Source organism: Ixodes scapularis, unplaced genomic scaffold (assembly GCF_016920785.2).
Source record: "Ixodes scapularis isolate PalLabHiFi unplaced genomic scaffold, ASM1692078v2 PGA_scaffold1__304_contigs__length_218370807, whole genome shotgun sequence".
Lineage (NCBI taxonomy): Eukaryota > Metazoa > Arthropoda > Arachnida > Ixodida > Ixodidae > Ixodes > Ixodes scapularis.
Window position 1 is genome coordinate 65,397,929 of NW_024609846.1, and position 72,089 is coordinate 65,470,017.

The 72,089-nt window shown below is 46.6% G+C and overlaps 1 protein-coding gene across 1 annotated transcript; it reads right to left on the bottom strand.

Moving 5' to 3' along the window:
* Window positions 1-3,917: 3,917 nt before the first annotated feature.
* On the bottom strand, window positions 3,918-54,599 carry LOC8037761 (histamine H2 receptor). Its single transcript, XM_029981226.4, has 2 exons — window positions 53,880-54,599; window positions 3,918-4,895 (listed from the first exon to the last, which is right to left on the bottom strand). Exons 1-2 carry the CDS (start codon window positions 54,561-54,563, stop codon window positions 4,071-4,073), a joined length of 1,509 nt encoding a protein of 502 aa, XP_029837086.1. The 5' UTR covers window positions 54,564-54,599; the 3' UTR covers window positions 3,918-4,070.
* Window positions 54,600-72,089: the final 17,490 nt, after the last annotated feature.

Genomic DNA, 72,089 nt, shown 5'->3' on the forward strand with positions numbered 1-72,089 from the left:
CTTGCAGAAAACAGAGGTTGTTCGTCAGCCTTTAACGTCGTCTGCTTTACGTCTGCTATTCAAACGATGGCTGCTTTACCTTTACTGCGTCTGTCGGAGATTCACCGCTTTTTCACCGGCGAGAGTTACCGCTGCCTCGGAAAACAAGGAGATGACAAGAGGAAGAGATTGACCTCTTAATCTAAAATTGAGGTCAGTAATACGGGCATATTCCATTCAGCACGCCCGCCGGTCGTGGGCAGACAGTCTTGGCCAAGGACCGTTGGAGCACCGCTGCGCCGAGTCGCAGTGCCTGCTAGGCCTATCTGCCGAGCTCACTTGGTCGGGGTCAGTGGAATCGTGGCCGTTGGAGCATTTCCCGGGTGTTTGTGGATCCAGCGTTCTTGTTCGTCGTGGTTTATTTCAAGTACGTTTTACTTTTTTTTTTCTTGCTGCTGGTAGTCGGGACGCGTGAGAAGAGCACGCACAAAAATAAACGTCCGTTGGTCGTCGCGACCAAGTAACTGAGTGACGCTGTCGGCCTTGCTGATTTGATCGTAAGAAGTAGACAGCTTCGGAGCTGTCATAGGATTGCGCCGTACCCTGCGCGAAACTTACGATAATTTCGTTCCGTGAATACGAATTTGTTCTTACGTTTTGTCTTACGCACATTTTTGGCGTCAGATCGCTTCGTGAATCTGGCCTCTGCTCTTCCGAAAGTCGCAGGAAAGCTGAGACAGACGCAGACGACGTTGCGAGCAGACGACGTTGCGAGCAGACGACGTTGCAAAGGACCAGACGACGCTCAGATAGGGGGTGGCGACCAGCCAATCAGGGCTCGCCGTTCTCACGTCACCGGTACCCCCTGCGCAACAAGCAGACGAACTTACCCTCAGAAGACGAACTTGCCCTCCGCATTGTCTGGTTGAAAAAAATAAAATAGTGCGTAGACCTTGACGCATTTGGCATTTAGGTCTACCCACTATCCTTTCAGTCAAAGCCAATTAGAGCTTGGCGTCGTTCCGACGTCCCCGCAACTCCTGCACAAGAAGCAGACGACTTGCTCTTCGCATAGAAAGAAATATAATATGTATCGTGTCGAACATCTCATTGTCGCACCGTAGCCAATCAGGCTGCAGCATTAGCCAATGAGAACGCCGAAGAACGAGTCACGATGTGTTTTCATGCCACGTCACTTCCTGCATTTCTTACGCCGTCGGTGACCGTACACTATAGAGATTGGTTAAGGTATCGCGTAGCATATTTCTAAATGTCTTTCGTTTCAATATATGACAGTGAACATCCGTTAATTCTTAGAATGACATCCTTCTCCTTCTTTCGGCGCATTAAAGTCCCGCTGCGCACTTGAACGATACTTGCCGGCTGCACCAACCAACCTGCACGCTGGCATTCCGCCGCACTCTACTCGGTAGCCGTGGATATACGCATACGAACGATCTAACCACTCGGTCCCGTTGTCGACGTTATTTACGAATATTCGGCGTTATCGCTAAGCGAGGACACGTTGTCAGATAACAATCTAGATTCGGATAATCTAGGCTACTATGCATTATAGCGCGCGCGGTGCTAGAAAATGTACTTACGAGGGACAGCGTTACTCCTCGCTCTTGTCCACGCAGAAATTTACGGTTTTGTAGGCCGCACATGCTATGGCGACTCCGCATGTCTAGTATATCTTGTGGTGTTGCTCCTTTTTGTCTTTCTGACTATTTGAAAAATTTGGTATTAAGAAACGACAAAAAAAAAAAAAACACGTTCATTCTTTTTTTATTTGAGATTAGGGTATGGCGGTAGGCATCCCCCCCCCCCCCCCCCCCCCCCCCCCTAATTTCGAAGTTTCGTTACGTCCAGGTTACGCTTTAGTTATGTTTCATTTTGCATGAACGCAGAATGTATTTGATTTCTAAGAATATTTTTAATCAGCTTTTTTTTGTGTGTGTGTGCGATTGGTTTAGCTAGTGTTAGCGTATACCCAAAAAGGGCGACACACTTTGCCCCGCCAAAGTGCAGGACAACGCACTTCGGCCGCTCTTTGATTGACTCAATCGGGTCGGAGTGTTAGCTGCGGTCGAACTCAAAGTGAAATAAAGTATACAAAATGCTCGAGCGCCTACTTTCCAGCAGAGAACTCGGAAGGCCAATCAACGCAACATACGAAAGTAACCCGTTGAATGTCAAGGTCGATCGTATCTTTATCTTCGAAAATTCACTCCGCGATGGTACACTGACGAGCATTCGAAGCATCTTGCTCAATGTCACATCGCAGACTTGTTTTCGGTTCTGCAGACCCTTTTCCACGCGGCTGTCGTCACCTCGAATCGCGGAACTTCCGACGTGTGCACGATATCATCGTTTCTCTCTCACCACGTCACAGCGGTCACGTTTTTAATCGCGACTGTCACTCATTCTTGTTTTGCTACTTCTATATTTTTGTTGTACTTGTACTAAGTTGGAACGCATTGCTTTTTTGTTTTGTTTTGTTCTTTTTGCCACCGTGCCGGACACGTGAACTACGTGACCGCAGGTATGAAGCTGGACGGAAAAGTTCCCTACTTCGTTTCACCTCTGGTCGGAATGCATGCCGACGCTACATACTGATGCATACAATCAGCCAACGCCAAAAGTGTCTAGTCATGGCGAGCTCGTCGTCTTTGTGCGTTTGCTAATATCACCGGCTGAACCCTCATGCAGAAAAAAAAATAAATAAAAGCTCGGGATTACGGAGCATCTGTTGAGGGCGATTGGTTTTACCGGTGATGTATCCATCACACACAAACACGACAAGTGCCATGACGATGCACATTTCAACGTTGCTTGATTCGCTCCAACGGCAGGCTGCGGTTCGACTTGGAGTGAGACGGAGTATACTAGACAATGGAGCCAACAAAGCAAAGCTGAAGCGGCAACGCCACCGCGGTCGTCCTGTCGTCATCATTTTGTGAGTGTTGGTGCTATGGCGAAGCAAATCAAGCGATTTATCGTGAGTGTCTACGTTTGCAAGTCTACTGGCCTTTGACTGGGCGTTCTTTTACTCATGATAAAATAAAATATCAACATACTTTCTTTCTTGGCATTTGCCAAGGTCAGTCTGTGGAGTGCAGTGATTCGTTCTCCGAGCACGGACACTTTTTCTGGATTGTAGCAGTGAAGTCGGTGCCCTCCTTTTTCAAGGAAGAAGTTGAGTGTCGTCGGGACTCTCGAGTGAAGGGTTTTACCAGAAAGGACGATCAATATACAGGATGTAACAAAAAAAAAATACAGTTTTTTTTTTTACTGCAAAAATAAATTAGGCATCGCCGAGCGCTCATTCGCCGTCCAAAGCTAGCGCAAGAGGTCACAACCGGATGCCGAAGTTTGAGCCCGATCTGATACATTATTCAAAAGTTATAAGTGATTTTCTGAAATTTTGAATGGGAAAATGAAGCCCATTTTGGAACCTTTTCGGTTTGTGGTGCTATAGAGCCCCATGCATTCCAAAACTCCGTCGGCCGCTATTTTCCCATTGACATTTTCAGAAAATCACATAACTTTTTATTAAGGAATCGGATCTGGCTGAAACTGGCATCTGGTTGTGACCTCAAGCGCTACCTTTGGGCAGAGAATGAGCGTTCGGCAATGCCTAATTTATTTTTGCGGTAAAAAAAAAACAAAAAATCTATTCTTTTTGTGACACCCTGCACATAAGCATAAGCATAAGTCGGGGATGTTGATAAAAATATTTTCCATGTGCTCCAGCTCTTTACACGCTGAAACAGGGCCTTCTGACATCTTCCGCCACTGCGCTGCGTTTCAATGATTCGATGCAAAACTCACTCATCTGCCGCAAAAGCCAGACGTTGTTGGTACAGCAAGCCAAGTAGCATCCAAGTCGCCATTGTATGAGGGTCGAACTAGGTACACGATTAAGCGAAAGAAGATCGTAGTCCTTCGATAAATTTATTATGTACAACACAAAAAAACGAAAAAGAAAATTTGAACCAAAGAGGAACACCAAAGCGTCACGACGCCCATGCACGAACACAAGACGGAGACATCCTCGCCCACGACGGCGCTCGGGCATCGTCCCTTCATCACACGTGGTGCAAATCGGACCTCTCGAGGGCCTCCCAGGATGCGGCCCTGGGGCTCGCCCAGAACACCGCTAGCCTTCCGGCCACTTGGTCCACCCACCTTGTGGCCGTCGAGTCCGGTGTGGCCCTTGACATCGACCTCGAGTCGTCGTCGCCGCCGCCGCGTCGTCCCAGTTCCTCCTCCTCACTGAGTCCGTTCTCGAGGATGAGCGGGAACACAGACACCCTGCTGGTAGGCCTCGCCGAGGCCATGGCCGGCGTCATCCCATTGTCCAAAACGAGGAGCGACCTCCGGGACGACGGCGCCGACGACGGCGACGTCATCGGACACACGGCACCCCGCACGAGCATGCACTTCTCGGAGGCCCGTCGAGGCAAGACCCTCTTCTTGTTCGTGGACCCGATGGTGGTGCCCAGGCCATCGGGTGCCGAGAACCGTCGAATGAGCTTGGGGCGACCATTGGGGTAGCCACCATTGGCCGTGGAAAGTCTCCTGGCCGCCTCGCGGCCCACCTGCTGTCGGTAGACGTGCCTCCTCAAGAGGTCCTTGAAGGTCTGCCGCAGGGCCCGACTCCGTACCCCGTACACGTAAGCGTGGGCGCAGGGCGTCCAGCAAAGCAGCGCCGTGGTGGCCGACGCGATGGCGGCCGGACCTCGACGTCCCGTGGCTGCTTCCCAGAGGAGCAGGCCGAAGTGGGGAGCCATGAGGAGGGCCAGGGAGGCCAGGAGCTGCGCCGTGGAGAGGAGGGCGCTGCGGCCGCGGAAGCGGGCCAGGTACCACGGGTTGCGCTGGTGGGTCACCGTTGCCTGGGCCCGCAGCGTGACCTGCGTGCGTGATCGGGGAAGGGTTGAGGACCGGCCCGGGGAAGGAGCAGTACAGCGGGTTGTAACTCTATGAGAGAGAGCCCCGACGACCCAGTGAAATCAGTGAGCGCTTCATCGGTGATTATCTTGGATTTGGAAAGGTGTAAAATGTAACCGTTCAGTAATCTTTGAGAATTGTTTGCGTAGAATAGAGAGCAATAGAAAATTATTGTTATCTGAACCCATGTCATACTGTACAAAAAGAAATATATATATATATATATATATATATTATAAGTACACAAATAAAAAAAAAGCTAGTCTTTTTTAGCGTGTAAATACAGGACAAAAACGGCCGCGAGGTCCTACGTTATTGAAGAAAGTTCTGAAAGTAAAAACACGCGCACGCACATACACACACACATAAACAAACAAAGACAAACACAAAAAATATATGATCATTGGCATAAAAAAGTGCCTGACATTTCGCAAGAAAATTTACCATCCTATAAAAAAACAAAACAAAAAAGAAGTTCCAGAGGCGGGCGTTGACATAGAAGGAGAACAAAAGCACGTGAGCTCAATTAGGGGCTCGACAGAAACACAGGGCGCGCGAATAGTATACACGCCGTACTTTCTCGAAGCGAAGCTCGCATGGCGCACCATTTTTGTCATCATCCACTGAAACACATGTCCATACCTCAACGTCTTGCTGAGAAACCCATGTCCCCGCAAGCACTCGATTGCCCGATCATTGACCGAAGAGATCATACGACGTTTATTCTCTTTGCCCCCCCCCCCCCCCCCCCCCGTCTTTCTCCTTTTGGTGCGAGTTTGACGACGGACCATTAGTCACCCAATCAATTACTTGATCGGCTTCTTGACCTTTCATTGATCGTTGGCGAACAATGCACGATCCGCAAGAGCAATAAGATATTGCTCCGAGGCCTTCGCAACCCTTCGATCGACGGCGGGCCAAACCTGAGCGCGGCGAAAGCGTGACAGCGGACACGCCTGCCGGGCACTGCTGCCCCTGACACACTGCCGACGGTGTCCCTGAGAGACAGCCCATGGATAAGCTAATTAGGTGAGAAGACCGCGCGTGTAGGTCCACCCTCGCTCTCTCTCCGGGGAGAGGTAACTAATTAATCGATGGAGCAGTGGTAATTTAGGGCCGGCTTTACATTGCACCGTTTCGTTTCTCCGTTTCAAACCACGTCCAACCACAGAGGATGCCGAGCCAACCGAGCTGCGCCAAAAGTGCCTATCGCCATGGTGCTCGTCGTCTTCCTACGTCTTCTATCACCGACTAAACAAGTCTCGCTTACCGTACAGCGCACGATCATGGCGCATCCACTGTGCGTCATTTACTTAGCCGTTAATTAGAAAATAAAACATTAAAAATCAAACGCCGTGACATGTGTTTTTTTTTTTTAGCTATTTGATTGATTTTTTTGGTTCGCCGGCTGCGGTAGAACTTAAAGTGAGACGAAGAATGGCGCATCGTCTTTTAGGTGTAAATGCACTTAAGTCCAGTAGCGTTGAGAACTGTTCAAAATTAACTTGATTAAACTTTAACCAATCCTTGTTTTTTTTTTCTTAGATCAGTGGGACTTTTTTTAAAAAAAAGTTTACTTGGGATACGCCGGTGAACCGGACAACGTCCGAAGTCGATAAATCCAGTAACCAACGGAAACGCACCGCGATCACGGACAGCTGGCGAGACCGGAGCTTCCTAATAACTATGAACTCTCCGCAGCCAATGAGCTCGCAGCATTAGCCGATATGAATGTTGAAGCACCAATCACGAATCCGGAGGTGGGAACACCAAAAGCCACACCCTGCGCTTTCAAAGCTCTCGGTGACTCTATAGTAGTCATCTTTGCAGTGCATAGCCGCGTAGGCTTCCGTCGCCCCTCTCATCGCCCGTAGTTTCTCCCACGTGGCCACCGACGGCATCGTTCATTAGGGCGCCCACCGTACCATATCGCCGCAGTAACGACATTGCCACCGGCGCTCCGTCAGTGACCCAGAGACCCCGTGACCGTGGGCTCGTGGTCGGATGCCCGTTGACGCCGTGGACCGAAGTAACGGGCCCGAGGTCGAGCGGGCCCACCGGGCCGTGCACAGGAATTCCGCCCGCGGCCGCCTCGGGACTTCTTTCTGCTCAGAAAGGCCTCCAACATCATACTCGCGTAAAGCTGCGCGTCGGAGGACAGATGATTGGTAACTCGACGCGACCGGCCAGGATTGACCTTCCGCGACGCGAGCGGGTGAAGACGGTCTTTTATGTGGGCCGCTGCCATATCACGGGCCCCGCGAGATGTGGGTGTTTTGTGTTTTAACACCGCTGCCTGGTTCGATTGCAGGCACGTGCCAATCACTCGAAAAATGTAATGGATTACAATTACAAATTACCAAGCCTCAAATGTAATGGTTTACCGTTACAAATTACTTTCGCTGAAAAGTAACGGATTACTTTATTCGTTACGTTACAAGCTACTTTCAGGTTACTTTTCCCCCTTGTCAAGAAAACAATAAAAACAATTTTGATGTTTTCAAAAATGTACCGCAACGGTACTTTCCGTTTCTCATACGTAGGAGAAGGAAAACACGATGGAAGGCGAGTGAAAGTGGCAGAGCCGAGTCGGCGTTGTCTTCTTAATCTTTGTTATTCGCATATTCGCATATGCCTTGCTCCTTTTTCTAGTGGTTCTAGTGACCGGTCATATACGAAATATCGTGTTTTTATTTTCAGTTATTCTCCCCTTCGAGCTGTTTTCTATCTCGTTGACTTGCTATCTTTAAGCTGCTAAATTGGCTGCTTATACTGGTCACGTTTCTGCATTATGTTCATATTCAAAAAAATGTAACGAGTCATTAAAGTAATTTGTTACCAATATTTGTAACGAAATCACATTAAAAATTTCTGTCACAAAACATAACGTAGCAATTACAAAATTACTTAAACAAGTGACGGATTACAACTGATCCGTTACTTGTAACTGGTTACTTCCCAAGTCTTGCTTGAGGGAGTTGAGTAATGAGCACCGATGAGACGAAGACTGATGAAGCCAGTCAAAAACCACGATCAGAAATGGCAAAAAAAAATAAATAAATAAGGGAAAACACGAAAATTTGAAGAGCAACAGTTGCAGACGTGTTTCCTCAGTCACCTGTTTTGTTTTCCACATATGGATTTTCTTTTGTAACGACAATAAATACCAGTCTGCGGGGCTTGTAAATAAATAACAGTAGACGAATATTTCACCTGGTGACGATGGTGCGATTCACACTTTCTGCATCATTCCTTTCTTACCATAATTTAATTGAAAATGTCTAGCGGAAGTGTTGTAAGTTGGGCGAATTGGTATGATGACTTGATGAGCAGAACAGCGCACACAAAAAAAAGGACAGAGAAAAGGAACATGCAGGACACACAAGCGCTTGTGTGTCCTGCATGTTCCTTTTCTTTGTCCTTGTGTGCGCTGTTCTGTTCATCATATCTAGCGGAAGTTTCTTCGCATTGTTTATGAATATGATAGACACATCGTTCGTTGCCGTTTTTCTAGTAATTACTTTGTCCTAAGAGATATACGCCGATCGTATCTCTTCATGATAAGAGGCATGCTCGTTGCATTACATTTTTCCGCCATGTTGTGCACGGTGCGCTTGATTGCCATAAGATGTTCGCCTCGGTGCGGTTTCGAGTCGCATACGGCAAAGCCTGCAATTGTGCACCCTCTTTTTGTATATATTTGTTCGAAGTGTGTGTGTGTGTGTGTGTGTGTGGGGGGGGGGGGGGTCCAATGAAACGGTAGCAACGAGCATGCAATTTAATATTTTTGCAGAAAGACCCATTTACTTGACCGTCTTATCCCCTCGGATGCTTTGTGACATGTTCCCTGGCTGTGCCTTCGACAACGACAGTGTTATATTTTTGGTTTTACGTAAGACAGAGTGTACTGTTGTGCAGGTGTCAAGGCTGTTAACAGCCACTAATTAAACTTCCCAGCTATCTATTTTTCCGAGTTCTTGTCAGTGAGTCACACGCTGACGTAAAAGTGTAAAAATAAATAGCATATTGATCCATTCACTCACAACAGTTATTCTCTCGGCTCAAATGTTAACACGTTTTTAATGTCATGATATGTTTTTATATTTAAGTAACTTTTCAAGGCTACACGTGCGAGCTGATTTTGTTTTATCAGGCGCTCGCGTCCTTTGCTTATATGGTATCTTAACAGCTTAGAATTAAATATTGTAGCCAGATTGGCAGTTTCAATTCGTCATGAAATTGGTGCTTAGGCAGTACCAATCCTATAGCCCTCGAAATGTATTCGAGAAGTCGTATAGTTCCTGCTATACAGCGGGTGTTCATTACGGAGAAGGCGCTGTGAGATTTTGGTTGCAGTTGGTCGAATGTAATCCTCAGTCCTCCGCTGGGATGTGACATACGCCCTTTGTTAAATTGGCACGTAAACTCCCAAAAATTTATCTTTTTTTTTTTTTTTTTTTTTTTTTTTTTTTACCTGACGCTTGGTACACTTCAGCAATAAAATGGACGAGTTCGATTTACGGATTACGACCAGCAAAAGACGAGGTGAAAGAGAGTTCGGGTTCACAACAAGAAATATGGTTGGGGACGACGAGCACGGCAGTCTCGCTCGCTAACTGCTCTTGCACTGACGGCGTATCGTTTCCACACCTGTTTTGTGCTTTTTCATTCGTGTTCCGTTGATCGAGGTGATAGGCCTACCACGCGCTTTGTGGGAAAGTAAACGTGCAGGCGTTCTTATAGTGGAAAACCATGAAATTCGCAGTAAAAAATACATAGGGGAATTCATGGAGCGCCATCCAAAATTACCGAAAGAATTTATAGTTTAGTTTTATGCGTTGTATTATTCGATTCGCCAGTACAAAGACCCCCATTTGAGTTGTCTATATAGACACCAACGGTGTCGTAATACCGCTTTAAATAATACTTCAGCCGCACGAAAAGTCGAATGTGCCAGAGGCTGACTTTGTGCCGTCACTGACGCAACTTCGCTCTCTTAATGTTTGCAATCGACATCAGTCTCTTCACGTGGACCCTCCTGCTTCTCCTTCGAGCTTTCATGACGCATCAGAAGCAGCAACAGTAGCAGCAGTGAGCTCCGATACCGTTCCAGCAGTGACCATTCGTCATCATTTACCCCCCCCCCCCCCCCCCCTCTCCAGGATCTTTGCCGCTCCCCAACAATGAGAAGAAAGCAACGGGCCACTGTCTCCCGACCCGAGTCCTCCGTTCACCCCTTACATGACAGTGCAGTGGGAGCTACGCTCTCTCTAGACCAATCGAACGCCTCCCTTTCATCACCTGACCCCACTCTCTGTGCGGGGCTACGGGCGGGAGCGTGGTAGCGTAATGCGTAATCACGTGGCGAAAGAGACGTACGACAGATCCAAAGGAACACGTCACTTCCATCGCACTGTCAGCTAAAGGATGGACGGTGCATCGCAGCACGTTTATAACCGTAAGAACAGTAATGAGCACGATCGAACGACCACCCGGTTGCAGTTATCTCTCGGTTTCCGTTCTTCCTTCCCCCTTCTCCCGACCCTGCATACTTGAAACCTGAGACATCATTGTTCCCGCGGGCCGCTTGAGTTCAGCAGCGTTCCCTCAGCCGTAACGATCGCGTGGATGGAGCAATTCTCCGCGGCCAACTTGAGGTCTTTGCGGCGGAGTTCCTCATAGTCGTGCGGTACGTCCAGCGCGACCGTTTCTTTTCTCGGGTCGTTCCGTGGTTGCGAAAACAAAGAAACTACGTTAGGAAAGCGCAGTGTGCGCCCATTATTTTCCCCGCACTCTTATCGGTCGATGTCTGGGAGGAGATGCAAAGGATATGGGTTCTTGAAAACGGGTTTCCCTAATAGACCCCAGCTCAGCTTGCGCAAGGGGAAGACCTAGGGAGACGTCGGGAGACGTCTGTTAGTGGTATCCCCGACGTCTGTTCAGTAGAAAAGAAGACAATGAAAATCATGACGATCAAGAAGATAAAAAGGATGACGAGGATGAAGCAAAACATGACAAGGGTGACAAATAAGGTAAAAAAAAAGTTTATAAAGATGAATACGATAAAAATTACGAGGATAAAGAAGAGGACGAGGATGACAAAGACGATTAACAAGATGACGATCATGAAAAAGACAAAGAAGATTAGGAAGACGGTAACAAAAATGATTACGAGGGTGATACCCAAGATCACGAGGATGAAGCTGACGACAAAGACGAAGAAAATGACGAAGGGGATGAAGATGAACGAGAAGATTAGAGAAGGAATCAAGTTAACCAAAACGGCCAGCCGCGGTTGGCTACTCTGGATTGGGGAAGGGTATAATGTATTAGTTGGCTGGGTTTTTTTTTCTGTCTTTTTTTTCGCTTGCATGTCTGCGTTTGTTTGTTAGTTTGCCTGTATGAGTCAGTTTTGCCTATTCGCACTAGCGCTGCAAATAGCGATTCTCAGAAAAAACAAGAACAGGTTTTGTTACAAACAGAGAAATAATCCAGGCTGTCTAACTTCCGGCTTTATAAACATACACACAACACAATTTTGCAATTACGCGTGGTCGCGTATACGTATGTAAATATTTGGCGCTTAGGAGCAGAAAACGTCGCTAACAAGCTGCATAGCTGCCGTGTCTCTGATCGACATTCCTCGTTTGTTTGTCTGGTGAAAAGAAGAACACGCCACAAGTGCAAGTCTATTCTTAACAAACAGATAGTAATTCAGGTGCGTGCACCAAACTTGTGTGGTGGGTCTAATTCAAACGCTCCCCTCCCCCTCACACCCGACAACACAGTCGATGAAAAAGGAGCCTCAGATATAGGAACAAACAACTATGTTCACGGCAGAGGAGTAGTATAGCTTCTATAACTCTGTTATGAGCTGTTAAGTTATGACCGATCACATTCGCACAGGCCTTTCTAGAGTTCACATATTTTTCGATAGAGTAGCCCCGCTCTATTTTGCTATAATGTGCTTCGAAGGTACGCATCACAAAAAGCAGTAATAAGATATTGTCAAAATGACAGATGATCATGCTTTCGGTTCGTCTCGTACTCGTAGATTTGTGATTTGCCCCTGTTTAACGTCTTCCAATCTAGAATTTGGAATTTGCAAAACCGCGTATAAAATTGATCGAGAATTGCTGGAGAAAAGCTTTCAGGGAAAAGTTATCAAGCGCACGTCTTTGAGCGAGGATTTCTCGACGTTCGCGCCCGCCGTTCTTCCAATCCTCCCGATCGGTGAATGTTGTAAGCCGGTCGGCCGAGAAGGCGTGGCGCTGTCTGCCCGATAGATAGCCTTTCCGATCCCTCTGAATTATTCCATGCAGCACCGGCGAGTCCCCCTACCCCCAGACCAATGCCAGACATAACCTATCGCCCGCTGGGGAGAAACCGACCTTTTGACCGAACAAAAACAGAAAAAAAAAAGTGAAAGAACACGTAGGTTACGCCAGGTCATTTCATTTCGTGTCTGTCACTCGCACTATATATGTACTCTGTACGGCTAATTTGTTAAGAAAAGAGGAACGACAAATAATAATAAGAATATATATACTATTGTTAATATTGGCAGCTTGATCGACGACGTCATTTCTTTCAAATCTGAGGAGATCTAAAAAAATTAAACCGAAGCGGTCATAAAAATTTTACACGAGCAGTTCTTTCGCCGCGAAAAGCAAGTACAGAATTCGACGGCGTATTAATATCCTTTCACCCAGCAGCTGCCCTTCAATAGGCAGAAAAGAATAGGAAGAGGGAGTGGGAGAGAAAGGGAGAGTTGCGGGGCTGGAAAAAGTCTGAGCGACGAATACAGGGGCGGGGATACACGTTCGGCTGGACAATTCTGCCAGTGGTTCAGGCGGGCGTCGTCACGTACATGCCGATTTCTCCGGATCAGAGGCACTTTCGAAATTCCCAGAGTCGTGGGTTTCGGTTTTAGGGCTGCTATGTCGGAAATGCGCGTCTAAAGCACTTGACTTTTTTTTTTTTTTTTTTTTTTTTTTTTTGTGCAAGAGTTGCGCATGTACATACACAATCGTAACGTTGCCGAACGTTCTTTTGAAATCCCTTTCAACAGACTGAGGAATGGCTTCCTGTCTTTATTCTCGCAGTTATGCAGGCATTTGAAGGATATCAATACGGAAAAAAAAAAGAAAAGAAAAAGTGCGCAGGCGCGTTACATGCCGCAGAGGTATAAGTGAGTTTAAACCTGACAATGCAAGGTACGGGTATGCTATTCCCGTAATAGACTGTTTCGTGGAATGCTTTTCGCCCTTAGCTAGATTCTCCGTAACGAAGATGCCGCTTACTGCGCATGCGCGCCACTAGCCTCGACCTCAAAGTTCCGGATCTGATGGCGAATTGCGGGAGAGCGTTGCGTGAGGGCGGAAACGCTCTACGAAAACTCCCCGAGAACGGTCGCATTATTTATAGCGCACATCATGCGTCGAACATTGCGACTCGATTTCTGAGATGTGTCGAGAGACTGATTGGCGAGAGGCGGGGGGCGGACGCGACGGGATATGGTTGCGTAATAAGTTATGTGCATCTAATCGGGGAAAAAAATGTTTTTGTTCGACGATGTCTCGACTGTTTGCCTCGATCATCGGCAGTCACCGAATGGATGACAATGTGTGCTCTCAACAGAGGGGAGAGCTGAGCAATCCCGAAGAGAAAAGCGTGAGCCAATATAAGTCGCAGCGTTGGGCCTTGGTTTGCGGACCTATATGAGTAGAGATCAACCGTAAATTTGAGAACCATGTTTGTATGGCCAGCCTTCACGCACATACCCGGGCATATATGCTCCGTTTCATCTTCAAGGCCGACGACCAGGCTCGAGATTCTGCAAGGGAAAAGGTCCTCCTCACCCTAAAGAAGGAAGGAACTGGTAACTGTAAGCAGGGTAGAAGGGGGAGAGGAGAAAGCAGGGAAAAGTGGAAAGTGCGACCTGGTCGTCGGTCTTTAAGTCCGTGCGGGGTCAAAAACTAGTTGCAATACAAACACAAACGCACAGACTAAAAACGCGATCTTACGACGCATCCTTCACACTTGATTGGACCAGTTGGTGGTGGCACGGCCCTAGGAACGCTAAAAATGCCGTGATATATCGCTTCCCGGTAAGCTGAGATTGTTCCCACTGGCTCGTAGGGTTGGTAGTCTTCGGAAATAAAGGAGCGCTCCCAAATGGATTCTGATATCTCCTTTTTTTATGACGATATACCCAGACTACGAACTCGAAACATCCTAAAAGAAATACACTTATGGCCGGCCGATATTCCCATTAAAAATCTAATCAAAGATCGTGACACGCCCCTATTTCTGCGCCTTGGAGCAGACATCAGGGGGCGCCGTCGGACGGCATTTTCGGCCGGTAATTGCTGCATCGTCTACTACACTCGAAGATTTGACGTTTTTATGAAAATATAATGCAAAACGCGCCTAAAAAGAGCATAATAGTAAACCTCAGAATCTCCACGCAATTAACTATATTAATTGATCAAATTTATAAAAGTAACAAAAAAAAACCCAAATCCCCCCTCCCCTTTTCCTATGAGAAAATAGTACACGTGTATTACTATTGTGAGTGTACTAGGACGTGTTGCCATCTAGAACTGGTAATTTTTATTGGTTAAAGCATAGCAAACAATATACCTTCAAAAACAAGCTTCTAAAAAAACGAAAACAAAAGAACACTTGAGTGACCCTTTAATATGAAAGACGGTATAGTTTGAGATTTTCACTCCACGTGGCGCATTAACCTTACGAAAGATATGAAAGCGCCGGTTTGTTGCTATCGTTCCCTCCTGTCTCATAAAAGCCGGGGTCACGCTGCTTATGTGTCATAAAGAAGACAGTCTGCGAGTCCCCGCGACATCCGTGCTTCGAATGCCGCATGGCAATGAATTCAAGGAGGAAACTTGGCACGCGGCATTCGAACCACGGACACTGCGGTGATTTGTGCTTGCAGACTGTCTTTTGTATGATGTATGAGCAGTGTGAACCCGCCTTTAATGAGTTCCAAAGCATGCTGGGTAGAAATCCAAGTGCTGTTCTGCTTCTTTCTGTCGAGCAGAACAACCCGTGTTTTCCTTTTTCGGACGCTACATCGCCGAGTTCAGGTTGAAATTAAAAATCGTTCGAAAAAAAACAAACATAGAAAATTTTTTTCTTTTCGGTTGTGAGTTTAGCCGCACTTCCGTTTAAGCTTCCTCCTCCATCTTGCAAGGCGTGTTGTCATGACGTTTGTATTGCTTTCTCCTTCTTTAGTACAGCTTTTTAACGCAAGCCGTAATAAAGAAAAAAAAGAAAAAAACGGTTATGGAAAAATTCGGAGAAGTTACATCCACAATCTACAGATGTTCGCACTCAGATAAAACAACAATAACAAAAAAAAAAAAAAACGCTTCGTATGTTTCACGTGTTTTATCGTTGGCACACGCACGCGGAAGTTATGTTTTAAGAGTGAGTAATAATTCCTAACAAACAATTTCATGGTTTCAGTTGAACGCAGTAATGGTTTAAAACATATATGACAGCGAAAAAAAGCTTTCATTATACGTTTCTAACTCTATTGCAATATATTGTGCAAAAAAAAAAAAAAATTTACCCGGCAAAAAAAAAAAAAAAAGAACTGACCGCCTTTTGAAATTACGCATGTTAAATTTCAGACAGCTTCTACAGTTTACATTATTTCTGGAGAAGAGAACTCCCTGGCTTTAATGCTTTGATTCAGTACGTTTTCTAGTGCTTTGCTAAATGAGCTTAAAAAAGCGCCGTGGAAACGTCGAGGATTAAAGGGATACTACAACGAAATTTCGGCGTTCATTTCTTGGTCTATATGTGTTCAAAAAAGCAGCATCACATCGAACATACCAATATCTTGTTAAAAAAGTCTCGAAAAGGAATTTTAAAACGAATTAAACGATTAGCACAGAGCACCTGGTGGATGTCGCTAACGCCTCGCTTCTAATGCCCGTCTAGGAACCTCGACAGCTAGTGACGGAGGTTGTCTCGTCTCCGGCCACGACGAGAGGAGAGGGGCAGGAGGAACTCCCCTCTTCCCTAGAATGCCTTTTGTGTGTCGCAGAAGTCGCTATTGTCCCCCTACAAGATTACAGAAGATTAACCCGTCACTCAGAATTCGTACAAAAGCAGCCGCTTCGGTGGCTGGAACGACTAGGCCACCCTCTCGACGTCAGCCTCGCCGTAGCTTTGCTCGTCTTGAGACGACCTACGTCACGATTGCGTTGGATGTCACGTGGTCTCCGCTGGGCCTTTTCCGAGCGCTTGCCAGAGTGGGCTGTTTATAACGAAAAATACAGCCACCAGGCTCAAAATACAAACGTGCGATTGTCATTTACGGATATTGTGGATCATATTCAACCGATTTTTGAACACGACGGGAATATTTCAAATTTCGTTGAAGTATCCCTTTAAGGCCTTCGGTGTCGACAGTTTCTTCTTGGCGGCCGCCGTGTCCATTTCTGACGTAGGTGAGTTGGGCTATTCAGTGACTCTAAGTTGGAAAAAATAAGAAGTCGCTTTATTTGCCGATTGGAAGGCGCTAGAATTCAAGGGGTTCGTGTTAACCGTTCTATTTTTCTCTTGGTTCAACTTTCTTATTGTAGTTACGCTTAAACTATTTACTTTAGTTTTTGTTGGCCAACCCAACCAGGTCATATTTCAATTTGGCAACCGTCACACAAGAACGGTCTATATACACCATTCCAGTTATTGACATCTGCGAACCGTCAACATGGTCTACTAGGCTGTGGAACGGGTCCTGCGCAGCTGCAGTAGCTTTTTTTTTTCTTTCTTTTTTTTCTGGAAGGTGAGACGCCGGGTGTGTGCCCAGAGCTTAATGACTCGGCAATCTGTACACCGGACAGGTGTACAGATCGAGGAGACCATAAATCTAAACGAAACGCGATTATATAACATTCTTACAAAGTTCATACTCACGTTCCGCTGCCTCTAACCGCATTGTCACACGCACAGTCGTTTCCCAATATAGCCTCCATATATAACGCGGGCCTCAGTTGCCTGGCAAGGACACTAAGCCGCTGCTTGAATGCCGGCGTAGTAACAACGGAAAAGAATAGTGCGGACGGGAATAGAACCGTTGGCAGGGGACACCCCGAGTACGAAAGTTTGATAATGGGAGAGGACAAACTATAAAACGGGTCACGAGAAATCAGGAGCGAAGAAGAAATAAACACACAACACGAACATTCTAACATCGAGTGAAGTAATGTAGAAGCTGCCTGAACCACGCGCTATACACAAAAAGCAAGGTCAATGTAGATTAATGCAGCTCAACGTTTATAACACAACAACACCATAGACGTTTGCTAGCAGCCGCGCTTCGAGAGCTAGTCTGGCCACCGTGTATGGAAAACACTCTGTGTGGGCGCCAGTCTGGAAACCGTGGGTACGCCTCAGCAACGCTTGACTATCAGACGATCTACACACTCTAGCAGCAAGCCGGCGCCGCCCAGAGGCCGTACTTAGAAACGTCTATACACCACGTGTGAATAAAGTACAACGACGCCATCAAGAGCATTATCGATCGAAAATAAATGCCAAAGGTTCTGGGATCCTAAGAACACGAAACTCAAATTCGAGATGCAATTTAATCCGGGGTCACACTGCTTATACATCATATAAAAGACAGTTCGCAAACACAAATTACTACAATATCCGTGGTTCGAATGCCGCGTTTCAAGTTTTCTCCTTGAAGTAATGCCCATGAGACATTCGAAGCACGGATATTGCCGTGACCCCCGTTCGAATCTGTATGCAGGGTGTCTTATGTGTCATATTAGTGTGACCCCGGCTTTTGAGTGACCGATTTTAGCTCTTTTTTATTTCGTTCACTATACGGTTTTGTTTATTATAGTTATCTAAACGATGAGAAAAAGTAATCTGCAAGGTCAGCGATTATCAGAAGATTGTTCGGGACCTTGAGGGTCAGATGTTTTAAACTGTCACACACTTAAGACTATTCCCATAATCAACTTCTGCGTGCTGCCATCTTAGTTCACGTGTCTCGAGCATGCAGTAACTTTCTTTGGTGGAATATCAAACGCTTCGGATGCGTCAACAATTCATCAAATCGGCGTTGCTCGCCTAACTGCAATTACAGCGTTTTTTTTTTTTCTTTACTCAAATATATGTACGCAATTCTGAACGTTCAATTCCTGCCCAAATGTAGCGCTATCTCTACATTTGTGAGGAGTTTCGAAGTTTTCAATTGCCTGATTCAGAAGTTATACAGCTTATAAACGATTTATAAAAATTTTCAATGGGAAAAATGGCGACCGACGAAGACCGGGAATACACGGGGGAGAACGACATCAGCTACCGAAAGCGGGCTCCCTTTTCCGGTTGAAAGCTGACGAAAACCAGTAATAATATTTTGATTAACATAATAGTTCTGAAACTTTGGCATGCGGTCTGAACCGCTCGTGCTGCTACATTTGGATGGAGACTGAGCGTTCAGAAATGCGTAGCTTATTTTTGCGGTTAAAACAACACTGTACATCGGTTGTTGTTGTTTTCGGGGACCCACTAAGTACATCCTCCCACGCTAGAAACACGACAGAAAAACACGAACGAAAAGGAATGTGAAAGTGAGTATTTTAAAAAAAACGAAGAAAAAAAAAACACACTAAGTGAAACAAAAAAAAAAAAAGCTGAGAACGCCGGATATCGTGAACGAAAAAAAATCCTAACGTAAAGAAAAAGGAAAGAAGGTTGACTGCGTGCTTGGTGATTGAGAGTAGTAGCTCGCACAGGGGAGAGTGACCTTGACACCGCGAGGACTCCGACACGCGGAGATCGATGCGACCCGATACCGTCGCTCCAGCTGTCGCCGTCGCTGTCCCCGCCCCTACATGACAATCAGAGAAGCGTCGAACAGGCAAAATTCACACCTTCCCCCACTGCCCCCCCCCCCCTCCAAAAATAAAAATAAATAAATAATCGCGAAACAATTTTTTTCTTGTAAATTTTAGTTTAAGGTAAAGCACTTCTTGTTTAAAACATCATTTAAAACGCAGTAGTCAGACGTAAAGGGGTGTCCATGGATATTGGCTAGGAACGTTTCTATTTTTCTAAAAGCTTCAGGTATACTCGCACGCGCAACGCTACTGGCCAAGAAGTTTCGCAGCGTAATTTCAAGGATAAAAGCGGACGTTATCTATCAGTGTCTTTTTCGAAAAACTTGATGACGAAAATGCGATTAATGCAAAAGTGCAAGCGAGCTGGTGAACAATGACTATAATAATCACTAGAGAAACTATTTGTGCCGGCATTATTTTCGTTATTCTTGTCCAGCTCGCTTGCACGTTTGGATTAATCGAGAAAGAAGAAGACGTGCTTCGAATAGGTCTGTGCTCTTTTTGTCTCTCATATTTCTGGCTATATTTTAATAGTATCAACCTTCTACACGTTTTTCTTTGAGCCTACACAAGTGTGAAGCCTGCCTCCAACTGCATGCGGGCAGGTGTGACGGTCGGCTGGGGATTATTCCTCGGCTTTCCTGAAACGACTCCGCTATGTCCACCAGAACTCCCTCACTAACGGCAAGTCAAAGAGCTGCAACCGACCGATACAGCGTGAGTTCCTCGATATGCGGTACATCTCTGGCAAAATCGGAGTACGAAGCTTCCGCTGCTGACTTGGCAGAAGACCTCGCAGCTGGTCAACATTCAAATATCAACGTATTGAATGCCGAAGAGTCACAACTCTGTGACATGGAGCTCAACGACGACGAAGAAGGCTGGCAGACCAAAGGAGCTAAAAAACGCAAGAAGACTGACTCAAACTCAAGCAAAAGCACGGATACAGTTACCCACTCGCCGAAAGTGACAGAGGGGCTGACTGTCATCTTTGTATCAACGGTTGAAAATCAGCTCATCGCAACACTCAGCAGCCTTAAACTGTCAATTGCTTTGGAACAAATGTGCCCGGAGTGCATTCTTGAGGTCCGTCCCAACAAAAGACTCAACCTAATTGCAGTAGACACGCGCAATGGCCAGACGACTCGAACGCTCCTTGCCTGCTCCGAGCTTTGCGGAATGAAGGTCAGAGCATATGAGCCGGTTCCGCGACACTACGCCGTCGGAGTCATCACAGACGTTGATCCTGCGCTTTCTGAAGTAGAGATCGAACAGAACGTGAGATCTCCGGAAGGTCGAGTGGCAAGATTGCGACGACTTGGCAAGAGCACAGCAGTGGAGCTGTCCTTCTCTACAACGACACTGCCAAGCTATGTTTACCTCGGCCATGTCCGTCACCCAGTCTCTCTATTCAAGGAACGCCCCATACAGTGCCGTAAGTGTTGCGCGTATGGACACCGAGAAGCGACTTGCAAGCGACCTCCTATTTGTAGCCGCTGCGGAGATTTACATGAGAGCAACACCGAGTGTTCGGCGCAAGAAAAGTGTGTCAACTGTGGACAACCTCACGCTGCCACTTCTTCATCCTGCCCCAAATGGAAGAAAGAAAGCGAGACTCGCAACTACGCACGTCAACATGCCGTTGATTTTCGTGCTGCAAGGACAGCTGTCCAACAGTATAAGACAGCCAACGCAAATCAAAATGGTCAGCCCCCTCCAAGCCCACCGAAGAAAAGGAATGATCCCATCAAGGAGCCTAATGTCAGTGCTGTGAATTACGCTGCAGCACTTCAGCGAAAAGGCAAAACGACGCAGGGAGCTTCTGAATTGAACAACCACCACACCTGCACTGTGGAATCGAAAGCCGACACTGTCAGACCAGCATTGAATGTGACGCCTGCACTGAAGCCGCAGCCTCCTCCCAGCCCGAATGCTGAACCTACAGCTAAATCTGCATGGGAAAGCTGGATTCCACTTCTTCACCCGCATGGCTCACGCTTTTATATCTACTGTGGATGCGCAGTGGGCACGACTTCTCCTCTCATTCCTTAACATGATTCTTCCTCTTATGGAGTCATAGTAAAGGGAGGGAAAGCCAACAGGCCGTGTCAACGAAACCGGAACCCCAAATTCCCATCGATTCTCCAATGGAACGTGAACGGCCTTCGTACACGCATTTCTGAACTTAGGCAAATTCTACAGCAGAGAACCATAGATGTAGTTGCACTTCAAAAAACCAACATCCTACAAGGTGAGGTACGACTCTCTCCATATGTTTTCTACAACTCTACCACAATTGACTCAAATACTAGGTCTCGAGTTTCACTTTTGGTGAGATCAAGCCTCCATCAAAGCGTCCTGGACCTTTCAGATCTCTGCTCATTAACGGCAGAGTATGCGGGAGTCATAGTAAGGCTCGGCACGCAAGACACCACAATAGTTTCCATTTACGTAGCCCCTGGGGGCACATGGGACCCAGATGTGTTGCACCAAATTCAACAGAGAGCTAAAGGTGAACTTTTATTAGCTGGAGATTTCAACGCACACAACATGAACTGGGGTGATAGCCGAACCAACAGAAGGGGAAGACGCCTGGAAGACACCATTGCGGCCCTGAACCTCACAACTCTAAACATCGGAGCACCCACATTTATCCGTAAAGGGGTCAGAAAAAGCGTCCTTGATCTCACATTTGCATCGCCTGCGATTAAAGTGTCGTGGGCAATACAACCAGACACATGGGGTAGCGACCATGTTCCCATCATTATAGCCTCGCCGAACGCAAGTGCAGTCGCCACCAGAACATGCAAAGTAGTCAACTGGGACCTTTACCGTGAATATATGGCAGCATCGGTAACTGCGGCTGACGCTACAGACCTACCAGCCATCATTGAAAACTGCATTCGACGAGCGACCCGACTAGTGAAGGTTCCCATCACGCGACCTGTCCCGGACCTAGAGTTTCTCAACCTCCGAGCGGCACGGAGACAAGCCCAACGACGGGCTATGCACACAGATACAGAATACGACTGGGCACGTTACAAAAAAAATAGATGCGGCGTTCAGGAGGCACACGAAAAAATTGCAGCGCTATCAATGGGCTCAAAAATGTATTTCCTTCGGGAATCCGAGGGGAGCCGCGCAAGCTTGGCGGTTAGTTGGCGCCTTGGCAGCTGCGAAGGTCCCTTGTCACCCAATTGCAGCACTCGCCATCAGGAACGACAAAACCATGACTGAAACGGCAGAACTGCTAGCTGATGAATTTGCGTGCCCCCTTCCTCCACCAGCCGTGGCTTTACCCCAAGAGCTGAGAGGCCCTTCCATTTCTGAAGCATCCACAGCAGATGACGACTTCACCATCTTTGAACTGCAATATGTGCTCCGACACTGCAAACGCCGAAGTGCACCCGGGAGAGATGGAATCACGTATCAAGAATTGAAAAACATAGACCAAGCTTATCATCCACAACTTTTAGAGACACTCAACTCAATATGGAGAACAGGCATTCTGCCTATGACCTGGCTAGAATCAATCGTAATTCCGGTATTGAAATGCGGTAAGCCGAGCCACTCCTCCTCATCCTATAGACCTGTGTCCCTGACAAGCTGCCTGGGAAAGATACTTGAGCGCCTGGTCTTGAGACGCCTGACATGGCACCTAGAGCAATCACAAGCGCTGCCACACCAGCTGTCAGGATTTCGTGCGAAGAGGTGTACAGCAGACGCAATGGGCGACTTGGCATCTGCACTCGAAGAGGCAAAAGCACGCCGCAACATGCTTCACTGTGTGTTCTTAGACATAAAGCGGGCATTTGATACACTTCCGCATATTGTTATCCTCCAGCGCCTCAGACATCTCGGAGTAAAAGGGAAAATGCTTGAATATATTAAGGCATTTCTCTCTGGTAGAACGATTCGGGTCAGGGTCCCGGGAGCGCTTAGCAGTCCACGTACTGTGACTCAGGGCTTTCCACAGGGAAGTGTCCTTAATCCTTTACTTTTCAATGTGGCCATGGCAACGCTTCCAAGCTCACTTCGCCAGCAGGGACCGTTCCTTGTACAGATATCCATCTATGCGGATGATGTGGCTCTTTGGTGCGCTGGCCCAACTCGAAGGGCAAGGAAGATTCGTTGTCAACTCCAAGAGGCACTCGATACAATCTCCATTGCCATCGAAAAACTCGGACTGACACTTTCCCCTGAGAAAACAGCAGCGCTGCTTTACCGTCCGAGAGGACGCCCTCCCGAACGAGCGCTGCAACTCAAGATGGCTGGGATGCCAGTCAAGAGAGTGAGGACACATAGATATCTTGGATTGTTGTTGGATGATCGGGTAACCTGGAGACCGGAAGTCCGCAAAGTTCTCTCCAAGTGCCGCAGCCTTCTCGGAGTTCTACGGTGCTTCCGCGGCCATGCCTGGGGAACACCACAACACGCCCTCCTTCAGTTATATAAAGGTTTAATCCTTTCCCGCCTACATTATACTTGGCCACTTCTCAACATCGGACCAGCAGAACAACGTGATGTTGAAACATTTCACCGTGTGGCACTAAGGATGTGCGTCGGACTGCCGCGATACGCGGGAAACGTTGCCACACTCGTTGCTGCCGAGGAATGGCCTGTTTTTCTCCGGGCTGATGAGCGCGCCTGCCGTCACCTTGCGAGAATTCATGGTGTATCCTCTGGGAGTTCACTACTCTCACACATCCTTGACCGCCCCAACTCCCGCTTTGGCTATTTGGCTAGACAGTTCGAAGATCTTATAGGACCGCCCGGACATATCCCTCCACCCCCGCAGCCCCATCTAGAAGTACCACTGACGATAAGTGAAACTCTCCCTTACATGCATAGCAAGGCGAGTGTTTCTGGGACTATTTCTCGCCTTTTGACCCAGGAACTACTATACACAGAGTATATTGGATGGCTGCAAGTATACACCGACGGCTCCACTAGTCCGGCGACAGGAACTACCACGACAGCAGTCTTCATCCCAACTCACAACGTCTGCATTGCAGACAGACTAAACTTCGCCACAACCTCTACTACTGCGGAGCTGGTGGCTATTTGGCGGGCTTTGGAGCTCCTAGTGCGAAGTGGAACGACAGGAAAAGCAGTCATCCTCACAGATTCGAAATCTGCTCTTCATCTTCTCCGGAACCCCGAGACAGGCACTCCATTAACTGCAACAACTGTAGCATCTGCCAGGTCGGCTGAAGAAAGGGTTGGCAACTTGCTTTTCAGTGGTGTCCTGCGCACACTGGAATTGCGGGAAATGAGAAGGCGGATGCCCTCGCTACTGAGGCCCATGGACTTGAGACCCCAACCATTTCCCTTCGCCGGTACAACGAAGCATGGCGATTTATACGAAATTTCTACCAGAAGCGCCACCCACACCGAGAGACAGCTGAAGGACGGCCCCCTCCAGCAATCCCCCGCAAGCTGTCAAGACAACAAGCGTCAATGTTACATCGGCTGAGGGCAAACTGCGCAAACACAAGGTCAACTCTGCACAAACTTAAACGAGTCAATAGTCCTGATTGCCTACACTGTGGAGCCCTAGAGGACATTGAACACGTGCTACTAGTATGCACAGAATACGAAGAAGAGCGTAAAACCTTGTTTCAACGCTACACTTTCAATGGACTTCCTTCCTCCAACACTCGGGAACTCCTAATCCCAGAAGCCCCACGTCGGCTTGTCCAGAGGGCTTACAAAGACCTCTTGGATTTTTTGAGTGAGACTGGTTTGGCAGACCGTCTTTGATCAAATACCAGACACCGCAAACAGCAAGGTTGTTAAATTGAAACCCACATTTGTGCCAAACCCCCATCACATTATTGGACTGGTTTCCAAATTTCCACACTATCTCTTTTAGCCACCTACGGCTCCTCCCCCTTCCCCAAGCCGGGTAGCGACTCGCCCCGTACAGGAGGCCAACATCTCTCCCGGCTTTCCCTTTCCTTCTCTGGACCTCACAACAAGAAGAAGAAGAAGAAGAAGTTTGGATTAATCGCTTTATCATCATAACTTTAAAATGAAGGCCGCTCACCCTCGTTCGTGTTAGACTGGTGGCAGCTGATGAAACCCGTTTGCTCTACTGACGTCAAACTCCTGGTTAGCGCAGTTAGAGCGCTCCACTGGGAATGGAGGGGTCCCTGGTTCGATACCAGGACCAGGCGGATTTAAAATTAACTGTTTGGCTAGTTGGCTATTCATTGTAAAATATTAAAAGCGCAAACACCAAAGAAAAGAAGAGAGGACAGGACAGAGCGCTTCGTGTTAGCGCTCTTTCCTGTCCCCTCTTCTTTTCCTTGGTGTTTGCGCTTTTGATTTGTAACCATGCGGATTTTTTTGGTACGAACCAGTTACCTAGCTGTGTTTGGAGATGTGTGTTTGTCCTTTGTCCCGTTTGTTCACATTCTCCAGGGATTATTATCGTCATTCTTGTCCAGCTGGCTAAATTTAGCGGGAAATAAAGGACAGACGAACGGACGGGCGGACACACACAGTGTTGGGATTGGAGGGTGGCGTAAAACAACATTTCACGATTTAATAATTAGATAACCTCAGGTAAATTCCTCAGGCTTTCAGCGAAAATTCTCTTCCGTTTTGTTTCATTCCTTGGCCACGTCGTCCCTTGGTGAGACACCCAGAAGGTCACAATTCTGTCTCATGGTCCAACCCACTATAAAGGTTCGCATGCCACGCTCGTGAGCCGCGTTCCGAGGAAGGCAGCTTTTTATTTATTTACTTTTGCCAATCGGTCTATCCGCGAAGAGTTGGCGCCAAGGTTACGGGCCTCGGCGCGAGGCGTGGGACGGGTCAGTCCTGGGGGCTTCTTCTTTGGATCCCGCATTCTCACAGTTTCTGGCGCAGGATCGAGGGACGTGCTCGGAGTTCGTACGAGCCTTTTTAGTTGGATGGATGTCGTTGAGTTGGCTTGGCGCTCCTAACGTACGTGTCTGACTATGCGTTTAGGCGCGAAGGAGCGACAGATAATGAAAGCGGAAAAAAATAAATACAGAACACCGAAGAAATTAGGCAGCAATATACGTACGTGCCGCGAGCGTGTGCACGGTTCATCCCGAATTCTGGCCACGTCACAGAGATGGGTTTGTGGCACACAACTTTGTTTTTGTCGTAGTTCAGACGTTAGAGACGTTCACGTCGGGACAATTTGTAAAAGCCATGAACAGGAAAAAAGGAACTAGAACAGAGCTTGTGTATTAGGTTTGTCAAAACCGCTGGAGGTATGTAAACTGCGTGTGTGCAACTGCTGAGCAGCCGGAACTAAATTGCTGGGACAGAGAGGAGAGAGGTTAGTTAACGTATGCAGTCCGGTTGACTACTTCGTGCTATAAAGTTAATAGGGAAACCCTATTACTAGAGAAAAAATTAGGCGAAATATATATTTTAATTAAGATGAGACGCCCTGTATATGCATAACATATTACCATGGCTGCAACTGTCAAACTTCTCTAATTCCTCATACGCATACACCAACTCATGTTTGCAAACAAACCGGAGCGCCCCTAGCGGACGGCACCGGCGCCGCGCATGCGCGGTGGGGGTGTGGGAAAGAAGCTCTCCGCCGCTCGTAAACAAACCATTGAAATGCGATGTTGTCGGCGTCGGTATGAATCCCCCTGCCCTTTTTTGCGTTCGAATTGTTGGTTCTACGTCTTCCTGGCAATGTCTGACTACTTGAGCGGCCTCAGCGAAATTACTAACGCTCGTTACACCGCAAAGCTTCGCGTGATTAATGTGGCATGTGGCGGTTCATTCCGCGTGGATGCCGCAGAATGTTCGCTAAAGCCTGATTCGCACGATGAGATTTCGCTCGCAATTTTCAGTCGCGACGGCGCTGGGGCTGCAAAAGCGTGAACCGTAGCTGAGATGATCGACGTGGATACTAAAAATCATAAGCAGAATCGGACCAAGTGAATCAGGCATAACAAGTCGGTGATGGCCAGTTGTAACAATGATAAACATCTTCTATATACTGTTTACATCGAGCATGCTTATACCAACCTTCAAACATAACTCTTTTGAGGCCTGCACTTACTTCTTATCGCAAGTACCGGGCCGCATTTGGCCTACGGGCCGACGTCGTTTAAAAGAGCAGACGACAAGCAGAAACGTTTGGAAGAGCAGACAACAGTTCGAACGATCAGGCCGGCGTTTGAACTTGAAGACGCACTGAACGCAGTCCGCAGGTGGTCCGTACAACTTGACGGTTTTGCGGCGTTCATTGGAACAAAAGAAACAAATCTGATGACCACAAGTATCTGTGAATTCAGCCCAAAGTGCTTCCCGCCCAAGCAATCGTGGTCCGACGGCGCCTGGTTTTCCCTTTTCACGGCACATATCCACGTTCTCGGACAAACTGAGTACTTGAAAACTGACCTTCCAACCTTTCTCGACTCTTTTGGTACAGTCCCAGTCGTGGCTTTTGACGAGAAGGCCGGTTTTTCTCTGGTTTTTCTCAAAACAACGCAGGAATACACGTCTCACATGGGGACTTCTGCCCACAGCCCCAGACCGGAAGTGCGACCGACGCGCCACCACCGCGCCGTGACGTAACAGAGATGAGTTCGTGTATACATTCTAGAAAAAACCTTATTCTTAATTTTGTATACCGTATATCCTGAGCATTTTCGGGTGCCGTTTCATCGTAAAATAATTCGTTTAAAACGTTGGATGAAAGAGACTAGCAGTGAGGCAACGTAGTGTGGTATGAGACCAAACTTTGCGGCTGTTTGTAAATACCAAACAAAAAACGATAACAACTGCAACCCATATATCCTTTTGATGTATCGGTGATGACGAAATGGATACCGAAGTTGTATTCGGCGTTCGTGCCCCATTAATTACAAAATTGCTTAACAAACTAAAGCTAATTAGCCTACCTATCGTGAAGGCAGTCTGCTATTCTAATGTACACTGAGCACGATACATATGATGTGAACACTGCGTTTGTGTACCATTCATCCCACCCTTCTCCCCCAACAATAAAAAACAGACTGAAAAAGAAAATGGTGTGTGTATGTTTATGCAACCTGAACCCAGTCTGCCTCAATGGGCGACTTGTCATCCAGCTGTAGATTAGCAATTTAGTCAGTGCGGTGCAACCGCTAGCCTGGGGTCCTTTACGTGCACCATGCAGTAGTGATACACGATCGCACGCCGGTACGATGCTCACGCAGATCGAAACGGGTGGCGGGAAACGGGGGGGGGGGGGGGGGGGGGGGGGGGGCGGGACGGGTTTTGCAGCGCGAGCTTTCGATCCACGAGCTCCGTTTGCGCTAGACCACCCAACCTCCGATCCCCTTAATGCGGATTAAAATTAAACACCTAGTGTGCGAGGAACATGGATGCCCATTTCGTCATGTGCAAGTCATTAACAATGGCCTACGTGCCAAGCGGCAGAAAAGCCATTGTGCCCACTATTTTTTTTTTTTCGAGAAAAGTTGAAGTTGAATGCCCCGAAGCAAAAGAAAAACCGGAAAAGCGGGAAGCTTGAACGAATTGTTTAATGGCTTGCGAAAGATTTCATCAAATCGTTATACTGTTCGCAATTTCTATTATCAAGTGGTCTCGACGACAGAAAAACATGCAGATAATACTAAATCTGTCTATAAAAAAAAAAGGAAAACCTCGCTGCTCGGATTTTTTAATTCTGAGGAGCGTGTATTTTGAAACCTTTGCTTGAGCTATCTTCGTCCATACAATTACTGACGCAATAGGCTACAGCAACTAAGAAGCGCTTATCTTTTTTCTCAAGTCCTTAAATCATAATTCATCTCTTTGTCTTCCCCTCACGCAGTCTAGATAAAACTACTGATCTACAGTGCGAGTTGAGCGCTGCTTAAGGATTATTCAATGGCCAGATAAATCGCGCCTCTCCTAAAACATATTGCAATCCTGTGAGGGGATTCGTTCGTGAGGTGTGTCGAAATACCATGACCCTTAGCGACTGCGGACATCTGGCGGCTTCGGAAATTTCATTTCCGGCTCTTTTCTTAATCTTGTTCGATTGCCTAACGTAGATTCTACTTCTCCGCACGTGAGCTCAAATCCGGCTTCGCTCTACAACTTCGCTTCACCGTATATACGATGTAGCGCAGCGGGCGCTACGAGACACCACAACCAATCCAGTGCTCGAAACGCATCACGTGACTATGACCCCGCTCTGACGCAAGGCGAAACGGAGTATTAGCGATTTGTATCACGTGTTCTTGCACCTACTCTCGCGCTTCATCTTTAGACCGCCAGAGGCTGTGAATATCTGATTCGCTGGAGAATGCCATGGACAGCGTCCAAAGCGCCCCATCAAGGTGTTCTTCATCTTTCTGTACGCATTCTATCATCGCTGAACCAATCAGAAACAGAAAATCATTAGTGACTAGCGCTTTGGACGCTACTTCCTTGGTCCCATCATGTCGTAGCGTCGGCTGCGTCTGGGCTTAAGCTGAAACAAAGTATAGCCACTAGGTGGAGTCGATTTCCCTGCAATCGCCAGTTGCAGACTGAGGTACAGTGCTCCAGAAGGGGGAGTCGTAGCAAAAGCGAAGCTAACGTCAAGGGGAGGCGCTGTGCCGGAAAAAGACGGGACGTGGCGCTGCAGTCGGCAACTGGAGGACAACTGGTGGCACTGCAGTCGACAACTAGGTGGCTGCTAACGCGAGCTTCCGTTCGCATTAGCAGCCATTGGGCGCTCTTGGCAGACGACACTCCAAATGATGGGATGTGCTGGTCACTCGAAAGCATTACCTGCTGAAGTGATGGCATTTTATGGTGCCACTAGGCTGCATTTCTTTGTTAAGTCACTCAATCGTGCCAGAGTACAGAAGCATGAAGTGGCAAAATACCTGAAGCGCGATCAGTCGATCCGTATAGCTTCTTCGCCCAGTTTTGTCATCGGAAATATCAGTTACTTTCAGTACCTTCAGCAAATTCTATGTTTGTGATTGCGCCATGGCCTTTTGTGCTGAAAAGAAAAACGTTACGTCATGCAAACACCATGAAAATATAAACACACACACACACACACACGCGCGCACGCAAGCACACACACACACACGCACACACACACACAAACACACGCACACACACTTCGTTCGGTATTATAGGATGCATAAAGGGTATTCACACGAGGGAGAAATCCCGGGAATTTCTCCCCGGCGCGCGCATCACGAGACGAAAACGCGAGGCTTTTGCACATCGCAAAGCGTGACGTTTTCGTCGAAGGATGCGCCTGTCGTGGAGAAATCCCCGGGATTTCTCCCTCGTGTGAATACCCCTAAAGTCGGACGCAGCTATGAATGTCCACGTTCTCAAAATAGATTTTTTTTTCATGGTGCATGCGAGGAAGAGCTTTCTGGCTCAATATCATTTTCACGTAGAATTGAGCCATTTTTTTTTTTGAGCCGTTGGATAGTGAAATTTCCGGAACTTTTCCCTTTAGTTTTTTTTTTTTTTATCGTGTTCTTAGCAGCAATCATTTTTATGGTGAAATAAATGTTTTTTTTTTATGGTCAGTGTGAACAAAAAACATCATATTTTTTGATGAAATAGATTACATGTTTTAATTGGAATAAAACTTACTTGACTTAAATCTTGTCAGATAGAGATTAGTGACTTTTATCATCAAATGTGCCTCTGTGTGTTTCAGGGGCTGCCTGATAGATTTATATCCTGCTTGATAATTATTTACTTTAAATACAAAATAAATACCCATGGGCACACTGATACGCAAACGATAAGAAACGATAAAAAAATCAGTATTGTTTTGGAGAAACGTGTTTCATTTAATTTATTATTGCCAAATCGACGCGATTGGCCTTATAACCAAATCGGCGCGATTCAAGAAATATTTAAATAAAGATTTAAACTTTTCTTATTATTTAAACTTTGCTTTTTATTATACAACTTCTGTTGTGGTACAATTATATCAAAGCATGTAATAGAATTCGTTGTTCTCTTGTTATGGCAAAACAAAGAAGTGTTTTCATTGGGATTTACGACCACAAATCGGTGGAATAACTTTAAAAAAAAACTGCATATACGAGCAGTGAGCAGCTAAGGAAACCAGGCATAGCTTCAATTTTTCTCAACAACTTGCAAGCCAGTCCGCCAGCAAAAAACGCGCCACTAAAATAAGTTTAATGGATCAGTAGTCTTCATTTATCAGGCAGAAATGAATTGTAGAGAAATACCAAGCGTGTTTTTTTCTCCGCGCTAATAGACTTCCCATCACCGAACCCTCCACCTACGTCGGAGTGGAAAGCTAGCCGTTGGGGTGTGATTTTATAACTGAGCGTACAAGCTTCAAGAATGCATTAGCGTGAATTGCGCATGCTTTTATATGAGAGGGACATTTTTTCATTGAAATTTGCCCGACATTACGCCATAAACCCCCAAAATCTCTCTCTCTGTCTCTCGCTCAGAACTCATATAACGCCCAGTTCAGAATTTTAGCACCTTATTCGAATTTTCATAGCTGCAGTCGGGGGGAGATTGAGATGACTAAGCATTCGGACTATAGTTTATTTCTGTTATAGTGGCATAGGCGTGTAGTGTTTCAAGCTTGCCACTTGTGTCGTGTTGAGAACAAAGAAACATATCGCCGCCGCATGACACCTTCCAAGCATTTGAAATACTCTTTCGTTCAGTCTGAGGACCACAGAGCTGAAACAAAATGCTGTATAAAATGGTATGCTGTCGTAAAAACACCACTAGATAGGGCCGCGCGGAAGTAGCCGACGCCCCATCTTGCCAGCGCTACTGCTCGGGGAAACTACGCCAGCGCCACACAGCGGCATCCGGGTCGAAGGCCTCACGGAGGACGCGCCGCATTTGCCACTACAACTTTTCTAGAACGCTGTAACTGAGGCCACGCGAAACATGGTCAGGCTTCCCTCGCTTGCCGAATATGGCAAGCGCGGACGCATGTCACTGGTGGCAAATTCTCACTATTTCGTCAATAACGGCATATAGTCCGCGGAGAAATTTATGAGCATTCCGCACACTGCGCGTCGCAAAAGAACTGCGTAACAGTCCGGTGGAACGTGCCAGTACGTTCGCGCTACGGCATTCAGGTGATCGATTCAGGGCTAGCTACGGCGGGCAGCCGGAAGACAGCCGGACAGAGAGTGGGGAGAAAGCTGGCGCTCCGCATAAGGGATTACGAGTACATATCCTACCTGAGACGGCTTCAATTCGAATAGTGTTTGCACCAGCTGGAATGCCGTCGTGCAAACTGTGTGGTACACGTTAAAGACCTCTTCTTAGCAGTCGTACTAAGTTTTCCGAATGTCGTCTCCACAGTAGAGCCGTCAGAAATTATTTTAAGGAAGACTAAGGACTGGTCTAGAAATTTTAGGAAAGTATGCTGCGTTGTGTTTCATAGCGACGCAATTCGGGGCCCTCGGTTGCCAGTGAAGCATCAAGTCATGAGCAACCGTAAGCGGTCGTTATGCAGTGGGTCATGCCCAAAACGCAGGATATCTAAACAGGGCCTATTTTCCCCACTGCCTACTCCTCCATGCAGTGAATTTCACTCGTATGAACTTCATTCTGCTGAACTGGTCAGTATTGAGTTCCTCAGCGTTCTTATGCTGACGTCGCTCTTTTGTCAAGGCACGTGGTAGCCGACGCCGACAACACCCAATTACAAAAAGAAGAAAGGAGCGTCCAAAGTGCAAATCACCTGTACTTTTCTGTTTATGATTGGTTCAGCGATCATAGAACACACACAGAAACACGACGAACATCATGTGGTGCGCTTTTGATGCTGTCTGATTTGTCCCATCAGCTCCTAGCGTCGCCTGCGTGCGCATTTAAAGCCCGACCTACAAAAATGTTTTCCGCAAGGTAGGGATATCTTCCTCGCCACCATTCCCATTTCCAACCTTTCCCAATGCTATCTTGACGGAGGGGAGACCTTTTGTTGGCTCTGGATAAGCCGGGATCATATACCGGCTAATCCAGCCTTAAGATGAAGCAAGGAAAGGCTTTTCCCGCCGTCAGGATAGCAGTGGGAAAGGTGGAGACGGGAAAGGTGGCGAGGGGGAGTTTCCTACATTACGAAAGAACTTCGAAGTATCGTGCTCTGACTCAGTATACTCGTGTCCAATCTGTATCCCGCGGTGGCATCTTGTAGCTGACGTCAAATGTTCAGCACTGCGGCGTTGCTATCGAGAGGTGTTGACCACACTAGCTTATTACAAGTACCACCATAGCCTCCTCTATGACACAGCCTGGCAAATTCGCCACGAGACGCGGCCGCCGGAAGTGAAAAGGTAGAGCGGCAGACAAGAGGCTAAAGGCTCGTTCACACAGACCCGTTTTCTTACGTTATGCTACGAAATGTCACCGGGACATCTGTGCTTCATAATAAGCGTGGCCACCCATTCAAGGAGATAGCCCGGACGAGACACGAATGTTTTGGTGGCGACGAGCTACGACGGTGAGTTACCGTGGCAACCAGGGACACAAGGCTCTTCGTAACGTATAGTGGAGCTTGGTTCAACTTTTCACACAGCACTGTTTTCTTACGTTACGTCTAAGCCACCGAAACATTCGTATCTCGAGTGTCGTGTCCCAGGCTATCTTCTTGAATTGGTAGCCACGCTTAATACGAAGCATACATTACCCGGTGACTTTTCGTAACATAACGTAAGAAAACGGGCTGTGTGAACGAGCCTTAAAGTCCCTCTATCCTGGGAAAAGTGGCGCCATTCATTGTTGTGGAAATGCTCGAGACACGTGCCGCGCGCCACATCTGGGAAAAACATGACGTTTGAAATCTATACTCTGTTTCATGCTTAGCGTGCAACGCTGTCAAAGCTACTGGCGCGAGCATGAGGCTTGATCTCGTTGATCATTTGCACGCGTTCTCGTGCAAACAACACCAGAGATGAGGCCACGCGCTCGCGCCAGTAGCTTTGACAGCGTTGCACCCTAAGTATGAAACAGAGTATAGCTCAGTGCTAAGCTGTGCCGCCATAATCTCCCCAAGGACTGCACGTTGCACGTGCCTCGTGCATCGACGCACCTTGCGCTACTTTTGAAACATGAAGGGGCTAGAGCCAGAGTTGCGCGTCTGTTTTACACGTGCCACCGCGCTATCCGCCGAGATCCGATCACGTGATGAGCTGGATCAAGTGCCGTGCAGGAAAGTAGACGTTGCGCGCGCCCCGCCGAACGTCCCCCTCCTTTTGAGCGCGCCGCGCGCCTCGAACGCGCGGCGCTGCTATTCGCCGAATTCAGTCACGTGACGAGCTGGATCAACATGCGATGCAGGAAACACGGCGCTACGGGCATGAACGCGCAACTCTGGCTTCCGCAGGGAGCCTACACAGGAAATCCAGAAGGAGCTTTACAAGAGCGCCCCGCTGCGGCGAGACGCCGAAACACACTTGTCCCGAGCGATGGAATGCCCGCTCGTGCTTCTTGCGTTCCTCGGGCTACCGCTTCTTTTCTCGTCGGGTTTGAAAACCATGTTTCGGGTCCTCGCCGCTAAAAAAATGTGCGCTGACTACAGGCTCCCAGAGAAATGCTCTATGTCACCAGATTCTCTCGCTCCAAATCTGCGACCGGGCGCTCTGTGTCTCCGTCATAGAACTGCCAGGCTTTGTAAGTGTAGAGGAAGCTATGGTACAACCCACCATTTGCTGTGGAAATGCGCAAGACCCGTGCCACGAGCGGGTGCTCCGCCGCAATTCACTTCGAAGGGTCGCTCATTTCAGTGCTGCGCCGCCATTTGCTTCCAAGGGCCGCTTGAGGCACGAAAATCGTGCACTCGGGCGGATTTTAACGCTACTTGTCAGACAAACACAGACACACCGAGGGGCTTTACGTTTCATTATAGACTCCTTCGAACAATATGCCCTCTTAAACGGTCGATCTAAAAAAAGCTGCAGAATGGCGTACCCTTAAAAACAAAAACATTAACAAGCTGGCAAATCTATGATTGATAATGATATAATACTAAGAGAATGTATACAATGTATAAAGTTGAAATTTTTATGATTTTTTTTGCACGCCCTTTAGAAGTATGTTTACATCGACCGTAAGAAGGCGTAGATATTGAAGGGTTCTATACGTCCGACTACAACCGGCATTACGTTCCGACAGAGTCAATCGAAAGGCACCAAAGGTGTATCATCACGGCACTTTGTCTTTGTCGGTTAACCATCACCTACTAAACCAATCACTAAAAAAAAAATAAGCATAAACAAATGATTTTTTATGCACATGGAGGGAATGGGGCAAAAACACTGTGGTTGATGCTGCTACCCACATATGGCGTCGCACACGCTCAGAGCTGTTGGATGTGCTCGCGGGTATTCATATAAAAGAAGCGTTCACGTTTTTTACTTTGTGTTGCGCTCTCTATGAGTAGTGGCGTCAGCCAGAAGGTCTTTTTTCGCCGTTTTCCTTTCCGTGTTTATATAAAAAAGGGCTTGCTAAGTAAAATTTTTTCCCCCTAAAACCTACACTCCTAAATTTTGAGTATGACAAATACATCATTTAAAGACATCCTCGTATAAAGTTTCAATGTACGTCGTTTATTGGTTTAATTATAGGAACTTTTTTTTTACGCCCGAGTAGCGCTCGCGAACATCTTCCCAGGCAGCACGCCGACACTGGGCCAGCGTCGGGGGAATATTGTTCGCAATATTGGCCAGTTTCATGTTTTGCGCCACGGCCCAGAATTGGGCCAATATCGGTTAACGATCGTTTGAAAAATGGGCCAGAATCAGCGATATCATTCGAGTTCTGGGCAGAGATGGGCGAATATCGGTTAACATTGCCGTGGCCGCTGCGGTGTCAGCATACTTGGGCCAAGCTAACGTTACTATAGAATTAATCGATCAGTTGGGAAACCGCCATAGAGCGTGCTCTGAAAAAGTGGCACCAACCCGTACTCGGGAACCGAGCTGATAGCGATCGCAACGCCGCCATTTCTCCCGCACCGGCCACTCGAGGAACTGCACGTGACTTCCATTTTGGCTTCAATCGGCCAGTTTGGCTTCGAAACAGATACGGCGGGAGAGGCTTCAAGGGGGTCACCCCCGACTCCCAAGTGGACGCGCCGCGAAATACTGCCGAAGTTAGGATGCGCTTAGGTCGGGATGCGCTACCTGAAATCACCGCTGAGACATGGTTGTATAAAAACAATATTAATTGTGCCGCAAACCTTGTAAACTAAATATTTTAGAAAACATCACGCGCCCCCCGTTTTGTACTAATCTCCAATAAAAGTTACTACAAGAGTTTTTTTCCGTTTGTTTGTACGGACATACCCAGAGCCACTGATTGCCCGGCGCGCCCTGGGTGCGGCCCGTGGCAACAGCGGCGGCCGCCGCGATTGGCCGGCGCCATTGACTTCAATTCAGTATCGTTTTAGAAACGGTCAAGAATGCCTAATACCGGCCGATAGAGTCGGTCCAGACCCGACAAATTACCGGAAAACGGCGCTGGATACTGTATATCAGCGTGGCGTTGGCCGACCCAAGTGATGTTCCGCCGACATCGGCCGCATCACGGTAATACTGGCCCGGTCTGTACGATCCAGCGCCAATATCGACAATATCAAAATGATACTGGTCCGATTTCTCCGAACCAAGGCCAATATTGGCGCAATACTGTAAGCTGCCTGGGGGCTATGTATATGGAGATTTTAGGAGTGTGAGCAGTGTAGCGCTTCATTGAGGTGCTGACTTTCGGCAACCACTCGACAGCTCATAACACCGAAGACAGCATCGAAGAAAACACCCAATATTCGAAATTTTACAAAAAAAAAAACAAAACAAATCGCTGCCCACACGTTGTTGATAACGGCTCAGCCCGAACATGCTCGTCGCTTCGCAAGGCGCGAGCAAAGCACGCGCCATACAGTATATAACCACGAACGCTGAAAATGGCACCGACTGCAGAAGTCCTTTTCTAAAATGCAGCTCTTAATGGAGGCACACTATACGGGGCGGAAGTTCGTCTGCTTCTTTAGCAGAGGCTGTGGTGACGCGTTCTTACATCACCACAACCTCTGCATAAAAAGCAGACGAACTTGCGCCCCGCATACTCTATTTAACCTTATGCTATACCGCAGGAAATGCTACAAGTGCGAGCTGCTTGCTCTACAGAGCACGTCTCGGCGGCACAAGCTCTCGTGCATTGAGGGCAGCTTCCAACGCTATAAGCTCGCGCTTCTAGCCCTCGCTTCGTTAGAACACAAGGTGAAACGGAGTATAGGGAGTATTCACTGGCGGCCATATCTGTGTGCGTGGTTGCTGAGTGCGTGCTGACGGCTAGCTTCCACAGTTCTTTTGCAACGTGCATTCCACACCATCAAGATTGCCGGTCTTAGCAGGCGATTAATGTAAGCTCGTTCTGAGCATGCGCCCTAAACATCGCCCTCAAATATGTCGTCCAGTGAATGCCCCCTATAGGGGGTTGTTTACATCGCACTGTAACCCCAGCGTGCATCCGGGCTCGCTCGTCCACAGCCCTATACTAACGACACGGCTCCGCGAGTTCAGCGTTCATCGGCCCGGTTAGAGGCCACGTTCTACTCGACTGCCGAAGAACGCCGAGCCAAGTTTAGGTACACACTAACCAACGTCAACCTTGTTACGCGCATGAAGTATACAAGGCAGCAAAGTCAAGAGGGGAGGACGCACGTGCGCTGAGGTCGGGTTCAAGTATAAGCAGCCCATTCATACCAGAGGCGTCTACGGGAGCGTCACGGTATGCGCGTCGAGATACGACCGCCAGTTAGCGAGGAAGCTTGACACGTGGCATACGAATCACAAACGTCCCTTTAACTGGCAGGATCTCGACAGACGTATAGAGCTGCCGGAATAAGCGACACATAAGCCGCAGTAACATTTCTAATACATTGTACAAAAGTCACGGTGTTCACTACAGACACGATGAAAGAAGTAGTGAGTTTCAGGGAACCGTTTTTGCATATCCCATACAGTACGACGGATCGGCTACATTTACCCTAAGGAATTCTCCGGTTAAATTCTGTGTTCGAGTAAACAATCGAATATCATTTTCATTGCCTCGAAACGCATCGTGAGTGAAATATCTAAATTCTGTATGCCCCTCTGCATGAGCAATTGATTTTTAAACTGCTCCAATCGCATCCTAGAGTAAATGGTGATTTCCTTGGCAGCATTAAAGCTCTGATGTCAAATAGCGCAAAGCGAACATTTCTGTCTCGTCATTTGCCTGCGAATGAATGCCGGAGCGTGCTTCATTTTGCTGTTGTGCTCGACTTCTTTCGAGGATGGGTGAGATTTTCGTTGCGCGGTGGGTTAGGTGCCACAACCACCTAGCAGCACCTGCAATCTACGACACATGCAGCAACGAGCAAAAGGATTCGTCGCGGTGCGTGTAGAAGCACTATACTCTGTTTCGTACTTAATATGAAGCGCTGTCAAAGCTCCATGGCGCGAGCGCGTAGCTTTGTTTATGGTTTCGTGTGCGCAAGCACGCGTGCAAATGATCAACGAGACCAAGCCTCATGGTCGCGCCAGTAGCTTTGATAACGTTGTACGCTAAGTGTGAAACAGAGTATACGTTCCTGTCAATGTGGAGATACCACTTATGCAGCAATCATTTCACAGAAAAAGGTACGCACCAAGCTCTAAGCGGACAGAAGGCTCGTAAGCTGAGGTGGGATGCTGTGCCAACGATATTCAACTGCGTCGATCCACTCCTCACCCAAATCGAATCAACTGGTTTGATTACGCAGCGAAACCGAAACCAACAGCTAGGCCATTATGAAACGATGCCAAAAGTTATATTTAGCACGCGTGCAGCCAGATTCTCTTTGACCCGCGAGTGAAAATTGAGCGTGGCGACGATTCGCCAAGCTCGTCTGAGTCAAGTGACGATCTAGAAATATTACATGCATGTTGAACGATTCGCCGTTTCCTTCCACCCGCGGGCATCGCCTCCGAGAGAACGACCCGCAACCGCATCACTGATCCAGTGGATCCGCCAATATGTGGACCCAGATGCCGCTTCAGAGGAAAAATCTGCATCCTTCTATTCTCAAGCGCTCTTCGTCCGATCGGTGACCGTCGCAGTTAGGTATGCGCGAAATGGCATACGTTTGCTCGAAAGTAACGGCTGTTTTAGAGTATAATATCCTGCTAAAAGGCGCGACTTCTTTGCACACGCTTGGAAAATGCATTACGAGAAACGCATTTCAATGGGGTAAAGCCTATAGGTGACTATATAATTCGAAAGAAAATACAACACATCCATCGACCAACGCTTGTTATCCCGACCATCCGTCGATCCTTTGCGTTATGTGACGTCACGGAGCAGCTACGGATGGCAGCAATTGAGACTGGCAAAATTCGGGTGCAGTTTCGTACACATGCTCAAGAAAGTTTTAATGAATATGGGGACATCATATATACAAAAAAATGGCGTTCATCTCTATGAAGGCTCCTCGACGTAACGAGCGGAAAAAAAAACTTAACTACTTCTGGATTCGACCGGACAATTCCTTCAAGCAGTTGGGGTCACCAAACGTTCTGATACTATACACAACGCTAAAACACCACATCTGCTCAAGTGGCTGAAGGTGGTGTTCACCGGACGCCATATTTGAGCGCGCTGTAGACAGCGCACACTCGGAACGAGAACACGACTACAGGCTGCTAAAACCGGCAATCTTTAGGGTGTGGAATGCACGTTGCAAAAGTACAGTGGATGTTCACTGTTAACTCGCGCTCACCAGCCTCTCTGCTTTTTACACACACCGACAAAATTGGCTCTAGCAATTGATAATTCTGGTCGTGACGTCATCGATAAGAACCATTAGAGGGAGCCACCGAAACACCGCGTTTCCAATGTGGAGCGCAAGTTCGTCTGCTTCTTTTGCAGGGATTGCGGTGACGTCAGAACGCCGAGCTGTGCGTGGCTTTAATTGAAGGATAGCGTATGGACATCAAGGCAGCTTGCTTTGAGGTCTACCCATTATTCTTTCAATCAGAGCCAATCAGAGTTTGGCGTTTTGACATAGCCGCAACCCCTGCAAAAGAAGCAGACGAACTTGCGCTCCACGTGCTTTATTTCACCTTATGATATACAGTAGGAAAGGCTACAAGCGCCAGCTCCTTGCTCTAGAGCACGTCTCGGCGGCACAAGCTCTCGTGCATTGAGGGCAGCTTCTAACGCTATAAGCTCGCGCTTCTAACCTTCGCTGCGGTAGAACACAAGGTGAAACAAAGTATAGACCTTTCCAATGTTTACAAAATCACAGTCCAACGTGCTATCTTCACAGCCCAGCACGTGCGTGTTCGTCGCTTCGGAAAGCGAGGAAAGCACGCGCAATACGCACGAACACTCAATATGGCACCTGCCACACGCTCTTTTTTTGGAAAGGTCTATAGGGGTTTTTTTACATCGCAGTGTAACCCCAGCGTGCATCTGGGCTCACTCGCACACAGCCCTATACTAACGACACGGCTCCGCGAGTTCAGCGTTCATCGACCCGGCTATAGGCCACGTTCTACTCGACTGCCAAAGAAGAACGCCGAGACAAGTTGAAGTGTACAAGGCAGCAAAGTCAAGAAGGGAGGGCACACGTGCGCTCAGGTCGGGTTGAAGGATAAGTAGCCCATTCATACAAGATACCACGTCTACGGGAGCGTCACGGGATGCGCGTCGAGATACGACCGCCAGTTAGCGAGGAAGCTTGACACGTGGCATACGAATCACCAACGTCTCTTTAACTCGCACTATCTCGACAGACGTATAGTGCTGCCGGAATAAGGGACGCATAAAGGTCCGTTCACACTCTTGCAACCGAGTACGACCAAGAGAAACGAGACCTGCTGAAATCTCTTAAAATTTCTTAGGACGAGGGAACACACTGATATTTTGGCACCATCTATGTGGTGACCCTGGAACTACACTCCACAAGAGTGAAGGTTTTGCGGAATTTCGGAGGTCAAATGTGGCGTAATAACTATAAGATAGGCTCGTTTATAACGTTGACAAAAGCTTTTTGAGCCAAGAAAGAAAGGATAATGCGCGAGAGAAATAGAAAATATGCCGGACCACCAAGTTTACACTGCTACCCAATAGATAGCGCCAGTGCGTCTTCTCGTTGTAAGAGGTTTCAAGGCACCTAGTTCTAAATGGTCGCAAGAGTGTGAACGGGCCTTAAGCCGCAGTAACACTGCTAACCCATCGTACAAAAGCCACGGTGTTTGCTACAGACACAATGAGAGAGGTAATTAATTTTAGGGAACCGTTTTTGGCACATCCGATACGGTATGCACTGCGCATGTGCGTGTCTTATGCGGCAGCACATGCGCAGTTCATATCGGAGGGACCATTGTACCGCATCGGCTGTGCGAAAACAGTTCCATAAAACTCTCTAGTACCTTCAGACACGCCACAAAGCGAAGCATGTTTGCATCAAATGTGTGTGTGTGTTTCGAACATGTCAGCAGAACGTGTTTGTATGGCCAGTGTGACCGTCATACAAGGAAGGTGAACACGCCTCAGACAATGTTCACATTGTCTGAGGTCTTTTGTATGATGTGTTAGCGATGAGTACCGCGGCATTCGAGTATCGGCACCCCGTTAATAACCGATCACCTTGGGAGCGCCGCCACTGTGGTGCTTATAGTGTGCAGATCGAGCGCAATTGGCGATCGTGGTAACTCGAAAAATGCGATTTCCCGAGCTCTCGATGCGGTCTCAGGGAGCTCGGGAGATCTCGCTTCGCTCTTTGGCGGACTGTTTTAACATTTCCGAAGAAAGGGAGGCCGTTTTCTGCGATTTCAGATAAATATTGGCGACTCCAGCGAAATTGACGCAGCGTAGCGGCAACGCAGAGAAGCTCAAAAGAGGAGGTCGTTTCGTTCGTCGTCTGCTATCACTGCTTGGTTCGCGTAGGCAGCACAGAAACAAACATCGTTTCCAGTAATTATTTGTATGCTTCCGCCGTGTCCTTCATACGCGCTGACTAGAAGATTTCTACTGTCGAAAAAACGCTTTGCTTTCATATGTAAGAACTATATTACGCTGCAGTGCAAGAAATGTATGGTGGTTCGCGTGCTGAACGACGAAAACGACCTCCTTTCGCCCGCCATTTTGCCTGAGCAGCGCGCCCCCTATAGTTCGCTGGAGTTGCGAATTCAGTTAACTGGTAGCCGCAACCATCCATCTATCCATCTGGCTAGGTGGCGCAAACCTCCGCAGAGCCCCGTTATGAAAAGTATAGCCGTCGGCATCTATTCATCCATCCATCCTTACATACATGCATCCACCAAGATGGCTGAAATGTCATTACTCTAAAGCACGGAGACGAAAGCTTTTGGAGGAGACATGACGCCACCAAAGGTGAAGCCGGTGGAGACTCGTCCCCAGCGATGACCAAAAACGAGCAACACCAAAAGACGCTATTGAACGGAAAGGGCACACTTGGGGGCGCTCCCATTGACCGCGACCTCTACTTCCGGCTTCACTTGAAATTTTCTTGTTTGGCTGGCTGGAGCCGGTATGTGGCCTCCTCTTCGTCCTACTTCTATGCTTTAAAGCGTAGCTCTATTTAGTCGAACTCGACATTGCGAATGCGTGTTCAAATTGATCATTATGTGTTGATTTGAAGAGAATAATCGTTTCTTTAGAAACACGAAAGCGTCAACTTACGTACCAAACTAATTTAATATTTAGCGAAAAAAAAAAGGACAGAGGAAGTAGGGTTGGGGACTAGACAGAACAAAAGAGAGAAAAGCTAAAATAAAAGAGATAGTAAAAGAAAAAGAAAAAAACATACAGATTATTGACACCAAAGTTTAGAGTGCATTGAAGAAACCAGTATCAGCCAAATCATTAATGAGTGCTTCCGCGGCATTATATTCATCCTCATAAGTTGGCCAAGGGCCAAGAGGCTGGTGCAGCCCAATTTCTTCATTAGTTCTCAGACCAAGTTCCATCTTCACCGTTTTCCTTTGAGAATCGTAATGCAGTGCAGTTGCGTGACATGTAATTGCTCTCCTGGACTGGAGAGCACGAAGATCACATATATAGCCGATTCTTTTTTGCCAATCAAATGTACTTTTTCCTTAGTGTACGCTACATTGAAACGCAGTGTGTGAATCGATGTGTCGTTATCATATCTTTTACAAATACAGAAAGTTTGATTGAAAATAAAACGAACAGTGTTTTTGTCGCCACAAAAATAAACTACGCTTTGCCAAAGGCTCGTTTTCCGTCCAAAATGTGGCGCTAGCGGTTGGGACCAGACGCCGAATTTTCGGAACTGACCATTACCCCATTCAAAAGCTTTAAGCAATTTTCGGGAACTTAAATGAGAAAATAAGGCCAATTTCCAGCAGCGGACACTGTATTGGTATTCCTTGTTTGCCGCTATTTTCACATTGAAAGTTCCATAAATTGATTATGCTTCTTAATTCCGATATTAACAACTTTTAACGAAGAAATAAAAAAAAATGCGACAGACGGAAGACACAAAAGAGCAGCAGAGGCGCACATTCCAAATATGTGACCGCAAGTTTTTTCTCAGTTACAAATATGTAAAACAGAACATTGGCACAAACCGTAAATCTCTAAAATATCGATTTGAAATATCGAAGGGTACAATTATCTCAATGGGCAACGAAGTAATGAATCGATGCTGTAGATTTGTAATTTGTTACTTTTTTCCATTTTGCGCCGCCTGATTAAACAATACAGTCGCAAAAACGTAAAACTATTTTAAACAGATATGGAAATGGGGAAATAGCCGCCACCGTCTAAAGGCAATTCAACTCCGCACTACATTTTTTTTTCTTTCTCACTTTCTTTCCCACCAATAATTAACATAGACGCACGAATCAAGAACCTTAATCGATAACTAAACGAGGAGTGCATACGGGATAACGAGCTTTTATTTAGCGGTTCACGGCTTCATTTGCGGCGCTGCAAATTGGTTGTATTGGGATCGAGTTCAAGAGAGCGCGGGACGGTGCTTCCCCCGTTAATAACCACTGCGAGCACGACCGACTCGAGATGTTCGACGCGTATTACGCGGTAGCCATTACACACGACCGTATACGCCGGCACAATATACTTATCCATATCGTAACAGCCAGTGGCGTAGGCAGAGGGGGTTTGGAGGGTCGAACCCCCCCCCCCCCCCACCCCACAAAAAAAAAAAAGAAAAAAAGCCAAACCTCCCCCCCCCCCCCCCCCCCCCCCCCCGCCGCTCACTCAGACCGTTTTGCATGGGCGTGGATCAAGGGGGAGTGCGGACTATGTCCAACTTATATGCTTTCGGGAAAAGTGTTTGTGGGGCAGAAAATGCTGAAATAAATAAAATAGGAAATATTTCTTTATTCCTGTTTATTTGATGGGATGCGGAACTTGATCTCAGATATATAGAGATAACGGATATTTCGAAACATTTGTAGGGTGAAGGATGGCAATTTCAAGGCCATGTATTACAAACTATCCTCCCTAAAATACACAGTTCAATCAAACTAAAGCGAACATAATAAAACGAACACGTGGTTATAATATAAACCAATGTCAGCGATGTGTTAAATGATTTGTAAGAACAACTGCACTACAAGCAACAGGTGGCGCTACGCTCACGCACACCTTGAGTACTGATCAGAATTACGTGGTTTCGACTAGAAATTACCACGAATAAAAAAGTTATTTCAGGAAGCAATTTACCGACTCTCTTGATCATCTCATGTATGCCAAGCACCTACACAATCAAATGCAGCCGCCTGCGTTCACGACAAAGAATATCCATTACGTCCCCCGCTTGAACCTCAATGTCAAGGTCAACATTGAAACGCGCTAGACCGAGCAGTCGCTCATTCGAAGTGGACGCTCTCAGGTGTGTTTTCAACCGTCGTAGCGAAGAGAACAAGCGCTCGGCTCCTCCCATTGTTACGCGCAGAGTCTCTAGGATCTCGAAGAGACGATGGACGTTTGGGAATCGGCGGCGTGCGCGAACTACAGGGGCGCTTCTCTAGCTATCATCATCATCGTTTGTGACGTCACGGGTAGCAGAGACTGGGACAGACCGCGCAGATCTTGGACCCCTCGGCTCGTCAGCTCGCTTCATGCGCTGTTGGGGTAACGCGCGGCAAAGCCTGTTTCACGTAGAGGTGTAATGTAGACGGTTGAGCGTGTTGGTTATTCATTTACGATAAGGAAAGAGGGACATTAGAGACGAACAGACAAGGCAGGCTTTCGACTTTCAACAAAACGCTTACTGGCTCGACTTTGCATCCTGAAGCTCGACGGGTGGCGTCGGGGAGATAGAGAGGCGTTCACGTGTTGCGTTTTTTTGGTGAAGTGATATTTGTAGTATAGGGCATTTTACCAACGATTTAAACCGCATGTGGCAGGCGTAGTCGTGCCAACAAACACTTTTGGAGCTGAGGTGTCGAAGTTGTCAGATGGTGGCGTGCTGTTCTCTATCCCGTACAAAAAGCTGAACGAGGAAAATAGAATATTCAGCGCTTTATCGCGTTACAGCGTCTACCACGGCGAATAGGGTGTCTTTTTTTTTTTTTTATTATGATTCGAACAAAATAAATCTAAGAAAAAAAAATCTCATCAAATTCAAAAAAGGAAAGCGAAATGCGAGAACTTCTCGCGTGTGTGAACACTTCTGTGAAAGCAACTCCGTGTATCCTGTTGGTTCCAATGTGCTCTGTGAGTGTTGATTTCTTATTAGTTCCGAGTTGATTCCTTTTCTTTTAATTTTGTAAGCCAGTAAATGAACATTTCCTCAAAATAACTGGCAGGAAGAAGTGGAGGCTGGCTTCCGGAGTCGTTTCGACTAAATCCCTGCTTATTCACCCCGCGAACCCGAAACGTGCGAGACCCCTCGCGATCGAAGTAATATAGTTAGTCAAATGACACTTCAGCGTACTAGAAAATGAGGAATATACCTGCTATAAATTACTACCGTTTGTATGTTTCGCCTTTGCGAACCCAAACGCGCATAATGCGTGATGCGCTCCTCAGCAGAGCTATTTTAATTTTATAAACAAATCTTGGCAAAAATAGGATAGAATAAATTAATCAATCGCCCGAATATGCCGGGCCATGGCCGACAATTTAAGAATTTAAGAACATTTATTATTTTCTTTCGAGCACAGGTCGCGATATGACAAACATCTTTGCCGCGTTTTCGATTCGGGAGGAGCTAAGCGTGATTTGCTGACGAGCATTTGCTCAGCAGCAACTGTCGAGCCACACCTGGATAGAAACGTCGGTATCGGCAAGCTCAATGCAGCGAAAACAAGTGTGCGGCGCTTTCCAACGGAACTGTGCGCACGTGCGCAGCCCAGAAGACACTACGTCAATTATACTCTGGTGAATGCAAAACCTTTTTTTAGAACGGCCTCCACAGATTTGAAAAAAAAAAAAAAAGAGTCAGAGATGTTCTGAATAGCCCTGACGCACGCCGCGCAAACTGTAATGTAATGCTCGAGGCTTGTTTTTGAACATTTTAAAGCCTTTTTAATAAAACAGCAACTTCGAGGCGCTGTTATTTACTAGAAACATAACTCACAAAAACTTTATACGCGTTTCTTTAATAAATAAACCGTTTTAATCTGCATAGTCGCGAACTAACATAGCCACTACGTGCTTTGACATAGCGGGTCGTTTCCTCGGATCCTACCAGCTGCGTCACAGGAGGGCGCCCCGCGAGGTGGCCCAAACAAAAACATCTCGTCGCCCTTAGGGCCTCCGGACAGAGGGCGACCCCCTGTAGCGCGGACGTGACGGGCGTTTCTTGTTTCTCCGTCTTGCATTTGGAAGCCCATCTAGCAGCTCGCATTGGAGTTCAGGAACTGAAACTAGGCCTGAATAGAGCTTCAAAAACTCTTCAGCGCCGGGAGCTGTCCCGCTGTCCGAGATCTTTGCAGGCAGAAGTGACGAAAGTAATTGCAACGTAGGCCGGTGCTTTTTAAATGTACCATCTAACTGTGTGATCAGGTAAGCCATAAAAGAAAGGAACACGGAGCGCTTCAAATACTCTTCCGTGCTTCTAGCGGTAATGTTACAGAAGTGATGTTGCTGACTTGTTACTCGCGGCATCTGAATTTCAACTTCCGCTGTCTCGGCCATTTTAATGGCGGCTTGGAATATGGCCTAGTGTTCGTGGGTGGACGTTTGCTCTGATTTTTCAGCGTCGAGATTTGTTGTGTGTTGCTGTTTAATGTTTTGTATCATTTTGTTTTGTCTGGCCGGCACGCGTTAGTAATGCAGTGCTACCTCAAAAAGCGGAGGGAGTTGTATGCTGTGAGGAAGTTACCACGACGACAGTAGAACAGGGAGCCCAAATGAAACTTGCTCCGTTAAAAAAAAAAAAAAGCATCTTCACCCGTTTTATCTTAACAGCAGCTCCCTAATCTTTCCATGAGCCTCCGTAGCGCCGAGCTCACCCTGCCTCGTCATTGGGGGGAGGGGGGGGGGGGGGGGAATGTCTTCGAATTCCTACCGAAATAAAATCCTGGCTACGCCACAGGTAACAGGTATCATAATTATGAGGCCTTCATCATAAAAGGTATAGAGCACACTAAATAGAGGGAAAACACTTCAGCCATCTAGCTTGCTGCTCAAAATCATTGTTGCCAGTTTTGTATGAAGCTTTTTTCTATTCTCTGAAATCGAGGGAAACGGTTTTCCGCCTTCTAGAAATGTTAAAAACATTCCGCGAGAGAAAAAAACAACAACAAAATGTTATATCGCCTTACCTGATAGACACCGGGTCTATAAAACTCAGGGAAGTCGCATTTTCGATTCGTATATAATTATTGCGGATTGTGCCCGCTTCGAACTAAGCACACAAAAATGGCGTCGCGCACGAGGTAATTGGAGAAGGAAGAGTGCCCATTTTCCCAAAGCCAGAGTCACACCTCTCATCCGTCGTCTGCAGACACGATGGCAGAGGTATTTGCGGGCACGGCTCAAGCATTGCTTTTGCCACATCGCCAGATGCGAGTGACTCAACCAAGGCGAAAACGTGCATTGTTTTGCGGGGGCGTTTAGTTGCAGTGTCGAAGACTTCAAGTGGGCGCGATGTGTCGGGGAAAGGTACTTCGTCTAGATCAAAAGAAACGAAGGGTGCGCCTTTTCTCGAGTTACGAGTCTGCGAAAAGGTCCACGTCGAATGATCGAGGAATTTATAAAACCGCTTTAAACCGTCTTAGTGTATTTGGAAATTATTTTTGACAAATAATATTGCAATAACTATCGCCAATATTTAGATCGTTAAGTAATGCGATCTTAATTTTAACCCACAGACAGGCTTTTGTCGAATGTGTTTACATCTTGCAGCAATATGCATCAACGCAAAAATTTAACGTTTAGACTTTCCCGATTTTTCAACTTTTCTAGAAACTTTTTGATTTTGCGGTTCAACGAACTAGCTCATTCATCTCTCATGGGCTCTTCAGAGACCAGGGATCACGCCGACAATATTTTATTATTGTTTTCTATGTATTGGAATAGATATTCGTGGTAACATAATTAACGTTTTATGCATGGACGCTTTGGAAGCCCGTGAACTGCGTTTCCTGTAAACTTCGTTGCGCTTCAGTGCAAAGGCCGTCGCCCTTAAAGAGCGGGCTCTAGCTCGGAGGTTATACAGGTGCTGCAGTAGCTATAAGTGGCTACATTTACTTAAATGGATTTCCTGTTAAATTTTGTGTCATAGAAAACAATAAAATATAATTGTTATTACCTCGAAACGCATCATCCATGAAATATCTAAATTGTATATGCCCCTTTGCATGAGCCATTGATCTTTAAACTGCTCCAATCGCACCCTAGCGAAAATGGTGATTTCGTTGGCAACATTGAAGCTCTGACGTCAGATAACGCAGAGCTAGCATTTCCGTCTCGTCGTCTGCCTGCGAATGAATGCCGCAGCGTGCTTTATTTTTGTCGTTGTGCTCAACTTGACTTCTTGGATGGGCGAGAGTTTTGTTACGCGGTTAACTGCCACAACCACCGGGCAGCACCTGCGATCGGCGAGACATGCAGCAACGAGCAATATGGATCGTCGCTGTGCGTATAGGAACACTGGTTTCCCATCAATATAGAGATACCACTTACGCAGCAATCATTTCATAGAAGAGAGCCACGCGCCGAGCTCAAAGCGGACAGAAGGCTCGTAAGCTGAGGTGTGAATCGTGTGATGCTGTGCCAACGATATTCAACTCCGTCCACCCACTCCTCGCCCAAATCGAATAAATTGTTTTAATTATGCAGCGAATCCAAAACCAACAGCTAGGCCATCTTGAAACGATGCCAAAAGTTATATTTAGCATGCGTGCAGCCGGATTCTGTTTGACTCGCGCGTGAAAATTGAGCGTGGCTACGATTCACCAAGTTCGTCTGAGTCAAGTGACAATCTAGAAATGTTACATGCATTTTGAACGATTCGCCGTTTTCTTCCACCCGCGGGCATCGCCTCAGAGAGGACTACCCGCAGCCACATCACCGATCCAGTGGATCCGCCGATGTGTGGACCCAGACGCCGCTTCGTGGACCCAGATGCCGCTTCAGAGGAAAAATCTGCATCCTTCTTTTTGCAAGCGCTCTTTATCCAAGCGGTCGACGTCGCAGTTAGGTACGCACGAAACTGTATACGTTTGCTCGAAGCTAACGGTTGGTTTCGAGTGATATCCTCTAAAAGGCGCGACTATTTTACACGCGCTTGGGAGCTGCACTACAAGAAACGTATTTCAGAAGGGTACAGCCTATAGGAGACTATATAATTCGAAACAAAATACAAGACATTCATCGACCAACACTTGTTATCCCGACCATCCGACGATCCTTTGCGTTATGTGACGCCACGCAGCAGCTACGGTTGTCAGCCATTGACGCTGGCGCAATTCGGGGTGCAGTTTCGTACACAGGCTCATGACAGTTTAAAATAATATTGGGACAACATATATCAAAACAAAAATGACGCTCGTCTCCATGAAGGCTTCCTCGCCGTAACGAGCGGAAAAAAAGCTTAACTACTTCCGGTTTTGACCGGCAATTCCTTCACGCAGTTGGGGTGACCAAACGTTCTGATACTATACATAACGCCATAACACCACGTGTGCTCACGTGGCTGTAGGGGGTGTTCACCGGACGCCATATTTGAGTGCGCTGTTTACAGCGCACTCTCAGAACAAGAGCACGATTACAGGCTGCTAAAACCGGCAATCTTTAGGGTGTGGAATGCACGTTGCAAAAGCACTGTGGAAGCCCACTGTTAGCTCGCGCTCACCAGCCTGTGTGCTTTTTACACACACCGACGAAACTGGTTCTAGCAATTGATTATTCTGGTCGTGACATCATCGATAAGAACCATTAGAGGGAGCCACCAAAACACTTCGTCGCCAATGTGGAGCGGAAGTTCGTCTGCTTCTTTTGCCGGGGTTGTGGTGACGTCAGAAAGACGCCGAGCTATGATTGGTTCTGAATGAAGGATGATGAATAGACCTCAAGGCAGCTTGCTTTGAGGTCTACCCACTATCCTTCCAATCAGAGCCAATCAGAACTCGGCGTTCTGACGTCACCGAAAGAGAAGCAGACGAGCTTGCTCTCCGCATAGGCTCTTGTCCAAAGCGAGGGGAGGCACCTGTAGCCCCCCAGCAACTGCACGCTCTTTACCAGGAAAAACAAAAGTGCGGTGTGGACACCCTCGCGGTTCGCGGCACCGACCATAAGAGATAACTCCAGACACGAGCACGGGCGATCGACGGACAGCACTGGCCGGTCTCTGCAACAGCACGGTTTGTAAATAACGTAAATAAATATGTAGTTATCTTACGGGAGGCACGATACACCCTCTTCGCCTCGATGCAGAGCGGCGTACAGGAAAGTATAACACGGAGCGTCTTGCGTACCCTCCGACCCCATGCACGGATTGTGCAAATATTCGAGCTTTCGAATATCCATCTCTCGACGTCGGTTTTTTTTCTGCTGTCACGTAGAGCCTGAAGATGACGACGCACGAACAAGTCGTAGTTCGGGAGATGGATCGCAGCGCACATTTGCCGTAGATGCGAATGTCAGGAAGCTGAGATTTTGCACCTGCCTATATGAGAGAATATAGAAACAAACATATATACAACTCTACATGTTTGCAATAAGTATATATGTATGTCTTAGCGATTATGTTGGCTAATTTTCTAAAAATAAGTAGAATCTATCCTCATATTTTTAAATGCAGATAATGTTTTTTTTTAGTTGATAAAAATGGATTTGAGACTTCGTAAGTGTTAATTCAACCGGACGTTGTACAGCTTTGTGCGTCTATAAATAAAAGGTTACAGACTTACTTGCAAAATATAGCCAACGTCATGGCTAAGATATGGTGATCAGCCGTATGATTCAATAAATAAAAATGAAACTTGTAGCTTTTGTCCAGATCGCTCGTCATTGCGTATATTGTGCTTTGTTTATGTTACCACCAGCAAGGTCTCAATCTTTGCTTGGCATTCATTTTAAAATTAAGTATTTGCACAGCCGTATTAGTGTCTATATTGTTCACGACTGCACTGGATGCACGAAAACGTGAACGCTGGGCATTTTGGTGGAATTTTATCATTTATTTATCTTACGTCGACATCATACGCTGCACTGAATTGCTGTTGGCACACGCGATAAGTTTGTGACAATAATTTTTTGTTTTGGAAAAGGGAAGGGGGTCACAAAGTTTAGGACATTTGAAACATCTTCATAAGAAAAAAAAAACATTAAGAGGTAGAAGAGGTCCATGCAAAAGGAGAAATGTTAAACATGGCGGTCTGCCTCGGTTCGCCGAAAAACGTAATTTAGACCGACTATGGACCTCTGACGTAACGCAAGCATATACGTTTGCTTTCGTCAGTCTGCGAAAACCCTACAGGAATCGTAATGTAACACAAAATATAAAAAAAACTAAGCATGCCGCATAATGGTGGTCAAATATTCGCGCCTTCCACGGGATAAATAAAAATAGACAACCAAGGCAACCGGTGCGTCCCCGATGAGGGCCACAACGTAGCGCAAAATTGATGGGAAGGTTCACTTCTTCACAACTTTGTCCCCCATAACGTGTATCAAAATGATCATGAAACGGAAATTCCATCACAAGAGTTAATTAAGCAGGTAGTGAAGTTTCCCCAATCGCAGCTCTCCGCGAGAATGTAAAAGTCACGAAATATAAATAAACGTAAACCAATAAAATAAAAGGAAATCAAAGGCGGTTAATATTCATTACATGTTTCTAATTCGTGATAGACCACATTGTTCCCTTTACCTTATACTTAGTCACACAAAATCAAAATGCGACCGCTTCGCATAAATATTAGATAAACGTGCTGTCTCAAACGGTGGGATCATAAAACAAAAAATTCGACGTCTATTGATATTAAAGCAAACGCACTATCGACACTGATTATTTTATCATAGTAAGCTCACACGATATCGACTACATTTTCTGGCTCATAATACGTGCGTGTCTCTCAAGGTCTCCGAATATATTTGCTATATATGAATCTGAACTTGCGACTAATAGTTCCCCGTTCCTTACATTGATTTATCAATGATATTTAGATTCAAACTCCTACGTAGCCAACGCTAGTACCGCAATATTCGTCAATGGGTTGGTCGACACTTGCACGCCAGATGTACCTGCTGCAGCCGCAAATGTGGATGCACACGCCGCGGTGCAAATTCTACAGAAAAATAGGCTTGTCAACCAAATGCTACGTGGAATGTTTACTATAGAAACTTCGGACAAGCTTTCGCGAAAAGCCTCGCACAATCCGTAATGTCGACGCGGAACTGGCTCTGTTGATGTGTGCCGCCGGGTATTCTTCCGAAATCTTACCCAGTCCAACTACCCGAAAACCAAAATTACCGATACGTGGAAACGGTGGCGTACCGTCGTCTTTTTCACCCTTCAAAATACATGTTCCATCATTTAAGCAGCTGGACGCTTTAACGGATGACTTCCTCGATCACCGACGGTTTCATCGAATTGTACGACCCTTTAAAAACTTCGTCGATCAACTTCGACCAGAGAACCCCGTATAACGAGGTGATAGTCATCATTAAACCTCACCTCTTGACTGAAGCCACTGCCCTGACAAACCGAAGCGGCCAACGTCCGTCGCGGAAACTATTCCGATTGAGCGACAACCGTGACCTCGTTTGTCGGGGCCAACGCACACGTGGGGGTTACGACTGCTCCACTGCCGGGTTGGACACGGATGCTCGTCGCTCTGGTTTCTTTTGAGACAAGCTTTCACCGGATAAAGCCTGGGATAACTTAAAAGCAGAAAAAAAGAAGAAAAGAAGATTGATGTTCATTTTGTTGTCGAAGTCTTCAATTGACTTGTCCCTTAGTACGACTGGTCAATTAATACGGTATCGTAGACATGACAAATCTGAACGAGAAAAGCGTGGCAGCATTTTGTACCGTCATGTACCGCGTAAACTTTTCTTTATTCAACTTCTTAGAAACTGCCGTGAAAATTCTAACAATATTTTTGTCGACGCCCACAAAATATTCTATCATATTAAAAACAAAGCATACACATAATTTTTCGAGCTAACTACTTATCGCAAACGGGCAGTCAGCGAATCAACCGACGGCTTTGGCTGTATTATCAGTGCAATTCAAATGTTCCTCTTACTATATAGGTGTACGTCTGTATACCTGTATCCGCTGTTCAGAAGCTAATATATTACACCAGATTCGTTCGGCGCATTACCCCTCTATGCACAATTCAAGTGCGTTGTTACATCACAGACGCCTGCCGCTTGTTCCGTTGGTTACAAACCAACCGACAGACACAAAAGCGGGTAAAAGCTCAATGAAAAAACGCTATCGTATTTAAAAAAAAAAATAGACAAAGCATTCGCGAACAAGCGGAGTTTGTGCCAAGCAATCGTGCGTTGTCCCAAAACAGGCAACGTCGGTGACAGCGCCCACGGTGAGGTCAACCCGGAAAGAGAAGAGAAAGTGCCACCCACCTCGTAGATGGCAGCCACGATGCGATGCCGGTGCGTCCTGGCGATGAGCAGCACCTGCAGGTTGGAGGCGGCGATCAGCGACGCCGGAAACACCAGCGCGAGCCACACGTAACTCAGCGCGTATCCCAGTTCCAGAGGTCCGTTGCCGGCGCACTGGGCCACGCAGACGCAGCGGGCCGCCCGGTACGTGTACGGACAGACGCGGGCCAGCGGCGGCACCGCCGCGCTCAGCGCCAGCACCCAGGACGAGCCGAGGAAGACACATGTCCGTCGCGTGTTCACTAGGCGCGAGTAGTGGAGCGGACTCGCGATGGCCGCGTACCGGTCGCAGCTGAGACCGCACAGGGTCCACACCAGGACCGTGGGCACGGCTGCCCACAGGGTGCCCTGCGTCTGGCAGGCGCCCGCCTGGGCCTCGGGCTCGTCGAGGGCCGCGAACAGCACGTTGGAGCCCAGCACGAGCAGACACAGCAGGCTGTCCACGAAGGCCAGGTGCAGGAGCAGCAGGTTGTTGGCCGTGCGGAACTGGCGCTGCCAGAGGAGCACGGTGAGGATGTAGGCGTTGAGGACGAGGCCCAGGGTGGCCGCGGCGCTGGTCGAGAGCAGGTGCAGAGGGGACGGGCCGCCTTCGACGGGGAGCAGAGCGGGCGCGGCCAGGAGGGTCCCGTTGACGCCGGTCCGCATGCCGTCGGGGCACGCGCACGCCTCGCTGCCGCCGCGGCCGCCGACTTCTGCCGACGCTGCCGACGCTACACGCGATACTGACAGCGGGAGGCGCGCGGCGCGGCCAGCGCGGCCGCTCCCGGAGCCGTCGTCGTCGGTCGTGGCCGCGCCGAGCGCTGCTCGGAGAGGCGGGTTTCTGGGCCGTTGCTCGGTGACGGAGCTGACGGAGCTGGGAGTCCACGCCTCGGAGAAGCAGGTGCGCGCGGAAGAAGGACGGCTGGGAGGGGGATGCGATCCTCGCCGCTCCGATGGTCGACTCTCTTCTCTTCGGGCGCGCGTCTTGTGCGCGCGTACCAGACACGAAAAACACTCGGTTAATTGCAATTTAAAAAAAATCCTCAAACAGGCGAGCTGGTGAAAATTCACATTAAAAAAGAAAACCTCGAGTGTGAGCAAACTGAAAAAAAAAAGAGACAGCACTCACAGAGTCTCAAACACGGCCGTGTTGGAAAATGTGTTCTGCCCCCCCCCCCCCCCCCCCAATCCTTTTTTTTTTTTTGTCTTCTCTCATTTTTTAGGGTTTTTTTTAAGATGAAGCACTTGGATACTCGACGGATGTGTGCACTGCTTATGAACCCGGCTCGAGCGTGTATACTTTTCCCACTGAACACGCACTAGCGAAACTCTGCTGGGTGCTTTCATTTAAAATTGTACATGCCTGCCCGGGTGAATATTATGATTTGCCTCATATATATGTGAGTGATTTCAACTCAAATCGCGCATGCTAAAAGTGCCTAATTTTTATTTTTTTGCGAGAAAAATATATGTTTTGGGGACATTTCTAAAAGTAGAAAGTGCAAAAACCGGAAGTTTCCCGTATTTTTTGTTCTCGAGTAATGGAGCGTGGAAGGCGCTGCGGCCGAAATTGGCGTTTTCCCTTGCCGTCGCAGTTCGTATGTTTGACACCCTCTGCTACCGCCATTTGTTTTCCCTTGCCTCCTTTAAACTTTTGCTAGCATTTAGTAGGTACGGTAAATACACTCTATATAAATTACGACTTTATGTACGTTTCTTATTATTTTTTTTTTATTATTTTCCTAACGAAATGTAAGACAAACCTCAAAATTGGATATTTTGTCAACTTTGACAGGTCCCTAGTCTGGTTAACCTTTAGGCTAATAATCTCTTTTTTTATCTATGGAAAGCCTAAAACAAGCTGATTATAGATATAATAATATCATTTAGATATGTCAATTAGCCATCTCGCTATCGTCGCGTAAACAGTGTACAAAATGAGAAAAGTTGCATGCTTGAAATATAATTTTCTCGAAAACCTCAATTTTACACATTTTTAGTTTTAGAATTATTTTGGATACAATAGTAGACTATTAAAGCACGTAATCTATAGGAATGAAATATATTGGTTGTATGTCCTCTGCTTGAGCCGCAATCCTGTAAAATAAATGTTCCTTTGGACAAACAACACGCATCCTTACCGGCCTTGGGGGCATCTAGGATTTCGAAGATATATTTTGGTCAGGCGGTAAAAAATACCAAAAAGACAGATGAACTTTTGATATTCGTTATAATTTAGAGTTTGGTATAAGACAAAACATATAACCACACTGCAAAACGGTGAGTTAGAAGTCTATAAAAATCAAAAGTCAAGATTTTTTTTTTTATATTAAGGTTCAAAATAAACGAGAATGGATACTGATTGTCCAGTATATTAGGAAGGAATTAAAAGTTGCCATGCTATTCAAATCTGGAACATGAAACTCCTGAAAATACACGCCGGGTGTTGCTCACCACAGATCGTGGAGATCACCGACGGTTGAATGCAAAGTTCTCGTAGCTTAGCAATATACGAAAGTTCGCGCACAGAACCAGTTTGAAAGAAAAACAAAGAAATCAATGGCACGGTCTTTCAAGGCAGTACATTATTTAACCTGTTCAATGTAACTGCGAATTACTTTTTGCACTGTCTATTCTCCATTCACCCTTACGCTGAGGCTATGGTGGGAGCGACTTTCCCGCTCGGCCATTCAGCCACCCTCCTTTTGTCACCTGACCCGGCTCTTCGCGTGTGGGTATGGCCGGGAGCATGATGACGTGCCGAAAGAGAGAAGTATGACTGGTCCAACGAGGACGTAGCTTGCACCGCAGTCTCTGCTTAAATGTGAACGGAATACGGAAGCCAGGCACTCCACGGTCGCAGTTTCGAACATGCCGGCACACATTCGCTGCTGATCTACTTTCAGGGCACGGGGTAGTACGTGCATGCGTTGACACATGTATCCTGCTATTCTGGTCTTTTGCTGTAACGGTACACCTAGTTTATAGAACCCCGCGTTGAAGATGTTTCGTACTGTGCACGTTTGTTTTGGTATCTCCACTTCGGAGGTGGTTCTGCTCCTTGTATAACTTCTCTGTCTTCGAATGTGCTAGGTATTGTTTATAGCTACTCTTGTAAGCTTCGTTCGAAACGTGTTTTGTATTTTGTATGTGCTAGTGCGAACGTTTCGCTTCAACGTCAGGAACAGCGTTGATAAACGGCTATCACGGGGCTGACCTCGAAGCAACTGGTGTGGTCTTTAAAGTCGGTTGTTTGCAGAAGTGATTGTCAAGCCTTATACTTGTAGGGTATAAGCTAGACGCCTAAGTGAAGCCGCGTATTAGAACTGTATTAGAACAGAGCGTAAGGTGACTACGGGCCAATGTGCGCTCGCTCGCTGTTACGGAGGGTTTGCGTGGCGGGAAGTGGCTCTGTAAATGCCTCTTTGAGCTGACACTGCAGCGGCAAGGTGCTCGTTGATCGTCTACTTTAAGCTCTTGTCTCAAAACGTAGACAAGAATAAACATGTCTATTGGAAATCATAAACGCACAAGGTCGGTAGGATTGCGTGTAGTATACCCAACGGAACACATATTTCACTAGACTGCGGCTAAACTAGAGGACATACAACCAAAATATTCCATTTATGGATTACTTTTCTCATAACCGATTTTCAAACATGCAAATTTTGTTGATTTGTACACTCTTTACGCGGCAATTGCAAGATGGCTAATTAAGCAATCTGAATGATATTGGTATGTGGTTCAGCTTGTTTTGGGCTTTCGATAGATCTAGAAAAAATATTATTTATTTAAACTTTAACCAAAGCAGCCACCTGTCTAATTTGACCAAAACTCTACCTGGGAGGTCAGTTTCGCAATTTGTTAGAAACATAAAAAAAAACGTATAAATTTGTATTTTATAAAAGTGTATATATAGTAACTACTAAGTGCAAGCAAAACTTTAAAGGAGACAAAGAAAAGAAATAGTGTTAGTAGAGGGTGCCAAACATACGAACTGCGACGGTAAAGAAAAGCCTAATTTCTGCCGCGCGGCTTCTGCGCTCCATAACTGGAAAGCAAAAAAATACGCGAAACTTGCGGTTTGTGCCCTCCTTTCTTTTAGAAATGCAGACAAAACATAGACTCTCCTTGCAGAAAAACTAAAAATTAAGCGCTTTAACCCTGCACTCCGAAAAAGTCCGTGCGTCCGCTTTCCCGCACAACACTTGCAGAGCCAATCACCGCAACTTACGGAGGCAGCTCAGCGGATGACGATGCCTAAACATATGTTTAGACCAAAAAACACAGTCTGAGTTGTGACATTAAGCATGCAAGCGTGTCGCAGATCATATGTTTCGGCTTCGTCATTTGCTGAGCTGCCTCCGTAAGTTGCGGTGATTGGCTCTGCAAGTGTTGTGCGGGAAAGCGGACGCACGGGCTTTTTTTAGAGTGTGCCCGAATTGATATGAAATCACCCATGCATGCAGGGTATTCCACGTAACTTTATCCGAGGTTTAAAAATATTTTGGTGCATCTTATGAAGACAAAACCAAACGAATAAGTTTGTTAGTTGTTTGGAGCAAGTCAGGCTATTTCTTTGCGTGATTTCCAATTAACTAATTAATTGACATTATTAAATTTACGTTTTAAATATTCAATTTAGATGAAAAGGTCAATGAAAAAGTTGTAAAGCGTCCTCAGAAACATCAAATTCAGTGGTGTTTGTCAATACAACTCGCCACTTCTTTTTATGGGCTTCAAAAAAGTTTGCGAATTATGAATAAACAAACAAAAGACATCTGACTTTGCGCATGTGTACATTGTATTGCAGCGTTCTCAGCCGTGGCTTGAATAAACTAGGCCTACATACTGAATACAGCACAGTTGACTGGGCGCTGTTGCCAAATTCGCGTTTTTTGTGTGTGTGTGTGTGTTTGTTTTTATAATTCCGGCACTTTTTTGGAAGCCCGTAAACAGGAATTGTGTTAGAGGTTTCTTTTTACGAAACAATTTATAAAAACTTTTAAATTTCATCAAAAAGTGAATTTAGAAATAAATATAACCAGCGTTATAAAACAATAACAATAAGAATAATTTTGTTTCTAATGATGTTAACTTTCTGTGATCATAACCGAAGTTCTTCCTTTTTTGTTGTATTTTGTGTAGAAGTGCTCAAACACCAGATGCATGCACACGAACCTGCAAAAAGGATCGTTTTGCAAATTGGCTTTACTGCAAGGTTTTTTAGCCTTAAAATTCCAAGGGAAGGAGGGCTGGAACTGTTTGCGAGCTAAAGGGACGACAAAGTGAGTGAGTTAAACAGGGCATTCATTTTTATCAAAGAATCGCCTACCTTGGTCGAGTTATCCTGAGGCAAGTGAGGTAGGGGCAGACTTGTACACGTTACTGAAGAAAAGTAACCGATTAAAATTACAATTACTTCACTGTAAAAAGTAACCGATTACAATTACAATTACAGCCTCAAAAAATAATCGAAAAATTACTCTAAAGTAATTGATTACTTCCCACGTTACCTTTCATTGAACTTTTTTTTTATTGCGGTAGCATAATCTTTGGGGTCTCGCACTCAGTTGTTCCGAAAAAAAAACTACAAAGAAAGTCTTGATCGTTTTTGCTTAGAGCTGAGTAAGTGACGCCAACACATCCAAAGTCCCTCGTGAAATAAATAAATAAAATAAAAAGATTGCTGTTCAAATACATTACTTACAAGAGGCTGAATAAGGTCATTTTTCATACCTGAACGTAGTACCCGGTGTGTCAAAAAAAAAAAGAAAAAAGAAATGTACCCAGGAAAGGAAGCATAGTGAAGTCGTGAAGTGGCCTATTAACCCTGGAGGTCCCGTGCTTAGCGGTTTCAAAAAAGAAAAAAAAAAATGGACCGCTGCTCAGAGAGCTGAGTGACCCCAGCACATCTAACCCCTCTCCCCCCCCCCCCCCCCCCCCCAAAGAAAGAAAAGAAAAATATTTAGAAAAATTATAATGGGTAGTTCTGTAATCGATTACAGCAAAAACGTAATTCAATAACAAGGATGGTTACTCCTTAAAGAACGTAATTGAAGCGTTACAAAATTACAGTAAAATATAACCGATTACAAGTAATCCATTACTTGTAACGCATTACGTACGAGTCTGGGTAGGGGTTAAGTGACTGCAGGGTCTAGGGTATGTGATTACGGCAAGGCTAGATGATGTGATGGGTCCCATATTTTTTTATGCGATCCACCAGTGAATAGAAGACGGCTTTCCTGTGTTCTAAAGAGCCCTTAAGTCGGACCCACTCGTATAGCGTCCTTGGTCTGTCATATCTTTGAAAATGGCGATGGAGAGGGGTAAAGGAGATGTTTTTGTGGACGTGCCCTCTTAGGGAAAAATGTCTGCCCCTACCCTTAACTGTAGACTGGCGCGATTAGACTGACAATTGACAGGTCTTAATCGGCAGCGCAGTGTTACTTGAGAGTAAATGCGCCATTTTCGCACGAAATGTGAGCCACACACGCAGCACACGCAGACACGCGCTCACACACGCACACACAAACACGCGCGCACTTACGTACAGTTACTCACACACAAGAGACAACACTTGTTCTACTCTTGTCATCGTTTTCAATTAAATATATTATCTGCCTTTTTTTTTAATCCTTCTGCACGGTGTGCTATTTTTTATATTCGACGTTAGCGCTTTTCTGCAACCTTATCAAAGCCTAGCGTATAGTTTACGCCGCGAAGTCATAGCTATGCGCCGAGAAACAAAGGGAGAGGACACAAGAGCACGCGGGGACATCGGAACGTCGAGCTCTGGTTCGAATGTTCAGTGGGTAGACCTAAAGCTAGCTGCCTTTGTTTCCACTGTGCTCGTCGAAAGCGTTCGAATGCGAGAGTTGAACGCCTGAAGCAGGGAACACATGAGCGCCAAAAACGAGCGCCGCTCTGTAGTTTCCATGGCAACTTCCGCGCAGCCTGCGACATGGCAGCTTGGCATCGTCACAGGCAGCGTCCTGGGCAGTTGCTATGGGAATGGTGGGCGCGCGGCGCCCGTTTTTGCCTCATATGTGTCTCCAGCGGCGCTTAGCGCTCTAACGCGTTCGACGAGTGCAGTGGAGACCAAAGCAGCTGACTTTCGGTCTAGCCACTAATCATTCCAACCAGAGCTCGGTTTTCTGACGTCCTCGCTCGCTCTTGTCTCCTCCTCTCCCCCAGTTTCTTGGCTCCTATTGGCGCGAGCCAGCGCGAGCGCACGCGAATCAGATGCAACACGGTACATTAGTACTCGTGCAGAGGCGCGGTACTGCAGCACCAGAAACTGAGCTAGCCTTGACAACGCAGCACAAAAAGTTGACGCCGAATATAGGAGGTATTCACTGGACGCCATACTTGAGGGCGATGTTTAGAGCGCATGCTCAGAACGAGCTCACAATAATAGCCTGCGAAGACCGGCAACCTTGATGGTGCTAAATGCGCGCTCCAAAAGGACTGCGGAAGCTCGCCGTCAGCACGCGCTCAGCAGCAGCGCACACGGATATGGCCGCCAGTGAATACTCCCAATATAGACGTGGTCTGTTTCCTGTCGTTCTCAGCCGCCTGGGTACCTTATCTGGTACGCGGTACGAAAAAATAATAAACCATTTCAAGCTGGAATACGCGAGAAAATATAGCTGAGGCAAAACAAGAATGCGTGACTATCACGTATTTTTCGCAAACACCTTCCAGCGGCGTGAAGAGATCAAAACGATGTTTTACCGCGTGCCAGAAGTGACAACATTCAAGGTGGCTGGGCCCTTGTGGAAGAGGTGTATAGGGAGTATTCGCTGGCGGCCATAGCTGTGTGCTCGACTGCTGAACGCGTGCTGACGGCGAGCTTTCACAGTTCCTTTGCAACGTGCATTCCGCACCATCGAGATTACCGGTCTTAGCAGCCTAGTACGTGACGTGAGCTCGTCCCGAGCATACGCTTTAAATATCACCCTCAAATATGGCGTCCAGTGAATAGATCCTATACACTATTCCCATGTTTACATGGTTCACAGCCCAGCGTGCGATGTTCGCAGATCAGCACTCGCAAGTTCGCACTTCGTAAAGTGAGAAAATTCACGCGACCTACGCACGAAAGCTGAAAATGGCACCGCGGCAAGAAGCCCATTTCTGAAATGATCGACTCTAAATCTTCGTTCGTCATTGATGGGAAAGAAGTGGATAAGCATTGCCACAAGCAAACTGGTCAACTAACGAGGTTAGATACGATAGTAGTGCCGTAGTGTAACGACCAATGTGCGAGTTTGTTTTTCATACCGAAACTGACAAACCCTTGGTCAATGTTGACGGTCTACAGTTCGCGACTCCTTTACACTTTGGTAATGCAAAGCACCAGCGATCACGGTTTTGGGACCTTCAAGTCTTACCTCGTCCACAGCAACCATTTGTCTTTTCTGCCGTCTGACTGTGCCGTCCGACATTTGGTTTAGTGGAGCGAGGTCACGAATCTTCTTTGTTTCATGGGGTCTCTATGTGTATCAGCCAAGAAACAAAGCGGAAATCTAAAACAAAGCAAGCCTCGCAATATCCATTCGGCGCGCGCGTGGTCCGACTCCATGTACATAAGAAAACGAATCAACTCTTCGAATGACAAATGAGCGACATAAAAATCTTTCCCGGTGATGTAGCTTTTGCACTCAATGTGGGCGGAGATTGGTTCCGCGTAGACCGCACCATTGCGCTTTTGATTTTTCGGGAATTTGGTCAATTGCGACTAAAAAGATCACAACACGCATGTGTTCAGCCAAAAGGTCACCATATTTGCTTGTAGGTTCGTGGTGCAGAATCTTTGGTCGATGCAACATTAAAGTAAACGTTTGTCCTGAAAAAAAAAAAAAAAAAGGTTTCCTTATATACGTTGTGAGAAGTTGCATCTTTCTAACGCAGCTAAATATTAAGAAAGGAACGATAACAAGAGAGCAACGTTTCGTTCCTTGATATAATTAATTTTTGGGGAGTTGAGACGACGGTGCCTGGATGGCGTCTTCAACTGCTGTGGTAATCGCGTCCTAAACAAGTGGTACCTCAATTGCCGCCTGAAGACGTCATAGATGTGTGCATGTTGTCGCTGGCCGCGAACCTGGTGATGTCACAGCTGCTTTGGTGTACACAGTCGGCGTCTGTTCTAGCTGCATGTCGCTCTTCAGCTTAGCAATCCACGGAAGCTGCGGTAGTTGGGAGTTGGGACGCCGCGACGCCAGCGACACTCACGTTCGCTCATACCTTTTCTGCCGGGACTTTTAGCAGCACCCACCAAGATCGCAACATCCGACAGCATGACAGGGTCACTAAAGTGAGGGTACGTGCAACTCAAAAACATGTGGCAATCTGTCACGAGAAAGGAGTAGAGAAGGAAGCGAGAAAACAACTCAAAATAGCAAAGAAAAAAAAAAAAATGTCGCGTTTATGGCGCGCCTGCAACTTCGCAATAACAACATGGCGCGCACTTATTTGCAGACCTACCCCGTGCTAGTTAAAAAAATAAGTATTAATGTCGTCGGCGTTGCCGAAGTCGTCGATCTCGTCTTGCGGTAAACTTTAAGTCGGAGTGGGAGTTGAGAAGACGAGGGCGGGCTAAAATAATCATTGTTTACCATCTCGTTAGCGGTGACAGCCGCACGGAACAACGGTTCGAGAAAAGCAGCGAAAAAGTCAAGAAACTGTCGGACGTCGTGGTGCACGGTTTTTTCGGTACGAAGTACGAAACAGCGTCTCAAATGTTGTCTTTGCGGCAACAGTCTGGGGCGACGTCTTGCGACACAAAAAAACGTTAGGCAGGTCAAAGAACGCACAAAAAAAGCAAGTCCAGTATTTATTCAGAGGCCCGATGAACAGAGGCAACATTGTGCACATGCAGATGAACTCATCGACAAACCTGTCATGGCGAACACTCGTAACTTAAACATTTCCAAGTAAAGGGTACCCTGCAATTAATTCAGCGAGGAAAGCTTTGAAGATGGGGAGCGAGGGAGTCCGGGTCCCGCTGCTACTAAGAGATTTGTAACTTTTAAGGTAACGTAAGGGATGGAGAAAGTAGTAGGATGTTTTGTCAAAAAGAGAAACAACCTTCGTAATAGAATCGGTATCCAACTCGCGAACTGAAAGCAGCACAAAAAACACCACTTCTACAACCACGGTTCCGTTGTATCCCTCTCGTACGTTCGCGCTTTCGTAGCCGCAATGGTGTTCCTGTTACGCAAAATAGCACACGAGGACACTGTTAAAATGCCATCATTAACATCTACTACACTCGATTGCATATTGCTGACCAAGAGATCGCTTCGCTGCTTCGTGACCAAGACGATCAAAAATTGGTGACGTGACGGCTATTTGAAGGGTGGCACTGCATCAATGCGGCCAGACAAACCAAAATGGCGAAATTAACTGATTTTTTTGTTTAAAAAATACTTTTGATATCCAAGCAAAAACGATGAGCATCGAAAGGTACTATTTTATGAATTACGTAAAACATCCAAGCGTTTTGAAATATTTCCAAAACAAGGAAAAGGTAAAAAAAAAAAAGTTCTATAGACGCTTTGCAGCACCCGTGCGTAAGCGCCTCCATAACCGACCTTCAATTTTTCTTTTCTCTTATTACCCTTACTTCACTTCATCAATGCAGGCTATTGCCATTTTGTATTCTATTGTGTCCTCTCCAGCATTGGCCTTTGTGGAAGCTGGTCAACGCCCGCTTTACTGTCTCTGTATCTGGGTAAGACAAGGTTAGCAATGTTGGTTGTAATCTGGCGCGTGAGCAAAACGTCCATAGGCGCATAAACGACCAGCAAAAAACCTTCACGACATGGCGCCCATGAACCATATGACATCGGAGCCGAGCGATCGTCGAGTTGCATCTACCTTGTTTCAGTGACCCTAGCGAGACACTCCGGCTTCTGTGACGTCATTTGTTGCCGCCTCGGCACCACTTTTTATGTATGAGCGGGATAGGACGCTAAAGACACCAGTCGGAAACCTGTTTCAGGCACCGTTGTGGTGACAGAAGGAATGGCAGTAAATATGGATATATAGTGAGAACTGAAGGAGAGGAGCATATAAAATAACCTCATAAACTCGCTCAGCCAACTCCCTCCAGGACATCAGAACTGCATGGCATATTGTCTGCTAATAATTTTATCGGAAAACAAAAACCATCGAACCAAGAAAATGGATAATTTGTTCCGACTCTAATGCAGCCCTTACATCATTGCAAGCAGTAGATGCACGGGGTACCCTAATCTAGATTTGTGCGCAAGGTTCTCCAGGGGATATTGTTGTTGAAAAACGGTGGTCGTAACATTGAATTCCAATGGGTGCCCGGGGAAAATGGCACATCGGGTAATGTGGAAGCAGACAAGCTCGCTGTACTTGGACATCACTGCTTGGAGACCCAACCAAAGACTATTTCACGAATTGACCTAAAGATCTACATACGTAAGGTCCGGAACAAGTTATCCGATGATGCCTGGTTTGATGAACAAGCAGAAGCCGCCCTAATTTATTATATTGATACAACCTACAGTTTCCGACGTACACCGTCTTATCACGACATCTGTAGATATTAATTCATAGATGTACCAGAGTTCCTCTCAAGAATGGGTCAATACGCGCATCCTCCGCTGATTGTCCCTGCGGGCAAGGAGAGGACACAGAGCACTTAATCATTCATCGTGAATTATTTTCAAGAGAACGCAATGCACTCAAGTAGCGATTACAGTTCGTCGACAATAGACCATTTACGCTCTCCACCAAGGTGTTAGGACCCTGGCCCACCCCTGCAGTTCATGGAAAGGCGTTGTACGCTCTACGAAATTCCTTGTACACATAGCACGGAACTACTGATTATGGGTGACTCCAGGGATCTGTTTGTGTATGTTGTACGGTGACTTAATGATGGTTGATTCTGACGTGTTTGTGCCTGCTGAGTCCAAATATCGCAACCGTTTGACCCAGAATAATCACTAAACGCGAAAAAAAAGCGAAGAAAACACAAGCGATCGCCGCAGCGGCACGCCATTGACTAGTCACGCGTGACGCGCCACTACGTCATAAAAGGTCCATATCGATTCTCGTTTGCTCCGTTGCTTGCGGAAGTGGTCGGGCACCGAAGTTTCTGCACTTGTAAATCGGATTCGGCTTCTGATTTCGAAGTCTTTCGGGGGATCTGAAAGAGGAATGGGTCCAGAGGACCCTCGACGTTACAAAGTACGCGTTCCAGCCATTGGCTAAGCAGAGAAGAATTGAAGGATATTTACATATCTCTGTAATAGGAAATTAGAGCACTGCTCTTGACGTATTTTGATTTTCTGCTATACCGTGAAGGGAGAGTACGCGGGAGGAGGAGGAGGAAAGAGTACAGACCTAGTTTTATCTCCTCTTTGCGTGTGCCTTTAAATGCTCTGAATGGTTGCGCCGTCTGAACGAGTCCGAAAAGGACGCGCGTCAGAAAAGTCCGTTTCGGTTGCGCGTCAGACAGCGCAACCATTTCGCGAAACTACGTTTCGCGACACAAGATGCGCGAGAAAAATGCATCGTGTGAACGGGCCTTAAATTGCTCGTACATTCTTCTTTTTTCTTTCTTGGTAAGCTGTCGTGTTCCGTTAACCATGGCTTCTGTTATTTTTCCCTTTTTTTCTTTCTTTTTTAGTGATTGGTTTAAACTGGTTTCCTGCGCAATCGTAGATTTCGGCATCCCGCTTCTTTATCACGGAAGTTGTCAGCGCCTTTGGCGTTAACAGCACCTGCTGCGCCGAGCGCGTAACCCGCCGTGTTTGCGCGAGGCTGGTACGTGTGACCTTCAGAGCAGTTTTTTTCTCGGCGAACTGGGAAAGATATATATACTCGTAAAAATTTGAAAAAAAGAAGTAGTTAAAGTCAAGGTTAGCTTTTTTTAACTTTCCATTACGGATCTATTTTCCAGAGATCGGTTAAATACGGAAATTCTGTCCTTTCATTCTAAAGACAACTGGCCGCTATTGTTTCATTTCGACCATCCAGGGCCGGTTTTCTCGAAGCGATGGTAAACCCATTTTAGTAAACCACGGTGCCTAGGAAGGAAAAAGTACCTAGGTACTGTAATAAACGGCTTGATATAGAACAATAATTATTTTTGATTGGGCAATAAGATGCGCCATCTATCGTTGAAACAAGTTAGTCATTTTGTTTATCCTCTTTTTCCGTCGGATGCAACCTAAGAACAATCTTTTAGCTCCACCCACAAGCGCATTGCGCCCATCTGAAGTGCCTCCGCCGTCGAGAAAGTAGTTCGCTAGCAACGTTGCTTTTTCTTCCTCCAGGAAACGTGTCTTAAACTACTACAATAATTATTTAATTCATTCAGGACATTTAAATAAGTTAGAATACGTTTTTGTCAATGAAATAGCTGTTTAGTAAAGAAAGAAAGTCATGTCCAATGTACCGACTTCCCAATTCATTTTCTGTCCAAGATACTGTCTAACATACCGTCTAACATAGCTCTCAGCAGTGCTAAGCCTCGCGCCCGCTTCGAAATTTTTGTTGGCGATAGCGTCGCTGGATTCTCACGTTGTCGCGCAAAAACTGCTGCAAACGCAAGCCCATACCATTAAGATTTTGTGGCGTAACCTCGGGCACGTAAAACACGGTGCAAAAAAGCAGAATAATTGTCACGAGAAACTAGCGTCGCGTTGCTAAGGCCAGCAGCCATGTTGAGCTTTTTTTTTTTTTTTTTTTTTTCGAAAGGATCACGATTGGTCCACGGAATCGTGACGTCATGAAAACGATTGGCTGGCGTTTCTCGGCGTAGGATTACATTTTCCTCTGAGAGGCATTTCCGGTTTTTTCTTAGCTTGCAACCGACTATAGTATAGTATTTTAAGTCAAAATATAGGAATGTTGTACTTAAAGACCAATTTATTTGCTTCCGATGATACGAAGAAATTTTAACTACTATGCTACAGTTTGTCGACGAATATTCGAAAATATAACAAACATTTCCTTCAATATGCTTCGCCATAAACAACGCATAACTTTCCCGTGTTCCTTCCAGTCTGGCAACGCCGGTGCTGTAGCCTCGTTTTTGTTCCTTGCGACGCACGTTTCTGCGATTCCTGCTGATCTCAACTGTTTGCCCTCTCTTCCGTTTGCCCAACCGATCCACCGGTGACGAGAAGCTAATCTTCTCGTCACCGTTGAGTTGCTGGCCATTGGGGATATGTAGAAACCTCGATGCTGTCGGCATACTGTCGGCGCACCGCGAACAAAAAAAAACAACAGTACAATGTCTCAGCTGTTCACCCGGAACGAAGACTTTATTGAGGATAACCCCCTTTCTCCGCAAAGTAATCGCTGCTCACGAGTTGGCGTGCATAGTGAAACAAATTAGACGTGTTAGTACAAATATATGCAACACTCGTTCGCAAAACATTTTTTTACTCACCATAAAAACACTTGCAAGGCTTATGTACCGTCATATGTCTTGGATCCCGGACTGCTGAAGAGTGATGCGTTCGCGGAATGCTGCCGTCGGTTAGTTTAGTAGTCCCTCGGAACTATCGCTTTGCTTGACGTGCTAATAGGTTGATGGTGGGTTATTAATATAAAAGTCGGATCGAAATGGATGTTCAGTAGAACCAAGCAGAACTATTAGCCCTCATTAAGCGACGCCGCGGCCATTTTGCTTCTAGGTACTGCTCCTCCCTCGGCGCCCCTGCTTTCCCAGTCACGTGACCTAGAAATCCCCCTTCTAGGGACAATAGTTAACTTTAAACCATGGTTCGCGTCTGAGAAAACGGGCCCAGGAGGGATCGCGTAACGCAGCTGTGTTTTGTTTCACTTTAAATCCCGTCCACACACTCGCGTTTGACTACAGCCACGCTAGTACTAGAACTAATTGAGACAAAAGCGGCTTTTAAGCCCCTTGTGGCGGCTTACGATCAGCTCCGCAGCACCGCATCCGGTCGTAAGAAGCTTAAAAAGCGATCTTGTCTCGTTTGGTCGTACTAGGCTGCTAGTGTGTGAACGGGAAATTTAGCCGCGCTGAACGCTACGAACCATCGGAGCCAATGCAATACAGTGTGAGTGCCACGCGGCCTTCTTAAAGACCAACGACCAGTTCACGCTTTCCACTGTTCCCCCGCTTCCTCCTCTCACCGCTTCTACCCTGTCCACCTTTGCCTGCTTCCTCCTCCTACATGGTGAGGAGGATCTTCTGCCTTGCAGAAGCTCGAGTCTGGTCGTCGGCCTTTAAGGGTCGCAGCGAGGCGTTGGATTGGTTGGGATGGCTCGTACCCTTCACTGCGGTCCATTCTAAGACAAGACGCGTACTAGTGTTGTTTTTTGTTTTTTTTTTTTAGTACCTGTTGTGATGCTCACATCCTCCGCTTCGTCTTCTGTCCAAGCGCTACCAAACACTACAGGCTACCGATGAGGCTAATAGAGGTTCCCAGAAAGTGTTGTATGATGGCATTTTTCCTCTTTCTAGGCGCGTTTTACCACCGACTGATCCAGTCAAGCCCTGAGAATGTGTTAACGTCACGTTTTAAGTCTGTGCGTTTGTGCTGTAGTTTGTGCTGTAATCCCAAGAAACGGGATAATGCGCTTCTTCTTTCTATAAATAGAGACCTGGCTTAATTTTCTTTGAATTATAAAGGAAAAGAAAAAGCTTTTCTGAGGAATGTTTTTTTGTTAAACTTGTAGTAGATACAGATTTACAAGTAATAATTGCGGGGAAATCCCCAAAATAAAGTCGACGAGGCGGCTTATTCCAGTCACGTATAGCACCGCCTGCGGGAAACGACTCATTCCATTTTGGTAGAGGTGTATATTTACTGTGGCAAGAGAGGGCAAGAAGAAACTATTGTAAGGTATTCCGCGTATAAATATATAGATAAATTTTACTACTATTTCTTTTCCCGTCTAGGAGAACCATCTACGTGGAAAGTGTGTGCCAGCAAAACGGGGTGTTTTTTTAGACACGAAAATGAGTTTAAAAGACGAGGAAATTATTTCTACGGTATAACCTTATACTGAATGTAAAATAACGAAAGCGACGTGATAGTTAACGAGCTAAGTAGGAAAAATTCCCTCATTCATTTTTTTTTAATATTCAATGTTGAATATAAATGCAAATAAAAGGCTATAGCCATGTTATAGAGCAGGCTTTGATTATACTTTATTCAAGGTTTTTTTTTATTTAATTAAGCGAAGTCGTACTTAAACTAATATAAGAATTAACTAAAGAAAACTTTGAAAGCCAGGTATTTTTAGGTGACGTCAAAGCGTGATATTTCCTTACTGCGAACGCCGGACCCAAAGATATCGCACCGCTTTCATATCAGTTCGTCGGGAACTTTTAGCAAACCGTTACCGTGTTCCCCATACCGCACTACCGGAGCCTATGATGCATGCTTTTAAGCGCTTGCCTCGCGCTAACGGTATCACCCGGGAGCGCGCTTAGAATAAGCATGCTTCAAAGGCTCCGCTAGTGCGGTACGCGGAACACGGTAAGGGTTTGCTGAAAGTCCCGATTAGCATTCAGCAGCAGTTCTCGTAGCACATGGCGTCTCTTGGCGGTGTCTAGAAAACAATACACTGTCGCGCCAAAATTTAATGACAGCGGAACATAAATACCATTTTAAAGTTGTGCTTGTAGCAGGCCGACAGAACTCGCCGTACGCAACTAAGGTTCCTCTCCTCCCTGTGAAACTGCTTCAACCGGGATTGGTCCGGTTGGGTTCAAGACACAAAAATCCTCGGCTGTCGTAAGCAAAGAATCCCAGCGCTCGAGCTCTCTCGAGCTCCTCGGAGCGGTCCTTTTATCGGCGACGTGAGCGATCGAAAGCGTCGCTGTGGTCGGCCCACCACAATTGGCCCAATGCTGACTATGACGTCAGCAAAGAATGTCTCATCAACGGAAATAAGAGGAATGTAAGAGCTTCAATTTTGACGGTGTTGGCAGTGTTGCTTTGAGAGCGCTGCGATTTCAGGCTTCCACCATGCCCATTGCAAACACCATCGAACTTGTTGTTCACAAAGTAATGACGTCACGAAAGGTAACCAAACGAGGGCGCCACCGAAACTTCTCGACGTTAATACCATAGATTTCACTATACTATGTTTCACTTTATGATGTACCGCAGGAAAGGCTATAAGCGCCAGCTCCTTGCTCTGGGGCACATGTCGGTGGCACTAAAGTCACTGGATCCTGGGAAAGTAACGCCAAGCTCCCCGTGTGGTAGCCATCTTGGTCCGTGAAATGAGCAATTTCTCCTTGACACCTCCGTTCTTGGTGAGCCGATCTAGATTCGCTGGTGACGGGTAGCTTTATGGAGTGGTTTTTTGTATACCGAGATATTGCTAACCACACACCGGCGAAACAAGCGTACACCTTCGTACCACCACCAGATGCTGTGTCGGTGCCTGGAGGCACTAAAAAATAAGTTTACTGTATTGAAATACGCAAGAAGAACAATACAATTGTAAGAGATCCATGGAGATGGGCATGAATAATGGGTTGATTGCATACAGAGTGCCAAAGACCCTTATATTGGCGAGGAACGCCTCCAGTACGTTGATGCTCCATGGTAATCTTGGCGCGACTAGTTTAGAATGACCCTTTGGAAACTTCGAAGATTTAAATGGACCAAGATGGCGATTTCCATGGCAACATAGACCGATTAGCCAATCGCCTTGCTAGGTTTGGGTCGTCTGTATGTTAGTATCCGTTTGTGTCCGACTAGCAGGTAGGGAAAGCAATGGCGCTACTTTCCCAGGATCTAGTGACTTTAGGTGGCACAAGCTTTAAGGGCAGCTGCCGAAGCTATGAGCTCGCGCTTCTAGCCTTCGCTGCGGTACACCATAAGGTGAAACGGAGTATATATAGTTATTCTATTGGTCGGCCTGTCACTCAACAGTTTATTTTTTTGCAATTTGTTTATGTTTGAACGCCACAATACTATGTCGCTCCCTTGGTTTTCAATGAAGCTGAGGTTGTTTTTCACAAGAATGATTCGAGCAAAAAGGAATCATGAACGAGACTAATGAATGAAGTAAGAGTCTCAAAAAGACGAGATGTGGAATTAGATGAAAGTGCTGTCTTTCCACTATTATAATCTTTCCATCCTCAGAGTGTTCGTTTGCATTATATGCAGTAGCGTATGGGATGCCTCCAAACAGATGCATAAC

Excerpts from the sequence above, each read along its gene's own strand:
- LOC8037761 (XM_029981226.4), bottom strand. The coding sequence starts at position 54,563 with ATGCGGACCGGCGTCAACGGGACCCTCCTGGCCGCGCCCGCTCTGCTC. Across the intron at positions 4,896-53,879 it reads TCGTGGCTGCCATCTACGAG|GTCACGCTGCGGGCCCAGGC; the intron begins GTGGGTGGCACT and ends TCACGCACGCAG.